The sequence below is a fragment of the Ochotona curzoniae genome, unplaced genomic scaffold (genome assembly GCF_017591425.1).
Source record: "Ochotona curzoniae isolate NIBS_2020 unplaced genomic scaffold, NIBS_Ocur_1.0 contig_2699, whole genome shotgun sequence".
Lineage (NCBI taxonomy): Eukaryota > Metazoa > Chordata > Mammalia > Lagomorpha > Ochotonidae > Ochotona > Ochotona curzoniae.
In genome coordinates this window covers 5,532,784-5,600,188 of record NW_024465561.1, presented here as the reverse complement: position 1 = coordinate 5,600,188, position 67,405 = coordinate 5,532,784, and the positions used below count along the sequence as shown (strand labels likewise).

Below are 67,405 nucleotides of genomic sequence, written 5' to 3'. Positions count from 1 at the left end.
AAACCTGGCCTGAGCTGAGATGCCGCGTGGCCCTCTCTGCAAGCCCCCCAGCCTCCTTCAGCTCTGTCCCCTCACGGGGTCGAGGCCTGCCAGACTACCCACCTTGCATGACCCATCCCCCCACTCCCATCCCACACATCCCAGCTGAGAACGTGGGCTGTAAGGGACCTGCTGTGGGAGTGAGCAGGGAGGCTCATGGTGAGAGCCCTCCACTCCCTGGGTGCCCACCTGCTGGAACACAGTTTTGGCAGGCCTTGGTAGCTGCTCAGGGCCTGGAAGTGACCCTGACAGCATCATCTCAGCCTGGCACACCTGCCTGGGGTGGTCCAGGAATGAAGGCACCACAGGTTGCCTAGATGCAATCTCCTCCTTGTTCAGAGGTGTCCTGGAAAACCCTGGTCTCCCCACCAAAACACCTGCTACCATGGGGGGAGGGGGGAGTAAAATACAACCCCAGTCTGTGAAACAAGTAGCAGTTACTTCAAAAACTTGGGAAAATGGAATGATTTTGCTGCAACAAAAAATTGAATTCTAGGCTTAGTTTATTCCCAAGATGTACCTTCCATGAGCTTACTGGTGAGTTCCCCCATCTCTGTTCTCCCACTACTGTAGTTTTTCAAAGCATACACATGAAGCCCTGGATGCGGCATTGGAGTGAGGCACTGCTCTGTTGAGCCCAGTCTAGGGGGTGCTTGGAGTGGCACTGGTGGCACAGTGAGGGCAGTGCCCCAGGCGCTGCTTTCACTTCCTGTCCTGTAACATGGGAGGAAACTGAACTTGGCGGTGGGGAGGCCAGACCCCCCAGGGCTTGGTACAGAGGAGGCGGAAACTCCGTGGTGGGGGGTGGCAATACAGAGGTTGGCAACCCAGAGGGTCGTGTGCGAGCTACAGACGGGTGATGCCCCTGTGCCTGTTACTGCTGTCTTGTGGTCAAAAGCTCCCTCAAACATTTCCCCCACCAGAGTCACATGTCAAGGTTCTGACAGGTGGGGAACACTAGGGGTCTCCCAGGGGCTCACCCCCACACATGCCACTGCACCTATGTCTGGGGTGCATATGTGAAAAAAACCTGAAGCAATGGCACCCCCAAATAAGGCTGCTCCGAGGCCCAGTACCTAATAGAGTCTCCGTGTGTGCTTTAGGGTGTCAGGTGAGACTGGGGGTTCAAGTTCTCTGCTCACCCATCTGTTGAACTTCTAGAGCAAAAGGGAATTTTTCTGAGACCAGTGGAGTGACGTCATGTCGGGGAAAGGGTTCCCAGGTGGCTGGCTGGCAGCTGGAGTCTGCCCCACCTCCTGGACACACCTCTGGCTGAGGGTGACACAACCGACCCTGTTCCCTGTCACTGTTCCCGCTTATCTCTCTCCCGCCTCTTCGGCGCCACCACCTTCTTGGAAATGAGTGAGGGCAAAGGGGTGGGGGCTCAAGCCACTGCCTCCCCTGGCAGGCTCTCTATATAAGTGACTGCAAGCGACCCAGACGCCAGAGCCAATCCTGGTAGATCAAACGGACGGACAGCCAGACAGATAGCCCAATGGCGCTGAACACACAGATCCAGGCTGCTTGCCTCTTGCTCCTCGTCCTTACCGGCCTGGCCAATGGCTTCATTCTCCAGCAGCAGGTAAGAGCTACTGGGGTCTGGGGTCTAGCAGGCTTGGGGAGACAGACCCCTGGGGCAAGATGGGAGAGCTGCTGACTGCAGCTGGAGAGCCCCGGGCACCAGACAGAGCTCAGGACGGCTCAAGGAGGGATTGGTGACCGCTTATACTGCAGGGTAACAGTTGCTGAACAGTGGCGACTCGGCGTCCTGAACTAACCCAAGCCTCTAACACATGCGATGCTGTTTGCACAGGGGAGATAGCAGGGAGCCAGGGAGATGGAGACAAGATTTTCATAGTGCTGACACCCCAGGGAGGAAATTCGTGCATGAACACTCAAGACAAAAAGGATCACACCTAGAATGGGTTCTTTAAGTACAATGTGAAAGACGGTGACAGGCAGTCACATGTATGGCCAGAGGGCTGGTGGGCAAGCAGGACTGAGCTCCTTGGAAGACATGATGCTTGACCTTGCCTTGGAGCCCCAGCATCCTGGGCTGAACCAAGAGGCATGGATAGGGCAGGGCATGGACTGTGTTATGTCTAGTGAGCCCCTGTGAGGGCACAGACCTGTCTGAGTGTGGGGATCAGCATGCAGGAAGCCAGGACCCAACTGGCATTATTAGAAGCTGCTTTGCTGTGTGACAAGCAGGTGGCATGAAAGGGCAAAAAGCAGGGAGATTGGTTAGGAGGCTGGCACTCGCATCTGGGCAAAGGGGAGGAGGAGAGCTAGGATTTTTTGTTTTATATGTATGAGACTGTCCAGGGAATAATACAAACAAAGCAAAATGACCAGCTCCCACTTCAGGGTCATGCTGAAGGCATGGTTGCCCACCACCAGAGGAGGTGCAGGCTGGTGGGGTGAACCCAGAGATGCTGCCTGGGCCCCTGCCATCCTTAGCACCCACTCTGCTTTCACAGACAAAACAGCTCGCAGACCCACAGTCCCACGACACAACCGGAGCCCAGGCCAGGATGATGGTGAGAGACCCCGGTCCCCCCTTTCCCAGCCCTCCCCTAATACTCTTGACCTGCCCCAGGCCCCCATGGCGCCACTCACGCTTCCTCCCTCCCTTCCTACAGCCTGCACTCCACAGCCTGAGACGGCGAGACACCCACTTCCCCATCTGCACGTTCTGCTGTGAATGCTGTCGGAAATCAACCTGCGGGTTCTGCTGCAAGACGTAGGACCTGCCCACTCTGCCCAGGCCTCCTACCCGCCCCACCTTATTTATTCCTGCCACCCTCTGACACTCGTCTTGAAATAAAATGTATGATGCTACTGTTTTCCAAACTAGAATCTGATGTTCTTTGCCCTTGACAAGTGCCTCTGCCAGGGGCTTTTTTTCCTTTTCCTTTGTTTTCGTCTTCTTTTGGCTCCTATCAGTGGTGCTACATGGGACTGGTGTGAACTGGAGATTGGGGGAAAAACTTGCTGAATCTGTTCTGTTGTCCTGGTCTTGACCTGCAATAGCAGGGCATAAAAGTTAAACAAAGTTGCTTCTCTTTAAAGTCTTTCTAAACCAAGGCTGACAAACTCAAAGTCCTAAGGGACCATCCTCAAAGTGAAGAGCTGGCGACTCCTAGGGCTTGACGAAATGGAAACTACCGAGAAATGACTTCCCTTTGTCACTCTTAGTTTTTTTCCCTGAGAGGACGATGGCACTGCCCTGAGGATCTGTCAGAATGACATTGCTGCGCATGAGAGGCATCCAGCTGTAAATGAGTAATAGAATGTCCCGGTGTCCATTTTTAATATATTAAGCCATTGTAGATACAACCCATAAAAACTTTAAAAGCCCCTTTGAGATCATCAGTTTCTCAGAGTATAAGAGGGTCTGGGGACTGCTGGTCAGCAGAGAGCCAAGAGGCACAGTAAGTGAATGAGCCGGGTGAGATGATCTGTGTTCCACAGTATTTTGAGCGGTGTTCTACTAATCAGGAGACACACTGGGTACAAAACACATAGGAGTATTGTGTTCTTCCATAAGGAATTCAGTTCCCTTCCATTTTTCTTTTTCAAAAGTTTTTATTTCCTTAATTTGAAAGAGGTTGCTGGGAGAAAGAGACGTCTGCTGATTCGTTCCCCAAATGTGGGCCTGGTTTAGGCTGGAGCCACGAGCCAGCTCAATCCAGGTCTGCGCTGTGAGTGGCAGGGGCCCAGCGACGACCTGTTGCCTCCCACGGTGTGCATAGCAGAAATCTTAACATCAGTAGTGGATCCTGGGGGCATGAAGTCAGGCACTCCAGCCCAAGTGGCATCCTAGCCCTTGTGCCAGATGCCAGCCCCCATTTTTCGTCAAAGCTGTGTCATTCCTATTCCAGTCACCCTACTTTTCACAGAAACACAGATACAAAATACATCCCGCAGTCTTCTTAGGCAGCATCTCCGGAAAGACAAAGGGCCTTGGCACTGGGTATCCATAGGGAGGGGTGAGGCTTGGGGCCGGAGCCAAAGACAGCACCATGGGAACGCTGCCAGGCCCAAGGCAAGCCACACCAGGACTGAGAGTCTGGATTTGCCCAAAGAAGACAGTAATCCTCATTTTTTAAAGCAACATTTTCTGATCTTTACAATATTGGCACCCGTTGAAAGGAATTTGGCTTTTAAAATCAACATTCTGTAAGCCAAGATCAACACATCTGGGAACCAGATCACTCCTGTCCACTATCAACTTTTGCTTTCAGCCTTAGATGTCATTGGGAGGCTAGTGATTATGGGAGGAGCTTCCCTGAATGAATACAGGATAAGGGTGGAGTGGAGAGACAAAAGCCTGTTGGGGAGCTTTGCTGCCTATTAGCTCCAGCCTCTGGTGATTGGCTTCTTCCCATTTGAAGCTCTGCCTCCTTGGCTATAAAAGCAGAGGCAAGTCCTTCTGCAGTCCTGAGCTCATCTGGCTGTTGAGCAGCTCAGCCAAGGGGTGAACATGAAATTGTTCTGAAAACTGTCAGACGCCTCTTAAAGGTAGGGGATTTGAGCCCAATGTGATAGCCTAGCGGCTAAAGTCCTCTCCTTGAGTGCGCCGAGATCCCATATGAGTGTCGGTTCCAGTCCCAGCAGCCCCGCCTCCCATCCAGCTCCCTGCTTGTGGCCTGGAAAAGCAACTGAGGACGGCCCAAAGCCTTGGGACCCTGTACCCCATTGATAAACATCTGGGAAATGGGAGACGGCAATTGCTGGTTGTCTGGAACCATACCAGGTGCTCTTGTCTCATGTTCCCCAGCAGGTCTTTGGTGGTGGGGATGGCAAGGGGTATGGTCCTATAGCTGTGGAAGGTTGTGAAGCAGAGCAACCTTCAGGGCAGCCCATTCAGCTGTAGGTGGCTGGCTCACATGGCCGGGGTCCCTGACTGAGCAGATGTGGAGTGAGGCTCCCCAAAGATGCTGCTGTTGCTGCTGCTGCTGCTGGCCCTGGATGAGTCCTGAGTATGTAGCTATCATCCCTGACTGAGGGCACCCCATGCGTGTGGCTAGATCCAGACTCAGCCCCATTGCAGAGAGTGAGCCCAAGGGTGTGCTGTTGGGTATGCTGCCTTCAAGTGTGTTTTGCTCCTGCACTCTGTGCTTTAGAGGAACCTGGGAAAATGATTAAAGCCAGGGCAGTTGCCCCAAGCATTCGGGTAGAGTGTGTCCCCTTAAATGTGCACACTGAGGTCCTCACCCTACAACCTCAGCATGTGCGGCCATTAGGAGGCCCAGTCCAGTGTGAGACACAAGCAACTAGAAGCCAGACTGTGACGAGTCAGAGAGAGAGAGAGACAGGGAGATCCCACCTGCTGTTTCAAGTGCCTGCATCCACTGGGGAGGCTGAGTGTGTGTTAAGAACCTAGCCACTTGGGCTGCCATCTCTACCTTCCAGGGGTAGGCCACAGTACCTGCCAATGAGTATTGGGGATGGGACATATAAGGCCGCGCTATGACAACAACCAGTAGGCAAGAGAACTGGGTCTAGGGGCAGATTCTGTGGAAAATTTGTGACTCACCCCTGTGAGTTTGCAGTATCCACTGGTTTGTACAAGAGCTGGGGATGGTGATAGGCTGAGTTAGGCATGACCACAGAACTCACTGACACTCATAGACCCGGGGTTAGGAGCAGGCCAGGCTGGCCCAGGCTGCAGAACCCGTGTGTTAGGTCTGGTGACAGACCAGGCCATGGCATCCACTAGCACATTCAAAGGCCAGGACTTGGGGAGAACAATTCTAACACTTGCCAGCACATGAGAGATCCAGGTGCAGCTCCTGCTGGTGAGCATGAGAGCTGCGGCGAGGAGTGGGCCAGCCAGGCAGGGTGGTATCACTTGTTGGCATGTGTGTGGGCTGGTTCAGGGGGGCAGGATGAGCTGGGCTAGGTCAAGCCTTAGCATCCACTGACATACACAAAGATAAGAAATACAGACACAAGAGCACAGGGTGTGGGCCATACCAGGCTAGGTGACTTCATCTGCCAGTTCACATGAGAGCCAAAGGTTGGGGTAGGCTGGTCAGGGCTAAGCCACAACACCCATTGGTGAGAGCTGGGATAAGGGAAGGCTATACCATGCTAGGCCATAGCATCTTCCAGTAAGTGCCAAGACTAAAGGCAGGCCATGTCAGGCTGGGTTGGAACACCACTAAGATCCAAGCTGAGAGTGGGTCTGGAAGGGCAACTAAGGGGACTTCCTGGGCAGTGACTCCCGTTGGTGAGCCTTAATGCGGGTACTGGGCGTAGATTGGGCTGATCATGGCAGCAGCACCTCCCAGAATACATGTGGACTCAGTCTGGGGGCATGCCAGACTGGGCTGGCTTAGGTTGTGGAACCTGCCAGTCTACATGAGAACTGGGTCTGGGGTGAACCAGGTGGGGCAGGGCTGTAACATCTGCTGGTGAGAGCTGGAATGAGTGCAGGCAAGTTGGGCAGGGATGCAGTATCTGCTGGTGAATGCTGGGACTGGAGGTGGGTCATGTGAGGCTCGGCTGAGAACCCAGTAGTGCATGAGAGATCTGGGGCTGGAAACTGGCCTCATAAGTAAACTCCCTTCTCAGGCCACAGCTCTCACTGGTGAGTGTGAGAGCCAAGGTTGGGAGCATACATGTGGGCCAGATCTGGGGGAAGGCTGGGCTGAGCTGGCCAGGGTGCAGGCTGGGCCAATTTGGGCCACATCACCTACCAGTTCACATAAAGGCTGGGACTGGGGACAAGCTAGGCCGAGTTAGACTGTAGCACCCACCAGCATACGCTGGGACTGGGAGCAGGCCAGGTGGAGCCAGCCACAGTACCCCCTGGCACATACAAGACCCAGGGCTAGAAGCGAGCCTGATAAAGGAGCTTCAGAGACTCTGCCAGCCAACTGCTTTCGCTGGTGAGTGTGAGAGCTGGAACTGGGGGAAACTGGGCTGGGAAGGGCTGCAACATCTGTCAACCTGCATGTGAGCTGGGCTTGGGGCAGGGCTAGGCTGGGATAGGCCACTACATCTGCTGGAACATGCAATAGCCAGAATATGTGCAGGTCAGCTGGGCTTTGCTGCAGCATCTGCTGGTAAGTGCTGGGACTGGGTACAAGTCATGTCAGGCTGGACCACAGTACCCTCCGGCAAATGCAAGACCTGGGGCTAGGAATGGGCCTAGTAGAAAAACCATGGACACTCCTCTAGTGGGCTACAGATCCCATTGGTGAGCATGAGAGCCAGAGCTGGGGGCAGGCTTGGATGAACAAGGTGACAGTATCCTTTGGCATACGAATGAACTGGATCTAGGGGTATGTCAAGCTGAGCTAAGTCACAGTACCCATGGGTATGTACAAGAACCAGATGGGATACAGGATGGGCCAGACTAGATTGCTATAAATGTTGGCACATGCAGGAACCAGCAGTTGGGGGTCAGCCACATAGAGTTACTGAGGGTCACCCTGACTAGACTGTAGTTCCACCAGTGTGCGTAAGGTCTGGGTTTGTGGTAAGTTGGGTTGGGCTAGTTTGCAGCACCCATCAATTTGCGTGGCAGAAGAGGCTGGGGTGGAACTCATCAAGCAGCTGCATTCAGTGGTATATGCAAAGGCTGATGTGAGTGATGGACTGAACCAGACCCTGTACTAGCTGGTATATACAAGTCAAGTCTGGAGTCACTCAGACAAGGTTTCTTGAGGGACTTCCCAACTAAATTGCTGGACTCAAATTCTAGCCACAGGGAAAAGCACTCCAAGGGTGTGTACCAACCTCGGAACGTATGTATTGGGACTGGGCCTCAGTTGCTGATGCCCATGCAGTGGACAGCATGCCCACATGCGCACAGGAGACATGACAGGTCATCTAGGGCAGCGGAGGAAGTCAAGTGCCTTGTCAGAGGATGGAAAGCATAACAGGTTGGAACACGCCCAGCCAAGTTTGGCAGCAAGTAGCTGAGTGTGTGGATACACTAAGGTGAACTTTGCCAACTAATAGACCTTAGCAAGATTTTCTCAACCCTAGAGCAACAAAACCAACACTGTCTCAGAACTACCAAAACCACTCAGATGATACCCTTGCAACATTCTTCCCCACATCAGGGTCTTAAGATGACATTAAATGATGGTCCTCCATCCCTGGGTGCTAATGTAGTTTTTGGCAGTAAGGAGCAGCCCTCTCCCCTCACTCCCCCACAGATACAGGAGAAAAAATAATTGAAAACATTTGTCCCACCCACCTAACTCCGCATCTCCCCACCCTAATCAGTGATCCACATGGGCATACATCCTTCTCAACTATATAAACAACATTAAAAATAAAATTTAGAGAAAGGATTATTTGTTTTCATTTGAAAGGCATATTTCACAGAGAAAGAAGGAAAGACAATGAGAGAATGTCTTCCATCCACTGGGTCACTCCTTAAACGGATGCAATGGCCAGAGCTAGGCTAATCCAAAGCCAGAAATTGGGAGCTTCTTATGGGTCTTCCACTTGGGTGCAGGGACCCAAGGACTTGGATCATTCTCCACTGCTTTCCCAGAGCATAAGCAGGGAGCCGGCCGGAAAGTGGAGTAATTAGGGCACAAACCAGCACTTGTATGAGACGTCAGCACTTGCAGGTGGAGGATTAAACAGCTATGCTCCCATTTTTCTTTCTTTAAAAAAAAAGCTTTTTATGCATTTGTTTATATGAAAAATAATGTGGCACACACAGAGAGAAAGAAAAAGAGAGAGAGAAAGAGAGAGAGAGAGAGAGGCCCTCCAGCTTCTTGCTCACTGCTCAAAAATCTGCACTAGCCAAGGTTGGACCAGATGAAAACCAGGAGCCCAGAACTCTGGGTGCCCCAAGTGGGTGCAGGGGCCCAAGTGCCTGGGCCATCTTCTGCTGCCTTCCCAGAGACATTGGCAGGAAGCTGGATCAGATATGCATATCAAATCTTGAACAGGAACTCAGATATGGGGCGCATCCCCAAACCAAGAAACTCTAACCTTCTGCCTACCCCACAGTGCTGATGCTGTATCCCTATATGGGCTAGTTTTAAAGCCACCTAACTTGCAGCTTTAGTAAAACAGTACTCTCCGTTCCCTGAAGATAAGTTTAATCAGCAGGGTGGCTAGCTGTTCCTCATGTCTGCAGTGCCTACCCTCTGGGTTCACAGACCCCTCACCGGCCCTTTCCTCTCCCTATTCCACCTGCCTCCCTCCTATGGGTGGGTCTGAACTTGCAGCTCTCAAGCAGGCGTGGCCAATGCTCTCTGTGGGACACACACCTGTCTGCACCTCCTTTCCCAGGGTCAGCCGCAGGCCACACCCAGGGCGGAGCTGGGACCCTGGACAGCACGTGTGCGTAGCTCCCAGGGGCTGGGGTGGATGATACTGCAGGCTGTGACACATGATGCCAGGGTCTCGGTGCCCTCCTCCCGAGTCCAGGCACCAGGCCCCTCTCTTCTCTAGGACCCAGGCGTCCAGCCCCGCCCTTCTCTCAATGGTCCTTTGTCCTAGGCTGGGAAAGGCACGGGCAGAGTCTGACATCATGAAGCCCGAGGTGGGGTGCGGCTCCCCCTCCCCCTCCAGACTTCTCCCACCGCCTCCCCACTCCCTGGTCGGAGGGATTTCCCTGCCCCTCACCCTTGTCTTCTCCTTTGAGGAAAAGAACCCTGGCTCCCCGCAGCTCTGCCCTGAAGGGGGATAGAAGATGCCAACGGGGAAGGTTGCCAGGTTGCTGAGCAGACCACTGCTACACGCAATCATCCCACCTTCGGCAGCCTGTCCCGCCTTGCAGACAGAGGTCATGGGCGGGGCAGAGGGGAGCCTGTGGCATCTGCACATGATGAGGGTCTTTCCTGAAGCCAGTATGACCATCTGGACAGCAGGTGCTGTCCTAGAGGGTGCAGGTACGACAGACAGACAGACAGACAGACAGACAGACAGTTTCTGCTGCAGCACCATTCTCTGAGATCACCTGCCCAGGTGAGAAAGCAAAGGGCTAAGCTGCATCCTCAGAGTGCAAAATGGCAAGAATGCTGAGGGCCAAGGAAGAAAGGACAGCACCAAGACAGAGGGACTTGGCATGGCAGGATAGACAGGAAGCCCTCTGGGGAAAGTGGCATCCAGGCTATACAGGATGGACAGGCTGTGGTTGGAGTCAGACTCGGGAGATGGGTGGGCTGGGAAGCCCTGAGACCACAGGATGCATGGGCAATGCAGTCAGCTCCTGCTGAGCCCTGAGCAGAGATTGATGGAGAGCAAGACAGGCAACACCCTGATCCTGGCAGAAAGCATGAATCAGACATGGAACACTCAAGGTCATCTCAGACGCCTGAAATTACCCAGAAGAAACTAGAGCTGGGTAACTGTAGGGGGAGGGGTTCTATAGGGGGTGCAGGAAACACAAGGTGACGAGGCAAGGACAGGACCTGTCTCCTTCTGCCCACACTGGGGACCAGAGGGCACCCTACATCGCCACCGAGACTCGCCAAAAGCAATGCCTCCTATCCTCAGGGATGGAGCTTGTAGGGAAATGGGACGGCGCCCCACCAGGGACCCAGACTCAGGATGTACAATGATGGAGGAGTGGGGACCAGCAAGGCAGGCCCCTCTTGCCCCATCTCTGGCCAGGCAGGAGCTACTAGAACCCAGGAGTCAGGCTGCCTGGTCCGAGCCCTGCGGTGACAAGGGCCCCTTTGTGCCCCCTCCCCCAGGGACAGGGAGGAGCTGGGCCCTGGAGGCAGGCGGCCCCTGGCACCCAGGGGAAGGGGAGGGGCTGGCAAGTGGGGGCCCAGAGCCTGGGACGCCAGGAGACTGCGAGCTGGGCCTGCAGAGCAGAGGGTGCAGGAGACGAGCATCTGAGTGAGTACGGCCCGGGCAAGCGCGGGAGGACAGGGCACCCCGGGGGCAGGACAGCGGCGGCCAGCCAAGCCCGAAGCTTGTACAAGGTGAGGTACTCCTGGCCACAGAAGGTCCCTGTGATAAGCCACTGATTTAGGATGAAGGAGGGTATCATTTAGGAGTGCTTTGGGGATGTGCTGCAACTACAGTGGGGACAGAAGTGGGACTTGGGAGAAGCAACCATGGAAAAAAAAAAAAAAAGAACGGGGACCTCTCCAAGAACAGGGAGCTTTCCCGGGCACCTCTCGTGGCTGCAGGGCTACACTTTGGGGCAGATGAGGTGGCAGTGGTCTGCGGCTGAATGAAGTGCAGAAGAGGCCCACTTGCTGGGGTCTCCATCTCCTGGAATCCGGATGGGAGCTATGGAGGAGCCCCCGGGTACACTCCAGCTGTGTGTGCACGCGCACCTGCCTCCCGCAAGTACCTTCCATCAAGCGTCTTGCAATGGCACTTCTCAGCTTTTGCCCATGACACTCCACTTAAGAAACTGGACATGTTTTCCCTCCAGTCACGGTTCCTCTGAAGCTGGTCCTTAAAGGAGAGCCACACATCGAGGGGACAGCTACGATCGTCTTAGCCCCTAACCCCAAAGCTGTCTTTACCCCTGTTAAGAATGCACAGGCCACATGCTGGCTTCACCTGTGTGCCCAGGTCACAAGCTGGCTCTCACCTGTACCTTCCTGATTCAGGTGCAAGGATGGCATTATCATGAGGGTGGATTTGTTTTGTGTCATACTCCACACTGGGGACTCTCATTTCAGTGTGTGTATGTGTGCACGTGTGCAGGTTCTTGAGTGTGAGCAAAGAACACCTGCAAAGCCCTCTGGGTGCCTTGAAGGCCATGTCCAGGTCTCTGTAGGTGCATGGCAGGCAGGAGACTGGGTAGCCCAGGGCTGCCTCCGAGATGGAGTGAGCCATGGGCCCAGGGCAGCTGGATGTGCACTTAGGGCTCCATCCCATGGCTGCACTAGTCTCTGACGTGTCAGCCTGCTCCTTGGGGCAGGGATCAGGGTCTGTCACATTTCCTGGCGGCATTTGCATGGATCCCAGCGTGCGTTGGTGTCTGTGGGCAGCAGAGGCTGGGAGAAGCCAATGGTTTGGAGACCGCGGCTCTCGCCAGTGCTGTGGGACCCAGTGCCAGGGGCGCGTGCTGTCTGGCTCCCCTCTCTGTTCTTCCTGGCCCCACTCACGCTGGACTCCTCTCTCACTGCCCACCTACCCTGGAAGCCCCCCAGGAGGAGGCACACTCTCCAGGAGGGAACAGGGCTCTTTTGTACAGGGCGCTGGCCTCTGGGAGGTGCGGGCGGGGGGGGGGGGGTTTACACCAGCGGCCGCCCGTGGGGTGGGAGAGGGCGGCAGGAATTCCCGCGGCATGCTGGGAATGCCGATGCCCTGAAACCCTGTCATTGAGTGCTGGGTCCCTGCCTGCCACCCCCGGGGGACATCTGCTCCCTTATCCCACTCACCACCACACAGCCCTGAGGCTCCCTACTGCCTCTGCCCTTCCCCTCCCCCACGGTTCTCCCACATCCCTGCTCCGTAGCAGTGGGGGAGGGGGCTGTTCAACTTCAAGGCGGTGTGGAACAGGCCTCAAGCTTCCCTATATGACAGACAACCCCCCCCCCCAACCCCTCCCAGGGCAGCGTGCTGACCCACAGCAGGGCGGGAGTGCCCAGGCTCCGCCCCCCTGGCACCTGTCTGCCTCTCATTTCAGGTCCGTGGCTGGCAGCTTCCAACGGAGCCAGAAGACATCCCCAACTCAGGGAGACTGAGGTGAGGGGCAGGTACTGACTTCCACAGCTGGCTGGTCCAGTCTGCAGAACTTGGTTTTAAGATTGCAGACTGACCGCGGGGCAAATAACACTCTCTTTGGGTCTGAGCAGTCACAGGAGACTCAAGCAGGTTCCTCCTGCAGTGCCTGGAGGCCTGGCGCGTGGCCTGTGCTGCGGCAGTGTCTCTGATTATAAATCGCAGCAGTAGCAAACATCTGGTTGGGCCCCTTCCTGACACCTGAACAGAGCTACCCCCCCACCCCCAGCGGCTCTGTCCACTTCGCTGACCTTGAACTCTCCCTGTCCAGCTGTCCCTCTCCTGCCATCCACGATGATATTCCTCACAGCGCTGCCCCTGTTTTGGATTATGATTTCAGGTAACGATTCAGGGGTTATGGGGACCCCAGGCCTTGGAACCTGTCCCCCCAGCAGGCTGAGGTTGTGTCTGTAGCTTCCAGGACCTCTCTTTCCCCCCACCCCCCAACCCCAGCCCAGGCCAAGGGGAGGTGATGGGAGTTGGGGGGGGGGGTGACAGGTGGAACGTGTCCTTTAGCCTCTGTGGTCCTGCCCACTGCAGCCTCCCGCGGGGGTCACTGGGGTGCCTGGATGCCCTCGTCCATCTCAGCCTTCGAGGGCACGTGCGTCTCCATCCCCTGCCGCTTCGACTTCCCCGACGAGCTGCGGCCTGCTGTGGTGCATGGTGTCTGGTACTTCAACAGCCCCTACCCCAAGAACTACCCCCCGGTGGTCTTCAAGTCCCGCACCCAAGTCGTGCACGAAAGCTTCCAGGGTCGCAGCCGCCTCCTAGGGGACCTAGGCCTCCGCAACTGCACTCTCCTGCTTAGCACCCTGAGCCCCGAGCTGGGCGGCAAGTACTACTTCCGGGGGGACCTGGGTGGCTACAACCAGTACACCTTCTCAGAGCACAGCGTGCTGGACATCATCAGTGAGTGCCCCCCTGGCAGGAGGGGGAGGGGAGACGTCGGGGAGGGACAGAGTGCAGCAGACAATCCCCCTTGAGCCCAGCCTTCCCCAGGAGGGTTGCATAGTAGCTGCATCGTTGAGTCTGGAGCCCAGCATAGTCTTGCAGGGCTGACTCATGGCAGGTGCACCTGGCTCTGACAGCAGCAGGCCCACAGGGCAGGGGCCAGGCTGGCTGACCCTAGACAACTTACTTCTCTGGTCTACATAGTTTCAGAACAGATTTTGGAGGCTCAGGGCTGTGCTGAGCAAATAAAACTGCCACCCGCAGTATTGGTATTCCATGCGAGCACCAGTTTGTGTCCCAGCTGCTCCACTTCCAATCCAGCTCCCTGCTGATGGTCTGGGACTGCAGTAGAGGATGGCCCAAGCCCTACAGCTCCTGCACTCATGTAGGGGAGCTAGAAGAAGCTCCTGACTCCTGGCTTCAGATTGGCCCAGCTCCAGCCGTTGTGGCCTTTTGGAGGAGTGACCAGCAGATGAAGAATGTCTCTTTCTCTCTCTCTCTCTCACTATCTGTTAACTCTTCCTTTCAAATAACTACTTAAACAACAATAACAGCAACAAAAATCCAAAGTCTAATTTTTTAAAAATCGAAACTTTTGTCCCAAAATAAACATCTGGCTCCATTTTCTGGCACCCATTTGAAGCATGGCAGTTTAGAGCAGTCACACGCACTCACCCACACACAGGCAGGAGGGCGAACCCAAGCAAGGGTGGGGTTCCTCAGGGGGTCACGGAGTGTCAGGGGTACAGCTTCTGAGGCCAGAGGCACGGGTGTGAAGGTCAGGTTCACCACACTAGCTGTGGCTTCAGGTCCTTTTGTGCAAATCAAGCCCTTAGCATCACCTCCATCATGACTGCTGCCTGCCTAGGTTTGCACAGGGTTTCTGAGGAGGAAGGGCACGAAGAGGAAGGAGTTGGGAGGGAAGTGCGGGTCCAGGATAGGGAGGGGGTGCAAGGAAGTCCCAGGGAGGCTGCTGCCTCAGCCCTCCTTCCTTCCCTGGCTCTCACAGACACCCCAAACATCGTGGTGCCCCCGGAAGTGGTGGCAGGCACAGAAGTGGAGGTCAGCTGCATGGTGCCGGACAACTGTCCCGAGCTGCGGCCAGAGCTGAGCTGGCTGGGCCACGAGAACCTAGGGGAGCCAGCCGTGCTGGGGCGGCTGCGTGAGGACGAGGGCACCTGGGTGCAGGTGTCGCTGCTCCACTTCGTGCCCACCAGGGAGGTCAACGGCCACCGGCTGGGCTGCCAGGCCACCTTCCCCAACACCACCCTGCAGTTCGAAGGCTACGCCAGCCTGGACGTCAAGTGTGAGCCTGGGTGCGGGCCGGGGGCGGGGTCTGGGCGGGACCTGAGCAGGGGCCGAGGGAGGGTCGGAGCAACGCCTCTGAGCCCGCTGCACCTGCCCGCTGACCTCGGCATGTGTGCGGGCCTCAGACCCTCCGGTGATTGTGGAGATGAACTCCTCGGTGGAGGCCATCGAGGGCTCCCACGTGAGCCTGGTTTGCGGGGCGGACAGCAACCCGCTGCCGCTGCTGACCTGGATGCGGGACGGCATGGTGCTGCGGGAGGCAGTGGCTGAGAGCCTGTACCTGGAGCTGGAAGAGGTGACGCCCGCCGACGACGGCGTCTACGCCTGCCTGGCAGAGAACACCTACGGCCAGGACAACCGCACCGTGCAGCTCGGCGTCATGTGTGAGTGGTGCGAGCTGGTCCTGCACAGGCAGCGGACTTGCCCCTGCCAGGGAGGGAGAAGGGAGGCGGGTTGGACCACTGTTGCTGTCCAGGTCCGGGGTGAGGGAGTGAGGATTGTGTTTCCAGCACAGCAGCTGGGACCCACTCTCCCTGCCAGGACAAGATGAGAGCACAAGGGTCCCTGCCACAGGGCAGCCCCTTAAATTCAGATTCCGGGGGGGGGAGTGGAATCTCTTCTGGTCCTAGGGGGTGGACGCTGAGCCCAGCAGCTAGGGTGCAGTCACAGACACGCCGGAGTATGAGGCTCGGATCCCTGGCTCCAGTTCCTGTTTACACAGACCTTGGGAGGCCCAGGGATGCCTCAAGTAGCTGGGAGCCTGCCACCCACGCGGGAGGCCTGGGTTGAGTTCCTTGCTGGCTCCTGGCTTCAGCCAGGCTCCCCCAAGGTTTACTGACATTTGACGAGTGAACCAGAGGAACAATTTTTTTTTTTTTAATATTTATTTTATTTTTGGGGGGAGATGAGGCGTGTTCAGGGTGGTATGGCCGGAGACTGTTTTTATTGGAAAGGCAGATTTACAGACAGAAGGAGAGACAGAAAGAAAGATCTTCCATCCGCTGGTTCACTCTCCAAGGGGCTGCAATGGTCAGAGCTGAGCCGATCCAAAGCCAGGGACCAGGAGCTTTTTCCAGGTCTCCCATTTGGGTGCAGGGATCCAAGGACTTGGATCATTCTCTCCTGTGACCCCAGGCCACAAGCAGAGAACTGGATGGCAAAACAGAGCAGCTGGGACACGAACCAATGCCCGAATGGGATCCCAGGCGCATGCAAGGCTAAGACTTTAGCCACTAGGCTACTGCACTGGGCCCAAGAAGATTTGTTTTTGTCTTTTATAAAGCAAAACAAAACAACAAAAGTAAGAACACAAAACTAAACCAAAACAAAGAAACAAATGGGAGAGGTGAGGGCACTTTGGGACTCAGCTGGTCCATCAGGTGAACATTGTAGGCCTGGGTGTGCATGGGGGAGGGGGCTGCTTAGAGCAGGATTCTTAGCTGGAAACCCAGCGCAGGCTCTCCATCCTCGCATCCATCCCTCGTCCCTCCCTCCCTCCATTCATTCACAGACACTCATTGAGGCAAAGTGCTCAAGGCCCTGATCGTAACAACCACAGCCACAGCTAACGTTTGCTCAGCGGGTCCTGGGCATAACTTAACGCTTTTGCCCCAGAAATCTCCTACTTCCTCCTCATCTCCCTGAAGCCTTCCCTACCTGTTCTATTTAAAGCCCACTGCCAGGCCCGGCAGCGTGGCCTAGCGGCTAATGTCCTTGCCTTGAACGTGCCTGGATCCCCTATGGGCACCGGTTCTAATCCCAGCAGCTCCACTTCCCATCCAGCTCCCTGCTTGTGGCCTGGGAAAGCAGACGAGGACGGCCTAAAGCCTTGGGACCCTGCACCTGTGTGGGATGCCCAGAAGAAGTTCCTGGCTCCTGGCTTCGGATCAGCATAGCATTGGCTATTGCACTCACTTGGGGAGTGAATCATCAGATGGAAGATCTTCCTCTCTGTGTATCTGACTTTCCAGTAAATAAATAAATAAATCTTAAAAAAAAAAAAAGCCACTGCCCCTTCCAGTTCTCTCTAGGGCAGTCACCCCACCTTCCCAAACATGTATTTAAAAAATGTATTTATTTCGACTCAAAAGGCAGATTTACCAAGAGGAGAGACGCAGAGAGCTCTTCCATCCATTGGTTTATATCCCAAGTGACCATATGATCAGAGCTAAGTCGATCCAAAGCCAGGAGCTTCTTCCGGGTCTCCCACGTGGGTGCAAGGTCTTAGGCCATCCTCTACTGCTTTCCCAGGCCACAAGCAGGGAGCTGGATGGAAAGTAGAGCAGCTGGGACATGAACCAGCGTCCATACGGGATGCTAGAAACACAGGTGGAGGATTAGCTTACTAAGCCACTTCCGGCCCCACCAAGCATGTATTTCACAATACGGGTTCTCAGGGAATGTCCCATGGTCACCCCTGTGAGAGTAACACTCTTGTTGAGCCCATCTCCCATATGAGAAAAGCGAGGCTCAGAAGGGTTAAGACCTGAGCTCCCACCCAGGATCCAGAGACAAGCCCTCTGCACACAGGGCCTGGTGTCTTGTAGATAGGAGGTCCAGGACCCAGGGTCACTGGGCCATCCTGGGTGTCGTGGCAGGTATAAGGCACCTGCGGGTCACGGCTCCAGCCGGTGTCCTGCTTCTCTCTGCCCCCCCTCCAGATGCACCCTGGAAGCCGACAGTGAACGGGACGATGGTGGCCGTGGAGGGGGAGACGGTGTCCATCCTGTGCTCCACGCAGAGCAACCCAGACCCCATCCTCACCATCTTCAAGGAAAAGCAGATCCTGGCCACCGTCATCTACGAGAGCGAGCTGCAGCTGGAGCTGCCGGCCGTCACACCTGAGGATGACGGGGAGTACTGGTGTGTGGCCGAGAACCAGTTCGGCCAGCGGGCGACTGCCTTCAACCTGTCCGTGGAGTGTAAGTCCCACTCGCACCCCCACAGACCCCAGCCGCCAGCCCACTCCCAGCCTGGGCGGGGACTTGCTGGCTCCACAATAGACATCTGGCATACTGGGGTGCTTTCTGGATCCCGCCTGGCCACAGGAGCCTTGACCTTGATCCTTGACCCCTGTGGACCTATTGGGGTCGTTGCGTGGGGCTCCACTTGTGAAAAATCTCCTGTTACCATCCTTAGTTTCCACAGAAGGAAACGGAAGCCCAGAGAGAACAGGTCCCAGCCCAAGGTCACACAGCAGTTGCACATCACAGCTAAGTGTTGTGACATCAGAACATGTTAAAGAAGCAGTTGATCATTTATCATTTTAAAAAGATTTATTGACTTTTACTGGAAGGATAGATTTTACATAGAAAAAAAAGAGACATGGAGAAAGATCGTCCTTCATCCGCTCGGTTATTCTCCAGATAACCGCAATGGCCAGAGCCTAGCCGATCAGAGCCAAATGTCAGGTGCTTCCTCAGGGTCTTCTATTCAGGCACAGGGTCCCAAGACATTGGGCCGTCCTCCTCTGCTCCCCCAGGCCACAAGCAGGGAGCTGGATGGGAAGTGGAGCCGCTGAGACATGAACCAGCACCCATATGAGATCCTGGCACGTACAAGGGGAGTAGTTAGGCACTAGGCTATTGTGCCGGGCCCTATTTATTTGTTTTTAAAAGATCTACTTATTTTGATTGGAAAGGTAGATTTCCAGAGAGAAGGAAACACAGAGAAAGATCTTCCATCCTCTGGTTTACTCCCCAAATGGCCAATAGCTGGAGGTGAGTCAGTCTGAGGCCAGGAGCTTTTTCCAGGTCTGCACACGGGTGCAGGGTCCCAATGCTTTGGGCTGTCCTGCACTGCTTTCCCAGGCCACAAGCAGGGAGCTGGATAGGAAGTGGAGCAGTCAGGACATGAACCAGCACCTACATGGGATGCTGTCACTTAGAGGTGGATTAGCCGCTTGAGCAGTTGTGCTAAGTCCTGCTTTTGTTTTTTAAATTAAATATTTATTTGTTTGACAGACAAAGTGATAAAGAGCATGGAGGGAGGGAACCAAAAGTTTCATTCACTGGTTTATTCCTCAAATGGCGATATGGCTGGGGCTGGGCCCGCCCACAGGCAGAAGCCAGGAACTGCATCCCCCGGCCTCTTCTGCAGGTGGCAGCAGCCATCTTCTGTTGCCTGCCCTGGCACATTAGCAAGTGCAGAAGCTGGGACTCAAATGGGATGCTGGTGTCATCAGGGGCGGCTTCACCCACCATGCCACACAGCCAGCTACGAACAGCTGTGAGCAGGCAGAGTGCTGGTCAGGGAGTTAGGACCATAACATCCAGAGGACTGGGAGCTTGTGGACGGACACAGTCCAGAATGCGGGAATAGAGGGACGCCACTGCCCTGGGAGGGCAACACCCTAGCACTGTGGCTCTCCTTGACACCCCCCTCCGCCCTGTCCCCCTCACCAGCAACCTCCCTGCTCCCCCCAGCAGCTCTCCGGGCTGAACTCCACCCTCCAGCCATGCAGTGTCACCTCCCAGGTCCCACCTGCCCTGCTTCCTCCCGGACTTGGCTTCTGCTCTCCAGATTTTGCCTCTGGAGGAGCCTTCATTAGGCCACCTGCTGTGGCTCCCATCCCAGGAATTTGCTGGAAGGTTCTGTAGCCAGTACATGCCAGTCATGTCGTCCACACACAGGAATCAGAACCTGGTTGCCAGATGCAGATTGTTTCCTGTGGCGCTGTCTCCCTTCTCTCTGGGAACCTGAGGCCATCGTGGCGGACAGCTGTGTGGGGCTCCGCCCTCTCCATGCCTGTCTCCTGAGCCCTGCTTCCCCCAGACCTTGAACTGGTGGCTCTGTTGCCTTCTCATGTTTATTTACTATTTGAGAGGCAGAGAGACAAGTCAGGCGGCTCTCCTTTTTGCCAGTTCACGTGCCAAATGCTCACAGCAGCCAGGGCTGGGCAAGGTCAAGGCCAGAAGCCCAGAACGCGGTGTGGGTCTCCCAAGTCCTTAAGCCATCATCACTGCCTCCCAGAGTACACATTAAGCAGGAGGCTGGGGTTGGGGGTGGAGCTGGGACTCGAACCCAGGCACTCTGCGAGTAAGAGAGGCAGGCATCCTCTGCGAATCTGAGCAGCCACTGAGCACGCTCACTGCACCGCAGCACCAACACTTTTAGGCAAATCCCAGCAAAGGCAGCAAAACCTGACTTAGGTGCCTTTCCTGGACCAAGTCACGAGCTCTCGGCAGGGTTTGTCCTGCAGGGTCCTTGGTTGGTATGTGTTGTCCTCATGGTCCCCTTTAGCTGCAGGAGGGCAGGAAGGGCAAGACATGGTCCAGGCCTGGCAGGGGGGCTGGCTGTGCAAAGCCACGGTCATCCCAGAGTCCCTGGGACCCCCAGCTCTGAAATCCCCTGCTGCTTCTCAGCCCCCATTCCACCCAGGGTGTAATCAGTCTGCCTTCTCCTGAGCATGGAGAGGTTGGAGCCTGAGACCTTCCGTCCCCTGGAGGTGCGGGCAGCAGGGCCCTGTGCCCTGGCCCAGCTGTGCAGCCCGTGTTCTTCCCCAGGCCCCAGCGTGTCACCTTGCACACGTCTCCCTGTGCATCTTAACTCAGAGTTAGACTACTCCTACCGAGTGCAACGGTGTCTGGTGTGTGTTGACCTATTTTGTCCTTACAAACACCGGATTGGGAGGGGGGACTATTGTCCCCCAAGTTACACAGAAGGAAACTGGAGTTTTCCTCGTGTCTGGCACCCAACATAGGTGAGCAGACCTGGCTCAGAACGCCAGCTCTGTTCCCATCTGGTGCAGGAGCCAGCGATGCCAGCCTCGCCAAGCCTCAATCCCTGTCTCTATGAGTGGGGACGATGACTTGCATGGGGTGCGAAGTGTGTCAGGTGTGTACCCAGCTTCCTGGTCTCATGGTCCCTGACCCCCCCCTGTCTGGGCAGGCGAGAACTTCAGCGTGGAGCTGCAAGGACGTGTAGTGGCCTCCTGCAGCCAGCAGGTGGCAGAGCAGGAGCCCCGCACAGTCTTCCCGATTCTGAACAATGTCGGGGTTTGTCCAGTGAGGAGTCCGGGTTCTGCAGGGTTCCCCAGGTTGCTGCGGAGAGCCTGTCTACAGGCAGGGTGTGCTGGCATGAGTGGTCCCAGCATGCAGGGCGGACACTTGACCACTGGAAGCTTTGGAATGCAGTTCCTGTGTGTTGCTAACTGGTGAGCATAGCAGTAATGGCGTGTTGAGCAGTCTTAGAAACTGTTGGAGGCTCCAGCAGGAATGTTCCCTGCTGAGGTCATCCCTGGGGTCTTAGGGAGCAGTGTCTGGGGGACCTCCAGTGGCTTCCCAAGCTTGCAGGTGCTCAAATCACTCACCTCAGGGTCACAGTGACTGTATGTAATCTACCCACGTCTTCCTGTGCACTCGGCTTGGGAGATTTGTTTCAAATGTTGATTGTTTATTTAAAAAAGCAGAATGAGAGAGAGAGAGAGAGAGAGAGACGGGGAGGGGGAAGTGTGACAGAGCGATCTTCCAACTGCAGGTTCACTCCCCAAATGGTCCCCATGGCTGGGGCTGGGCCAGAAGCCTGGAATTGCCTCCAGGTCTCCCATCTGGGGACAGGGGCCTGGATGCTTGAGCTGTCCTCCACTGCTTTCCCAGGCATGTTAGCAGGGAGCTGGATCAGAAGCAGAGCAGCTGGCTGAAAGGGCGGGTTCTCTTCCACATGGGATGTGAGCGCTGCACGTGGCAGCTCCACTTGCTGTGCCACCGCACCCGCCTCTGCCTTATGCTTAAACTCACGTCTAGATGACCCACAAAGCCTAATGCAACCTCAGTGCCATGTACTCAGTTGTTACTGTGTGGTGTCGAGGGACCAGTCAGAACAAATCTGTGTGTGTTCGGAGCAGATGAGATAGTTTCTGACTCACGGTTGGTTGGGTCTGGGGTGCAGGACTTGCAGATATCCCTGGCTCAACCTGGGAGGGGAGGCTCTGTTGTTGGGGCAAATCGCCACCGGGTGGCGCCGGTGAGTCAAGGGTCTTCCAGGGTGAGCAGGTGTGGGTCAGGACTGAGAGCTCAGCTTGCAGCCAGCAGGGGAGGGAAAGAGAACAGGGTTTAAAAAGCAGCACTCGATGCTGTAACAGAACTTTTACATTTTGAAAAATGAAAGAAAAGAAAAAAAATTACCAGTACTATTTTTACCATCCAGGTTCGACAAAATGACCTCAGGTAGAAGATGGTAGCTCTGTACTGGTGGCAATGGGGAAGCCTGTGGAGGAGGAGTGGGATGCCATGAAGAGGAAGTGGGGGCAACTGTGGGAGGGACGGGGTGGGGTGCGGGGAGGTCAGAGGCCAGGGAGCAGGTGGCTGGCCGCCTGGGTCCCTGTGTAAGGCCTCGAGAGCTGGGAGAATCCACGGATCTCCCAGAGCCAGGCAGGGCCGGGAGAACCCAGAGCTGGCTAGTGTGTGCCCCTGTGCGGACAGGTGCTCAGCAGGGAGCTTGACAGGCAGGAGCCAGCCAGGGTGGAGAAGCAGAGGCAGCGGCGACTCCCCTGTCCGCTCAGAATCTGCCCTTTATCCTGAGTGATGCAGAGCACTGTGCCAGCTGGGCTTTGAGCAGGGAGCTCCATGGTGTGATGTACGGCAGACCAGCTGGATCAGGTGGGAGAAAGAGGGAACAAGGGGGCAAGTATCCAGCTTGGTTTGAGGGACCAAGCGTGCAGCTGGAGTCACCCCAAAGACGGCGGCATGGCAGCTCCCTGGGCGAGTGCCCCAGAGCACCCTGAGGTGGGGCCGGCTGATTGGGGGTTCCAAAGGAAGGTGCATCAAGCACCAGGGTGTGGCGGGTGTGTGGTTTGATCAGGGCTGGCCTGGTTGCAGCACAGCTGGGCCAGCTCGCTGAGGCAGAGAAAGGCGTTGGAGGCACAGCCCAGGGGCCCTGCGCCCTGTGACCGCGCCCCTGCCTGACTGCCCGGCCTCGTGTGCCCCACGCCAGGCTTCCTGCGCCATCGCTGCCCTCACTCACCTCTCACCTGGGCTTGGTTCTCCCCCCTGCACCCCTGCAGTCGCCCCTGTGATCCTCCTGGAGTCACACTGCGCCGCGGCCCGGGACACCGTGCAGTGCCTGTGCGTGGTGAAATCCAACCCGGAGCCATCGGTGGCCTTCGAGCTGCCCTCGCGCAACGTGACCGTGAACGAGACCGAGCGAGAGTTCGTGTACTCGGAGCGCAGCGGCCTGCTGCTCACCAGTGTCCTCACGCTGCGGGGCCAGGCCCAGGCCCCGCCCCGGGTCATCTGTACTTCCCGCAACCTGTATGGCACCAAGAGCCTGGAGCTACCCTTCCAGGGAGCCCGTGAGTACTGTGGACCCTGGCCGGGAGGGAAAGGGCTCCTAGTGACCCTGAGCTGACCGCCTGTGGGTGTGGCCCAGTCCCGTACCTGCTGTACACCTGTAGGAAATGGCGGAAGACTCCTCTGCTGGCTGGTAAGAAGAAAAACGCTTAATGAGTTCTCTCCTGGGCCCTCCGGCGGACACACGGATGACACACAGAGCTGGGGGGCCGCCTGGCCAGGCCACCAGGGCAGGCTGTGCCAGCTGCGGCGGCATCCAGGCCGTCACAACCCCACTCGCTCCCAAGAACTTCCGGGCCACCGGCAGCAGGCCCTCAGGCTCTCAATCTTCTTTGTCCTCAGATCGACTGATGTGGGCCAAGATCGGGCCTGTGGGAGCCGTGGTCGCCTTCGCCATCCTAATTGCCATTGTCTGCTACATTACCCAGACGCGCAGAAAGTGAGTGTCTGAGGGGGGCTGATCTGGGGGCGGGGGCCCGAGGCAGGGGAGCAGTGGAGGCCCAGAGGTGGCAGGACGAGGGTGCCTTCTGCCGACTGGGAGGTTAGGGGGAGAGCACCTGGGCATACATCCTTTGTGGCCCGTGTACCCACGCACATCCATGGCTGCCACCTGAGCCGCAGCCCCAGCCGCCTGGCATGGAGGGGCCGTGCCCTTTACTCCTAGTGGCATGCTTGCACCAACCAGTCCCTGTTCAAACTTCTCTCCCTGCAAGTGCCACATGCATGCAGCGGGGGCGGAGGGTGAGGGGCAGGCAGGGAACTAAGGCTGGGGTTCGGCAAAGGGGTAGAGCCAGGATCCCCTAGGGAGTCATCCTCGGTCAAGAGCCCCTGGACAGGAGAGGGGGTTGGAGGCCTCATTTTAGGCAGAAAGAGCCATATTGGGGTCCCCTGGGACAGACTGCTGAGGCAGAAGGGCAGGCTGAGGGAGGCCTGGGGCTCTCCCCCAACCGGGGCTAATGCGTGCTACCCCCGCAGAAAGAACGTGACACAGAGTCCCAGCTTCTCTGCAGGGGACAACCCACCCGTCCTGTTCAGCAGCGACTTCCGCATCTCTGGGGCACCTGACAAATATGAGGTGAGGGCCCAGGCTGCTTGGGGGAAGTGGGGACACCCAGGAGAACTGGGGAGGGAGAGGAAGGAGGCATGGGCTGAGGGCTGGGCAGTCCCTGCAGGCACCCCGCCTATGGGGTCCCTGGCAGCCCTCCCCACCCCCGCCTGCACCTGTGACTGCGTTTCCTTCTCCAATAGTCCAGAGAGCTCCCAACCCTGGAGAGTCACTGAGAGCCCCGGGAGGTAGGTTCCGGGGGCCTCAGTGTGCCTGCCCCGGAGACCCCCTCCGCGGGCCCGGGGCCTGTGTGCATGCTTCGTGCGTTCCCGTCTGGTGGCCGCGGTGGTCTCCCGGCCTTGTGTGTCATGTCCCCTTTCTGCTCCTGCCTGTCCTGTGTGTGTCCAAGCACCTGTGGTGGGTGGAGGCAGAGGGACACAAACTGTGCTGGGGTGCAAGCAGTGGCTGGGCTGCAGCAGGTGGTTCCTGATATCTGGGAAGGCGGGGTCCTGATGGGTACTTAACCCCAGGCAGGTGCACTGGGGAGTCTGTCTTATGTGTCCCTGTTGCTGTGGGCAAACAGGGACAGGGTGGTGTGTAGGAGCCTCAGGCAGCGGGGCTGGTGTGGGGTGGAGCTGTGGGGCATGCTGGAGGTCCCCAAGGAAGATGGCTCCTACTGCTAACCGCAGGGATGCGGATGGATGCTCTGGGTGTGGCCCCAGGCCGTCTCTGAGCAGACTGTTGGTTCTCACAGAGCGAGAGGCGCCTGGGGACTGAGAGGAGGCTGCTGGGCCTGCGCGGGGAGCCCCAGGAGCTGGACCTGAGCTACTCCCACTCGGAGCTGGGCAAGCGGCCTACCAAAGACAGCTACACCCTGACGGAGGAGCTGGCCGAATACGCCGAGATCCGGGTCAAGTGAGGGGACTTGGGGGCTGCCGGGGCAGCCACACCCCTCCCCTCAGGACCCTCGCTGGCCCCCACTGGCTGCGGGCTCCCTTCCTCCCCATGGCAGCGGGGAGTGGGGCAGGAAGGAGCCGGGGATCCGGTGATGGAGTGGTCCCTGGGGACCCAGCCGCCCTTCCCTCCCTGCTGGCCACCCCCACACCACGGCTCCCCTCTAACCTCCTCTAACCCTCTGTGTCCGGAGGGGAGCTCTGTCTGTGCGTGTTATTTATTACTGCCCCTGCCTGGTCCCCTGCCCCTGCCCCTGGCCCCAGAACCTGTACATAAGGAACATGAAATAAAGACCCCGATGACAGATGCCAGCCTGGATCATGATGGCATGTGACTGGTCCTGGAGGGAGCCTGCCAGGCCTCTGTGTCCAGAACTGGCCCTTACTTCCTCCCTGCCCTCTGCTGGGCCTAAGGATTCCAGCCCTCATTCTAGACCTACTCCCAATAAGGTGCCCCCTGCCCAACACACACACATACACTCACACACACAGTGAGCCTGTGGCTAGGTCAGTTCTGACTTTCGGGTAACTTTCCATGACTCAATCCTGCAGTCAGGTCAATCGACCATATTGAGCCCAAGCCATTTGTAGTGTGCCAAGGGGGATGAGAAAGAGAGAATCTTCCAACCACTGATTCACTCCTCAAATGGCTGCAGCAACTAGGGAAAGGCCAGGCTGAAGTTAGAAGCTTGAAACTCCAGCCCACGTGGGTAGCCTTGGGTCGTCTTTCACTGCTTTCCCAGGCTCACTAGCAGGGAGCTGGGGCACAGTGGAGCAGCCGAGATGCCAGGGTCACTGTAACACTGGTGCTTGCCACAGTCGTCCTGCTCCCTGTTCTGGCATACCCAGCTGGCTCCATTCGCTGGCATCACTTTGTGGCTGCTCCAGGTCGGCTGGGGTGGGGTGGGGGGTGTCTCGTGGTCCAGTGTTGGTTGGCATACTTGGTGCTCATTGGGCACTTACTGTGTGCCTCCCCACTCATCCTGTATCTGTGAATTACTCTCCTTCCACCTTCCCTAACAGCTATGACACTGGTCCGCCAAGTGCAGTCCAGCCTGCAGCCGTGACATGCCTGCAAAGTTGTCAGAAAAGCCCATCTCAGCCCCAATTAAATGGGGCCAGGGCTAGGGGCTGGGGCCCGACAGGTGCCTCTGACGCATGCTCACACGCCTAGAGAGTCTGCCGGTGCAGAGGTGTTAAGTTGCCTCCATGAGGTCACATGGCCGGTGATGCCGAGCACAGATCTGAGTCCCAGCCCATGCTGGGACGTCATTGCCTCTGTGGCACACTGACATTCTGGAAACAGCCACAGGTCACAGGGACTTCAGCTTTATTTATTTATTTTTAAAGATCTGTGTACTTATTTGAAACGCAGCTACAGAGAGAGAGAGGGAGAGAGAGAGAGAGAGAGATCTTACATCTGCTTGTTCACTCCTTGAGTGGCTGCAACAGCCAGGGCTTGGTCAGGCCAAAACCAGGAGTCAGGAACTCCTTCCAGGTCTGGCAGGTGCCAAAGCACTTAGACCGTCTTCCGCTCCTTTCCCAAGTGCATTATCAGGGAGCTGTGTGTGTCTGCAGTGCAGCCAGGACTGGAATGTGGGCTCACAGGCTGCAGTGTGCCCCATGTCACCACGCCTGCTCTGGCTTTTATTTTATTGATTCAGAAGGAAGAGAATGGTGCCTTCCATCCACTGGTACCCTCCCCAGATGCTTACCACAATTGGGGCACAACTCAGAACCCCAAACTCAATCTCAGTCTCCCACTTGACACCCAAGACCTCAGACCACCCAGGATGTGTATCAGCAAGAAGATGGATCAGAAGAGGAGCCAGGACTGGAACCCACACCCTCCAAGATGGGATGAGAATGTTCCGAGCAGTGTCTTAATCTCTGTGCCAGTGCTGGCCCCCTGCCCTGGGTTTTGAAGGAGGTAGAGGGTGCAGGGTGGGAGTCAGGACCCTGCCCTTGCGCATGGAGCAGCAGGTGAAATGAGTAATGCCCAGTCAGACCAAAGTGCAGCTGCTGACACCTGCTCCCGTGGAGGGGCTGGGGGCTCGCCAGCACGGGGTGGAAGTGCTCTGCACATTGGCCCACGGGCCCCCCCAGACACATCTTCCCTGCCCCAATCCAGCAGGTCTGGCATGGTAGGAATCCCTGGTGAGGGCTTCGCCCCGAGGATTATGGCAGTGTGGGCACTGTGCATGGTGTGGAGTAATGTTGGGGCAGAGAGGGGGTGTCTGGGAACTAGGCACGTTGCTATCCCTTTGTTACTCAGTGTCAGGGCAAAAGTGAGCTTGCCACACCAGACTGGTGACTAGGTGTTTTTTGTTTGTTTTAAATATATATAACAGCTTAGAGTGACGCCAAGTAGGAAAAAAAAAAAAAGAAATAAGGAAAGAAATCCACCTTAAAGAACAATCCGTTATTGATTTAAAGAAGTATATTAAGTAAAAATAATTCTAGAGTTCCACAGATAGGGCAAGGTCAGGTTGAAACAAGGTCAGGTTCGTCCAAGCAGCGCACCCCCAGTATTCCAAGATGAGTGTGTCTGCTTGAGAAGGCAGCGACTTCCGGCAGTGTGGATATCGTGGGATCTCTTAGAACGACGCTGATGGACTCCGTAAGGGGGCGAAGGGAGGAGACAGAAGGGACAGGGTTGCCTGGACATGCCTCTTCGGGCTAGGTTCAGGCCCGGGGTAGGGTTCCCCAGGGGCAGCAAAGGCTGGTGGCACCTTCCTTTGAACCATACATACCAAGCTGGATGAGGGTCAGAAACCACGGCACAACCACTCAGGTTAGGCGTGAGCTGGGCAGCACTGGGTGGCAGACTGTGTGGTCTCAGAAGCTGGAGGCAGTACATCCGTGCTGCAGGCTGACGTGTGGTCACCCCCCAGACCTCTGCATCTTTCCCCTTCTGTCCAACTGCTGTGCAGCTCCGTGTTGAGATGAACTGTCCATCCCTCTATCCCACCCCTTGAGCTGGGCTTGGGGCAGGCAGCTTGGTTGTGCTCCAAATGAAAGGGCTCCTGGACAAGCTCTGGCTCCACCACGTTGCGACAGGCAAGCCCTGGGAGCTGCTGCCCAGAGAAGATAGAGCCTGGGAAGCCATGCCACCCCACGCCACCCCACGCCGTCCCACGCCGTCCCACGCCCTCCACCCCCAACTCCTTGCCCACCTAGGCAACTTCCCTGGGGAGCGAGAAGGAAAACGTGGTTTGGTCTCAAAGGGTCTTTCTAAGCAGCCATGCAAGTAACAAGGCCTGTGTTCATGCCAGCCATTTGGCAGAGCACACATGTCCCATAGCAGCCATCATGCACATTCGCAGCCACAGAGAGAGTGACCGTGCGGCATTCCTGTGGAGCTGGCACCACCACTGTCATCATCCTGCTTAGAGGGGCATGCGAGGAAGGAGTGGTCTCAGTGCACACAGAGCAGAGCCCGGATTTAGCTTTGTTCCTGGTTGCAAGTGCTTGGCTGTGCAGCATGTTACCCGTGTGAGGGAGCTATCTTATAGCTCCTGCTTTCCTGCTGCGAAGGTGAGCACTTGAACTCCGTCCAGGTCTCTCCTGCAGGTACGGGAGCCCAAGCACTCGGATCATCTTCAGACACCTTCCCAAGCACATTAGCAGGGAGCGGGACCGGAAGTGGAGCAGTTGGGACTTGAGTGGACACCCATACGGGATGCCAGCACCGCATCTGTACCACAGTGCCAGGCTCCCAAGTGGCAGCATTGCATCAGATGTCTTCCTCTGTCACTCTGAACTCCCCAGTTTTGCTCTACAATGGTCAATTCTATCGTTCTTTTTAGCGAACACAACATTTTCTTTTTTTTTTTTATATTGTTTGCATTTTCATTGGCCTCTGCCTTTATATCTGTTACGGCCTTTCTCATGCTTACTTTGGGTTATTTTGCTTTTAATTTTCTAGTTCCTTGAGATGGAAGCTTAGGTTATTGAGAGAGACCACTTCTGTCCCCTGGTGCATTGTCTGTTTGCACACAACAACCAGTGCTGGGCCAGGTTGAAGCCAGGAACCTGGAAGTCAGCCCAGGTGTCCCACATGGGAAGGCAGGCACTTGGACCACCACCTGCTGCCCCCCGCCCGGGATGCATGTCGGTAGGAAGCTGGAATGAGAAGTGGAGGAGGGACTTGGCCCTGAGTACCCTGATATGGGACGTGAGTGCCCCATGTCAGAGTACCCCATAAAGGGTAGTGCCCTGGAAGGGCAGCAGCTTAGTCTGCACTAAATGATCATTTCATTTCTCCTTCTTTCAAAGGTTTTAATGCTACTCTTGTGGTTGACCTGTGTCACATGGAATTTGTTAAGATTCAGTTGTATTTCCATTCAGTACAATACATTTTGTTTCTTTTTTATAGCAATATTTATTTGTTTTTTATTGGAAAGACAGATTTACAGAGAGAGGGAGAGACAGAGGGAAAGATATTCTTAAAGATAATGTTTTAAATATACATAGAAGAGGAAATAGGGGGAATCAGGTTGGCCCTCTATGTTGCAGGTCCAACTAACCATGACGCACTCATTCATGAATTGAAATCTCAGTCAGGACTTCAGAAATTGCATCTGTAAAACACTACAGAGTCTTCCTTCTCATCTTCATTTCCCAAAGAATGGAAGCCAACAGCGATTTGCTTCTCATTTACATGGTACCCAGGTACCATGTAAGACGTCTGGAAGTGATTTAACGCATGTGGGAGGCTATGCGTGGGTTGCAGGCAAATATGATGACACTTGAACATCTGTGAGTGCTGGTATCAGTGGGTGCATCCTGAAGCCATGTCCTCCCCTGGGGTACTGCACCTGCTCCGTCTCCCCGGACACTGCTGCTCTTGGTTCTTCCCTGGAGTCCCAGTCCCGAGGTGACAATGCTGACAGCACCTGACATCAGCTTTTCTCATCATCTGTAGGATTTGCATGGCTTGTACCCAAGACCCGAGATCCTTGCTGGGTAAAAATCTAGTGAGTGGCAAAGTTTCAGTCTCACGACTTCCCCCTCCAAGAGTACTTCTCACAACCTCTTTTCTCCTTCCCCAATAACTCTCTGCTCTCCCCACTTTTCGACCCTCGGAGTGGGGTGGAGGCACCACCAGTGGCTGGATTCCCTGCCACTCGCATCTCAGTAGCAGGGAGAACATGTGACGTCACTCCACGACAATTCCCAGGGTGCTTTGTAAAGTTTGCGGGAAATGAAAATTTATTTTGGGGGAAAACAACTTTGAGATCCCAGCATGCAAGGAGTCTCCCAAAAGTTCATGAGAAACAGGGGAGCACGTGTGTTTGGATGTTGGGTATTTTATGTCCCAGAAGAAACAACTTAAAAAGTTGTGCACTTTTTGTTTTATTTTCTCAAGAATGCTTGGAAGGAACTTGTGTGCTCTCAGCTGTCCTTTGCGGCTTGCCTCGGGGTTGGCAGTGCAGATTGGCCGGGCCCTGAGTCACCAGCGCTTCCTGAGAGCTTAGGGCTGGAGAAGGCAAGGAGGAGAAGTTGGCCTGGGAAACCAGCGGTCAATCAGTGGTCACAGGGAATTTACATGTAGAAGTGAGAACTGACGCTCCAGCTCCTTTCGGGAGTGTCCCTGGTGAAGGAACGCCAAGACCCCTTTCCTCCTCTCTCCCAGAGTCACTGCCAGCCACTCTTAGGGCCACCACGGGAGGTAGGGGTGTGGCCAGAGAGGGTGAAATCTAGTTCCTGGAGACTTTACTTCTCCTTTCACTCTCAGATGCTGCCGCAGTCCCCAAAGAGGGAAGACACGAGGAAACAGGTAAAAAAAAAAATCCCATTCTATTCTTATTTATTTACTTTGGCTCTCAACACAAGTTCAGAGCAGCCACCAGGTCCCAGGCACAGCTCCCAGAGCTGGCAGGGACCCTCCCACCTTCCTTCCCTCTCTCTTGCCCTTGGTCTAGTGGTTGGAGGCAGGGTCCCATCTCTGAGCATCCCATGTCAGCTGCTGAGAGCCAGGCAGCTCATTGGATGCCCCGGAAGCAGGGATGCTGGGATGGGGCCTGGGGCTGGCCTGTGCTGCCACAAGCAAGGCTCTGCGGCTGGCTTGACCTGGTTTGAGAGTCTGTGCTTCCAGCCGTCCGTCCGCTGCCTCCAGCTGCCTCAGACTTGAGGCCCTACTTCTCATGTTTCAGGGACTTTCTGAGATCCTGTGGGGTGGTGCTGGGGCGGCGGTGGGGTGGGGGACACTCATCTTGGCTGTGAAAGTGCCCCCTCATTTGTTGTTGCTGGAGTTTTCCATCGGGGAGCCGTGGGGAGGAGTGGCCGGTGGACAGGCGGGCAGAGGGGCCCATAAGCCCAGTTGCTGAAGCCCAGTGGTAGGCTCAGGGGCTGGCATCCAGTCCCTGCCACAGCCCTGGGGGGATCCTGGTCGAAACGGGAAAAGCAGAGATCCCCATCAGAGGATCTGTATTGTGCCCCTGTATTTGTCACAAGTGCAGCTCGCTGAAAGATTTGAAAAGCCCGGTGGCGAAGAATCAGATTTAACTTAGGTTTCCAAATTTATTTATTTATTTATTCTTTATTTGAGAAGGCAGGCAGACAGAAAAATGAACAGAGAGAAAGAGCGAGCTCTCCTCCGCTGGTTCACTGCCTTAACAGTGGGGTCTGGGCTAAGCTGAAGCTGGGCGCCAGCAACTCCTTCCAGGTCTCCCACGTGGGATGCTGGGTCAGGGACTCAAGCTGTTTGAACCAACGCTGCTGCTTCCCAGTGTGAGCATTTGCAGGAAGCTGGGTGCGCAACGCAGGTATCTGCTGGGAGAATGTGGCATCTCAGCCAGTATCTTCATCAGTAGGCCAGATGCTTGCCCCTATTTCACCTTAGGACACAGGGTTTTTTTTTTCTTTCCTAAGTGGAGGTGACCTTGAGGGCAATCGTGGGCGTAACAGGATTAACACCTGTTGAATTGAACGCAGCTCTGCCCCAGCCTCAGCCTCCTCACCCTAGTCTCTGCGCGGGCTGGGCCAGCCCCTTTATCTGGCAACCCAACCCCCTTCTGCTTTCAGCAGGCAGCTTAATTTTGTCCCCCTGCACTGGGCACTGGGCTCCCAGCAGCCCTCGGTGCAAGCCTTGCAGCCCCAGGAAGAAGCAGCCAGAGAGGTGTCCATGCGTGGGAAATGCTGGCAGGCGGGGTCCAGGGGGCGGGGGTGCCAAGCCAGGGTCTGCGCTGACACGGGAGACACACTCTGTTGGCACATCCTGCGGCCTCCCCCGGGGCCAGCCCAGAGGGCTCAACCATGTAAATGGGAACTTAAATTATCTCTATGTAAATGCGACTCTCAAAAGGCAAGCATGGTGGCAGGCGTGCTCAGTGCAGAGAGAGACAGAGATACAAATTGGCGCACCCTGGGGTGCTCCAGCTGGCAAAGAGAATTTTACTTAATAGTGTGATGTGCTTAAAAAGATTTATTTATTTGAAAGGCAAAGTGTGCGAGAGAGATCGATCTTCCATCCACTGGTTCATTCCCCATCTGGCTGTATCATCCAGGGCTGAGCCAGAGCTAAACCAGGAGGCTAAACATCTATGTTGGCCTCCTGCATGGGTGGCAGGGCCCCAAACACTTTTTAGACCATCTTGCCTTGCTATTGCAGGTGCCTTAGCAGGGAGCTGGATCCAAAGCAGAGCAGCTGGGATTCACTCAGACAGTGATCTGTCGATATTGGATGCCAGTGTTGCAGATAGCGGCTTAACTTACTGTGCCACAACTCCCAGGGTACCCTGGCTGTTGAGTCCCCCATTTTGCCTCCTGGGGTGTGCCTTGGCAGGAAGCTGGAGTCAGAAGGAGCTGAGTCATGAACCCGGTCATTCTGCTGTGTACATGGGTGTCTTACCCAAAGGACCCCATGCTTGCCCCTCGACGATCCCTTTAATTCCATTGTCCAGCGAATGTTTAAAGTACGGAAGTGTCTGTCCCATCAGCCCCAGGGGACAGTCAGAGAGGGACCCTAAGACCATTCTCTTAAGACCATTTGTAATCTTCTCTCTCCAGAAATCCTTCTAAATCCCCACTCTGCTGGATTATGCCATATTATTGTTTTTAAGGATTCCCGCCCCACCCCACCCCCCAATCGGCTTTTCCAATCCGGGTTTGACCATGTCTCTCCCTTGCATAAGAACTTTCATATAAAGAGACAGTTCTGTGTCACGCTGTGGCTGGCCTTCAAGGCATTCAGGGATCTGGGGCCACTCAAAGTGTGAACGTTGGCAAGAAACGTGTCCCACCCCAGAAGGATAGATGGATGGAGGGAGGAGGCGGGGCGGAGTGGAGAGGAGGAAGCTCTGAGGAGAGAGGCGGCCCTCATGGCTTTCGGCCTGCAGGGGAGGTGCAGCAAGCACAGAGACCGGCTCCAACGGGCTCGGGAGTGAACAAGCAGCGGCTCAAAGACAGCTCTTCCCTGGCCTGGACGTCCCCGAGCACAGCAGCATGCCCCTCCACCGGCCCTGGCTCCTGCTGCTGGGTAAGGACGGCCAGCGGGGTGGCTCTCAGGGCTCTGGGGTCTCTGCACGCGCTGGAGGGGAAGGCGAGACTGAAAAAGAGATGGGCAAACATGGGCCAGGGCAGCACAGGCAGGGGGGTGGGCTGCTCAGCGGCATACGAGGGTGCTTCAGAAAATTTGTGGAAAATGGAATGAATGGTGCTTTTATTTTGGTGCTGTGGGGCCACTGGAGTCCATGCATACTAGGTTTTTAAAAAAAAATTCATGGAAAAGTGTATCATAAAAAACTAGGCATGGATTTCAATTTTCAAAAATTTGAAAAAGCATGTGTGTATTTCTTTCTTATACACACACATGGAGTAGGGGAGAGAGAGAGGGGGGAGAGAGAGAGAGGGAGAGAGAGAGGGAGAGAGAAATATCTTTCATCTGTGGATTCACTTTTGGAATGGCCACAATGGCTGGAACCGAGCCGATCTGAAGCCAGGAGCCAGAAGCTAGACCCAGGTCTTCCACATGGGTGTAGGGTCCCACGCATCTGGGGCCTTTGCTGCCTTCCCAGGTGTATTAGCAGGGAGCTGGATCAGAAGTAGAGCAGCTGGGATTTAAACTGGTGCCCACGTGAAATGCTAGTGCTGCAAGCAGAGGCTTTACTTGCTGTGACACATTATTGGCCCCTCTTATTTTTTTTTGGCACCAAAATAAACTCTCTTAATATTTCGTTTTTTCCGCTTGTACATGCTCACCCTGGGGGCCTTGCTCGCTCCGTGTCTGTGTCCCCATCCCTTCCAAGGGGGCTCATCATGCCTTTGAATTCTCTCTGTCCTCCCCCCGTAATGCCTTTCTATCACTGTGCTAAATTACAGTGTGCGTGGCTCTCTCTGATCAAAACTCTTGGAATTTTGAGCTGCCAAGAACCCTCTATGCCTGGGAGGGGACTTGCGTCTGGATTCCTTGCACCTACACACTCCCAAAACTCTCCAAGCAACTGAGCAACATTACCGTGTACCTCAACCCTGTGTACAACGATGTCATCAAGAGCTACACTGGGACCATCCTGTTCAACCACACGAGGATGGAGGAGAAGCCACCTTCCCAGGGAAAGGTGCTGTTCGTGGGAGACAAGCAGCAGAACTGCACGTTCAGCATCCGTTGGTTGCAAGTGAACGACAGTGGGGAACTGGGGATCAGGATGCAGACGGAGAGTGACAAGTGGATGGAGAAGATCAACCTTAACATCTCCAGTAAGGCCTTGGGGGAAGGGGACCTCTGCCTCGGGGGCGGGGCTGGGAAGGAGGCTGGCAACACCCCCTCCTCTGGGACGTTCTCACACCCCAAGCTGCGGTTGTCAGCCTGGGGGATTCCCGTGAGGTGGCTGGCACAAGCTGCAGTGTGCACACCTGTTCCAGCTTGTGTGACCTGCCTGTCCCTCAGCTCCTGACCATTTTGGGAACTGGGATCCAGATTGCTATATCTTATCATTTTTTTTTTCAAGAGAAGTTGAAAATCTGGATTTTTGAAAAGATTTAATTATTTTAAAGGGAGAGAGAGATAATCTTTCATCCATAGATTCACTCTCCAAATGGCTGCAAGAGCAGGGGCTGGTCCAGGTTGAAGCCAGGAGTCTGACACTCCAGCTGAGACTCCCTGATGGGCGACAGGGGCCCAGGCATCGGAAACATCTTTGGGTGTTTTTGCAGGCATAGTAACAGGGAGCTGGATCAGAAGCACGGCAGCCAGGACTTGAACTGGCATGCTGATATGGGATGCCAGCGTTGCAATCAGCAGCTTAATGCAACACTGGTCCTAGAAATCTGGCTTTTCCAGTGAAATATCCTAATTAACCCTTGAGGGCTAGATGACATACATGTATGGATGGTTAAGAGTTGTCACATACAGGCCAGGGGCTCCATCATATGGAGTGCTGTCACCTGCTTCCCAGCCTGGCTCTTCTTTTTCCTCTGCCCTCCCCTGCCCTCCTCTGCCTTCCCCCTCCTTCCCGTCCCTTCCCTTTCCCTTCTCTCCTTCTTCTTCTCTCTCTCTCTTTCTTTCCTTTTCTTTCTTTCTTCCTTTCTTTCTTTCTTTCTTTCTTTCTTTCTTTCTTTCTTTCTTTCTTTCTTTCTTTCTTTCTTTCCTTCCTTCCTTCCTTCCTTCCTTCCTTCCTTCCTTCCTTCCTTCCTTCCTTCCTTCTTTTGTCTCTTCCCCTCGTTTTCTCTTTCTTTCTTTTTCTGATCCTGCCAGCCCAGGGGGTTACGACCCTAGCTGCATACAGGCCCACCCCACTATAACAACACCATGCTGGGAGGCACCCACTGTTGAGGCTATGACAGCAAGGCAAAGAAAAACACCATGAACGAGGCTGATGGAGTTCTCGTAAGGGTGGTCGGAGGAGCAATCTTTCCTGAACCAGCCTAGAAAGCAAACATCAGGAGGTGAGAATGAAATAAGGGCAAAACGTAGTTGTAGACTGGCTTCCTGTTCCCAGGGCCTTTCAGAGTGTGATGGGGTTCAAACCAGGGAAGGGCAGGGCCAGAGAAAGGTGGATGGACCGGTGAGAGAGCTCTCAGGAGCCTAGCCATGCCTGGTGTGAGGAGCTGCTGAGTGAGCAAGCACAGGTGCCTGTGGCCCCTCCCTTTGCCTCCAGCAGGTGCTTGTTCTTTTGCAGAAAAGCCTCTTGCTCCGCACATCCAACTCCCCTCTGCTGACATTCAGGAGCACCAGTTAGTCACTCTAACGTGCTCGGTGAATTTCTCCTGCTGGGAGAACCCCATCCAATTGCAATGGTCCCTGGATGGGACTGTGGTCCAAGAGACCATCCTTACCACCAAGTTGGTCTCCACCCAGAGCAAGCTCACCTTTACACCCCAGTGGACTCATCATGGGCAGAACCTGACCTGCCAACTCCAGAATGCCACGGAACGACATGTGCTATCTGAGGACACGGTGCGGCTGGACGTGAAGCGTGAGTGCCCCAGGGACTCCTCTGGGAAGGATGCCGTCCTTGTCACCTCTTCCCTGGTGACTGCACTGCTGCCTGCAGCTGGGAGTGGCCCAGGCAGAGCTGTGCTCTCTCACCTGCCACAGTGTTTCGGGGATCAGGTGGATTTTGACCTCTGCTCTACCTGACCAGAGGAAGAGACTAGATTATCAAGCAATGGCAGTGCTTGGGGGGACCGTCTAGTTGTATTTTTCTTCTTGAAGAGTTTTGGAAATTATTTTATGCCTCATTCATTCATTCAATAAATATCGACTGTGAACCTGCTAGGTGCCAGACCTCGTTAGGAGAGCCACCAGGTAGGGAGAGAGAAGGACAAAATACACCAATGAACAATTTTTTAACCACTGCAGTGGAAATGACAAGAAATAGATTTTATACAATCAGAGAGAGCATTCTCCCTTTGGCTGGTTCATTCCTCAGATACACACAGTAACTGTGATTGACCAGGCCAAAGCCTGGAGCCAATAACTCAACCCAGGTTCTCCATGTGAGTGGCAGGGACCCAAGAATTTGAACCAGTATCCACTGATTCCCATGGTACACATTAGCAGGAAGCTGGAATCAGGTACCCTGGTCGGGCCTAGAACCCAGCACTCCACTGTGAGAGGCTGGTGTCCCGAATGGTGCCTTTCCTGCTGTGCTAAATGCCTGCACCAAGAACTAGACGAAGAACTATACGTAGCGATGCGTGTGTATTAGGAAAAGATGAAGCAGAATCAGGATGGGGTGAGTGCTGGAGACTTCTCTCTGAACACACACGGACCTCAGTGTGGGAGGAACTTAGATGGGCAAATACCAGTGAGAAAGGACCCCACAGAGAGGGCCAAGCAAGCACAAAGGGTCTTGGGGGGAAATGGATGTGCCCAAGGCAGGGCCTGAGGGCCAGAGAAGCTGGTCACTGCCTTTGGAGGGCCCAAGGGTGGGAGAGGTTTCGGGTTTTATTCCTAGTGTGGAACCCATTGGCTGTGTTTGAGCAAGGAGCTTCGAGGTCCAGAGGGCACCATCAGGAATGCTGCTGGCTGCCCGAGCAGACCACAGTGAGCAGGTTCAAACAGAGAGGAGAGGGAGGAGGTAGGAACAGTGGCCAGGAGTAAATGAGCCAGGAATCCTGCACCTGCAGGCTGGTCCACCCTCTGAGAATGACCCCCACCCCACCGCCCCTCTAGACGTCCCGCAGTTGAAGATCGTCGAGATCAGCCCCAGAAATTCCACTGTCCTGGAGGGGGCATCTGTGACCATGACATGCCAGGTCATAAGCAGCAACCCAGACTACCATTCCATCTTCTGGTTCAAGAATGAGATGCAGCTGCCAGAGCAGAAGACACTCACGCTGACTCTGCCCAAAGTGTCTAAAGACATGAGTGGGAAGTACCGCTGCCAGGCCTGCAATGCAATGGGCTTAGGAAAGTCGGAAGAAGTGACACTCAATGTGCTGTGTGAGCCTCCGTGGAGCTGGGAGGGGGCAGGCAGGAGGTTGGCACCTCTGGTGCAGGGGCTTGGGGGGGATCGGGCAGGGAGGCCAAGGCTCTGGAGAGGTTGGGGGTGGGGCCCTCAGAGATGCTTGCCAGGTTAGAGGGCCCTCCTCACCTTCCCACTTGCCTGTGCCCCTTCTTCCAGATGCTCCGAAATTGTCCAAGGTTCAGATCTCCCCCCCAGCAGTTCTGGAGGGAAAGCCGGTAGAACTGATTTGCATCTCCCAGGCCAATCCTCCTCCAACCAATTACACTTGGTATCACAATGCAAAAGAAATGCCGGGAAGGACTGAAGAGAAAATCCGGATCCCAAATGCTCTCCTCTTGCACGCTGGGAGTTACTCCTGCTTGGCGGAAAGCAGCCTTGGGCGGGGACAGCGTGGCCAGGAAACTAAGCTGGACATCCAGTGTGAGTAGCTGCAGGCTCTCTGGTTCTAGGTAGAGAAGGGGAAGTGGGGAAGTGGAGTAGGCAGTTCTAGAATGAAGTCGCAGCAGTCAGGGCATTTCCTATGCTGTTGTTCACACTCATACGGGGTAGCTTGAGCAAGTTCGTGGAAAATTGGAATTAAAAGATAGTTCCTTTGAAGTCCACAAAGAGTTTTTCCATAATATGTCCCTTTTCATGACCTTCGAATGCATGGACTTCATTTTTTTGGGTGGTGGCAACAAAATACAACTTTTCTGTTCATTCCATTTGCCCACCAAGTTTTCAAGTACTGCAGTTTCTCAGAACTTAACAAGGTCTGGCTCGGGGCAGGTGCTCAGTAGATTGTTGAATGAATGAATGGCAAGAGGCCAGAGCACTTGTCAAAGCTGAGGCCCAGAAGTGGTCCTGGAACCTTCTAGAAGAACTGGGGTCAAAATGTCAGAGCGTCTTTTGCACAGTGAACCTTGTCACTGAGTTGACCTCAACACAGAGAGATTCCTCAGGCCTCGTCCTTGGACACTGAGATGTCGCACGGGCAGGTGGGGTGGCCCACGTCATGAGCATTGAGACGGCCTGTGCATGATGGCAAAAGCCTTAACTGCTTGTCTCACGCCATGTTCCTCACAACAGCTCCCCAAGCTTAGGTACTTTCAGGAACCTGACACACACATGAGTATACTAAGGTCTGCAACCCTGGGTCACACGGAACGGGGCTCCTCTCTGCTGTAACCACCCTACATCCACTCGTAGCCTGGAGAAAGATCAGGGTGGAGTCTGGTCCCTCACAGGACGCAAGAAGGACGCCCAAGGCTTCCTGGGCTCCATTGAGGGCCTGTGTAACTGCAGGGGACAGGCTGGGGGGAGGGGAGGAAGCAGGCTGGAACGAGCTGGCTTTTCTTGATTCACTTCTCTGGTTTTCTCCCAGATCCGCCCAAGGAGGTGACCGCAGTAATTCAAAGCCCCACGCCCATCCGCGAAGGAGACAGTGTGACCCTGGCCTGCAGCTACAATTCCAGCAACCCCAGCGTCTACCGGTACGAATGGAGGCTCCCAGGGAACAAGCCATCATCGTCTGAAGTGGTGACCATCTCCAAAGTGGCCTGGGATGCCAAGACTGTCACCTGTGCTGCCTGCAACAGCTGGTGTTCATGGGCGCCTCTGGTGAACTTGGATGTCCAGTGTGAGTGACCGGGCAGGGGTTCCTGGCAGGTAGCCCAGGTGGGGTTTGGAGAGTGAAGGGAGAGGGAACTGTTGAGTCAGGAGAATCCAGCTTCAGGGGTGTAAGGACAGGAGATTCCAGGGCAGGGGCAGGGCTCAGCCTGAGGCCCTTGCCCCTGCAGATGCCCCCAGAGAGGTGAAGGTCCGGCAGCAAGCCCAGGCTGAGATTCGTGCTGGCCAACGTGTCACCCTGCAATGTGAGTGTTCTGGCAGCCGCCCCCAAGAAGTGCACTTCTCCTGGAAGAAAAATGGAAGGCCTGTGCAGGAAGGAAAAGAACTGACTTTTAACTCCATCACCCCAGAAGATTCTGGAAGCTACAGCTGCCTCGCCAACAACTCTGTAGGACAGAGGACATCTGAGCCCTGGACACTCCAAGTGCTGTGTGAGTTGCTGGAGCTGGAGGCCGAGAGCTGGGAGGGGCAGAGGTGCCCAGCCGCCTGCCTGTGCCCTGACCCCCACTTCCTTTCTAGATCCTCCACGTAAGCTGCAGGTGATCATGACCCCAGGAAACACAGTGATGGAGGGCAAACAGGTGGTCCTGACCTGTGAGAGCGACGCCAACCCTCCCGTCTCCCACTATGTATGGCTTGACTGGAACAACCAAGAGTTCTACTTTGGCCAGATGCTGAAGCTGGAGCCAACCACCATCCAACACTCGGGCGCCTATCGGTGCCAGGGCACCAACCGGCTGGGCAGGGCCGAGTCACCCCCCAGAACTCTCACCATCTACTGTAAGGCACCTTGCTGGCCCTGGCTTCCCTCCACATCCCGGGACTCCAGGCTGTGTCTTGCAGAGCTCCTGGCTCGGCCCAGCCAGTCCATCACCTGTTGCTGCTATCTCCCCTTGCAGTCGCCTGTCTCTCCCTCCATCCTTCCGGCCTCCAGGGCTCCCTCACACACTGCCTCCACTTTGGCAGACACTCCATGCTTCTCCTGGGGCTTCTCTCCTTGCTTCTTTTTTGGGAGACTTTAGTGTGTGTGTGTTTTAAGCATCATACAAAGGCATGGTAAAAGGAAAAGAAGCTATGAAAAGGGCAACAGGCGAAATGACAGACACCTGTCACTCTCGATGCTCCCATCGCTTCCGAAGGGACCTTCTCAGTTTCAACATTTCTGATAGAGCCATTCTGTGCATGTGCAGATCACACACCCAGCTTGGCTTCCGTCCACTGTCTTCTTGGCAAATGGCCACAGTTTCTATTTTTTCTTGGATTGTTTTTCTTCCCCATGCGATAATAACATCACTTGGAGAGAGCATCCTGTATCCAGGCAGACACAGAATGTCCACCGAGTGATGAGTGATGGCCACCATGCTTTACATTTAGAAGTTCATTTCCCACAACGCTGGAGGCTCCAGCAAAATGCCACGACTTGCTGGTTTGGATACGCAATGGCATGTTCCATCAAATCCCCAGAGCCTGATCCACCTTTCTGAGACACCCTGAGACCCACCCCTTGTGCTAAGGACTACACCATGTCCCATTTCAATTGCACCCAGAGCTCTCGGCTAGGCCCAGGAGTGTAGTCTTGCTTTGGACATGGTGGCAAGGAGGGTGGTAGGATGGAGTCCACTGGGAAATTGCTGGTTCACAGGACAGGTACATTGTAGCCGTGGACAGGGTGGCTCCAGGACCCAGAGAGTTGTCCACTGATGGGGTGGAGGTTCCCGGTGTGTGGTGTGTCACAGGGCTCCTTCAACTTCTTCTAGTGGAGTGGGAAAAGGCAGGCGTCCTTGTTCTCTCTGTACTCCTGCTTTGCACAAGGAGGAGTTGGTGGGCAAGATGGCTGGATTTGGGGGCAGAGACAAGTCAATGTGGGGCACTGTGTCATTGAGCCTGCTACTCTCTCCACCAGACAGCCCGGAGACCATCGGCAGGCGAGCGGCTGTGGGCATCGGCTGCTCCATGGCCCTCCTCATCCTGACCATCTGGGGGTTCAAGCTTCGGCAAAAGTGAGCCTACCCTCCTCCCACCCCCAGCCCACATCCTTCATGCTCCTTCCCCGGGTGCTGGCCGGGTTACTGGATCCCAGGGCTTGCAGGGACCTGGCCCCTTTCTGAGGATGGCCTTTCCTTCTTAGATGGAAGAGGATCCGCAGCCAGCAGGGGGCTCAGGACAACTTCAGTGGTCAGAGCTTCTTTGTAAAGAACCCAAAGGTAGGATGGGAGAGAGACAAAAAAAAAATCAGGGGCAGACCCAGAAGTCAAGCCCAGAAACCAAGTGAGGACCAGAACCCACGGGAAGAGAACCAAGGAGGGGGCAAGACGGTCAGTGCCCCGATTCTGTCTCTCCCACATCCCCAGGTTCGAAGGCCCCCACTCCCTGAAGGCCCCCACTCCCTGGGCTGCTACAATCCGGTGATGGAGGATGGCATCAGCTATGCAACCTTACGATTTCCCGAGGTGGACACATCAATTGCAGGGTAACGAGGGTACTGGGAGAGGGAGAGAGGGTGAGGAGAAGCGGGCATCCCACCTTCCTCTTGGTGACTGGACTTGCTATGTGCACACCCTCTCGTTCCCCCCCTCCTCAGAGCACCCATGCCCAGGATCTGCGTTTATCACCCAGGTTTCTTGTCTTGGGCACACATTCTTATCAGCTGTCACTGTGAGCCTTGGGCACCTGGCTCTTTATTTTTCTGTAAGGGCTGGCTAGGGTCAAGTCCTTGTCTCTAATACAAGATAAGGTCAAGAATGAAACAGGTAAAGGGTTAGTGGAGAAGCAAAATTTATTTGCACACAAAGTCAAAGCATCGACTCAAAAGGAGATGTCTTTAAGAAGGTCCAAGCATTCCCTTATATGCTCTGGAGGCATAATGGGGTGGAGGTCTGTGGAGGGGAATAATTGAGTGTTTATAGTGGGTGCAGATGCAAGTTTGAGTGCTGAACACTTCCTTGCCCTTTTTGGAAAGTCTTCAAAAGGTGTCAGGTGCATGGCAGGAACAGGAGTGCCTGCCTTGGTGATGTTATGATAATGAGATTATTATGAGCTAAAGGTCATTGCCGGGGTGAGGCGCCAGCAGCTGTGTTGGCTGTTTTTGGACCAGTGCAGGTTCTGAGCTGTGGTCTTGCGGAAGCTGCTGCTCTCTGTTGCATGCAAAGGGAGAAGGCTTGGGCTGTTGCAGGTGGGCACGGAGAAGCAGAGGCTGGGCTTCTACCAGGGGCCCAAAGAAGGAGCCTGGGCAATGTTTCCCTTTGGTCATCCACCTGCCTTCCCTCTTAGAGACACAGGGACAGCTGAACTGCAGAGACCTTCCCTCAGTGGCGAGGACACTGTCACTTACTCGGTGGTGCAGAAGCGCCGAGTGGTAAGTAGCAGGGGAGGGGAGGGAGGGAGGCAGGCCTGGCTTCAGCCGTAAGTTCTGCACCAGAAAGACTTGGGTAGCCATCAGCCGTGGCGAAGAGTGGGTGGTGGGTGGCCAGGGCCGCTGCTTTGGCCGTTTCCTGTTGCTATCACTGAATACCCAAGGCTGCACCTTGTGTAGAAGAAAGAGAACTTCCTGGTTCTAGAAGTCCAAGGTGGAGGGGCTGCATTTGGTGAGACCCTCCTTGCTGGCACAGGACATCACATGGGGGCGGGTGGGGAGGGATGGGTGCTAGGACAAATTTCCTCCATCCAAACTCATGCATCTATTCCTGTGGTCAGTCATGAGGTCATCCCCAGCACCCAATCAGCTTGCAAAGCTCCCAAGTGATATACGCCAAACCTGGGGCTCATGCTTCCCACACATGGGATCTGGGGCCGCGTGCAAAACCGTGTGTGTGCTTCTGGCTGAGGCAGGCATCTCACACAGCTAGCCTCTGCCTAAGAAGACTCTTGGGGTGAGGGGGTGCTTTTAGACACCACGGGTAGAGTCGAGGAGAGAAGGGGCTGGGAAAGCTGATGATGGGAACCCGTGATGCACAGGCAGGCTCACTGCCGTGTGTTCTCACAGGCTGACTACGAGAATGTGCCTCCAGACCTCCCAGAAGATGAGGGCATTCATTACTCGGAGCTGGTGCGGTTTGGGATGGGGGTGCGACCCCAGGCCCAGGAAGATGTGGACTATGTGACCCTCAAGCAGTGACCCTGGAGCAGCCGGGGTGGAGATGCCCAGGGTGGCAGGTGTCATGGAGGTCTCAAAGCTCCCCACACCACTGGACACTCAGCTGCTAAGTCACAGGGCCTCCTTCCAACACACACATACACACACGCGCATGCATGCATACACATTCACACACACAACCCATGTCTGTACACAGACACACTGTCACTGCAGGAAACCTTGTGCCTGGTGCGAATCAGCTTTCCTTCTTAGCATGGCTAGCCCAAGCCTTCTGGAAGGGCCTTCCTTGCTCTCCTTCCCACCTAGAAGCTCATCTGGGCTGTCCACCTCCACTGCCTCCACCCAGCCATGTGCTACATCCACAGCCTCCTCTAACTCTAGCCCCAGATGGCTGGGTCCCTGTAGGGGTCAGGGACTGGAGGGCAGTGTTTCCTGTCCTTCTGGTCCCTCCCCCATCCCTGACAGCCCCACCGACTGATATCTTGCTCATGGTTTGCCTCTTGGCTTTCTCCGGGAAAGGACAGAGTGAGGTGGAAGGAGGTGCTGTGCGAGCTGGCTTCTCCTGGGGACATCTGCCTGCAAGCAAGCTGGGCCCCGCATGGAGAGCGTTCGTCACAGCAGCCCCGGTGTGCAGGGGCCTGGCCTCTGAACTGACTTAGTGGTGTGGACGAACATGGAAGCAAACGGGCACCAGCTCAATAAAACCAGTGCAGACCCCACTCCCAAGAACCAGGGAGCCCTTTGCAGTTTGTGGTGTCAGAGTAGCACTGTGGCCCTCGCGGAGAAGGAAAAGCAGTTACAAGGATTTTGTGATCAAATCAGCAGATGGGAGGAGCTGGCCTTGTGGTACAGCAAGTTGAGCTGCCACTTGGGATGCCTGCATTCCATACCAAGTGTTTGACCTCCAATCGGGCTCCCTGCTAATGAGCACTTTGGGAAGGAGTGCTCAAATGCTTGGGTCCTGGTCCCTCACAGGGGAGACCGGGATAGAATTTCTGGCTAGTTACTGGCTCTGCTCAGGTCCACTCGTGACTGTTGTGGCATTTGGAAAGTGAATCCACAGATTGGAAATTTTCTCTCTCCTCTACCTTTCAAATAAATATTTTCAAAAAGTCAGCAGACTGGAGAGTTCAGCATCTTGCAGGAGCGCGCTGGCCTGCACTTTTCATCAGCTTGCATCTGTCTTTGGCTTATTTCTTTGAGAGGTGAGAGATGGACAGCATGAGAGCCACGAGAGCCCCTATCTGCTTTTATTTGCATTTCCTGAAAAATACCAGTAAAGGAGAAACCGAGTCATTGAAGTGAGCCACCAGGGGCTCATGCCCCACAGCTGCCTGGGAACTCCAGGACCTGCAGCGCCTCACAGCGTGTCGGTAGCCCACTGTCATCCACACCTGCCGTGTGCACTGATTTAGATCTGCCAGTCAGGGGCTTCCGGCTGCCCCTTCTTTGCCTCTCAGGTGTGCTGTCCACCTCTGCTTCACCTGCAGGAGGTGGGAGCTGTTCGTCAGAGGGCAAGCACGTGTGGTTAGCCAACCGCCAGGCACTGAGCACACCACTGCTGGCCCCTGGTAACTGCCCCCCATGTATCACTTCCTACCCTCCTCGCTTGCCTCTGCCCACTGCCAGGATGGTCATTTCTTAGCATGATGGCAGAGTTAGGCGCTGGCTTCCTCATCAGCTCCCTTGCTGGATTTCTTGTGCATACCATTAACTTTGCCAGAAGGTGAGAGCTGTTTCAGAAAGAGGGGCTGCATTTTGGAGCTTTAGATTCAAAATAAAATCTAGTGTCACTCCACCCTTCACTCCCTCATTCATGTGGTCAGCAGTTCTGGTACAGAAAAAACAAAATGAAGTGACCATCTTGCCGGTGTCTGGTCTAGGAGACCCTGGAGGTTTTTATGGTATTGTCCCCCTTGAGGGAGCCAAAGGTAGTTCCGGTGGTCAGGAAGCCTGGATCAGGCTCCCCGGCAACCATCAGCTGCCTCCCTTCCTGTCCCCGAGTCCCCAGCTGCTGACAAAAGCCTTCTTTATGACCCATTGACCACGAGATGTGATTGTCAACAGGCATTGCTGAAGCGTGAAGAGCAGGTGGCCAGGAAGCTCCAGGCCAGGGGCTCCAGAACACAGGCAACCCCCCGCCCAGCCCCAACCTTGCCACTCCCAGGTCCAGAACATCTGATGAGTCACTCAGCTGCCTGTGCACCTGCTCCACAGCAGGCAGAGCTGCCTGCATGTTAGAGTCTTAGCAAGTCAGCATTCTGCAGAGGAACTGGCAGGTGCGAGATTACAGCCGTGGCTGCTCAGGGTATACTCAGCGCAAGAAAAACACAACAGGAGAGGAGGGGTCAGAGTGGCCAACTGGGGAAGTGACCCTGGGTAGAATCCCCAAAGGCCATGGAGTGTCAGGCATTCTGCCTAGTGGTTGAAATGCCCATATTCCACATCAGGGTACCTGGGTGTGATACGTGGGTAGAATTTGGGAGGCCGCAGTGACGGCTCAAGTAGTTGGGTCCCTCCACCCACATGGGACATCTCTGGATGGAGAGTTCCCTCATCCCAGCTTCCACCCTGACCATCGTGGGCATTTGGAGAGTGAGCCAGCAGATGGGAGTTCTCTATTTGTGTCTTTTAAGTCACTTATTCATAGGGAAAATGAACGGGTAGATTATTTTGATGCCCCCTCGCCCCGCCCAAATTGTGACGTCCAGGCATCTTCTTCCGTAACTTTAAAAACTATCCTTGTAAATAATAGGTAACAAGTTTTTTTCTGCTGGAAGGCGCGATTAAAGGGGGTATGGAAGGTCAGTGACTGAGGCTCTAGAAGGAAGACAAAGAAATCAGAGGGAGTTGCTCACAAGCAGAGAAGCCTGTAGCCTGGTGAGTGGCTGGGTCACTGGCTGGAGGCAACCAGGAGCCAAAGCCAGAAGGATGCAAGCAGGCTCCGAGATGGACAAAGAGGGTGGAGGCAAAGAGCTTCTAGAAAGATGAAGAGATGGGGGGAGTCTCCACCTGCTAGATCACTCCCCAGAAGCCTGCATCAGCTAGGACTGGAAGCCAAGATCCAGGAACCCAATCCAGGTCTCCCAAGTGGATGGCAGCTGATCTGTTGCCTCCAGAATCCATGTTAGCAGAAACCAGGCGCGTCAACTCCAAGCACTCCGGATAGAGGGTGTGGGCGTCCTGACCACTAGGTTGAACACCCCGTATCCTGAACCTTTCAAAACCTTGCCTAGGATAACTTCCTGGAAGGGTCAGTGGACCCCATGAGGAGTTGAAAGGGCTACTGTTACTGGAGGGGTCCCCTGTGTCCCTGGGAGTGCCACCCATGACACTGCCAAGGCACCCTTGGGGAAGGAGCCACTTGGATGTCCGCACAGCCCAGACAAGGTGCAGCAGGGACTGTGCCCTGCAGGACCCAGCCACCAGAGCTTGACATGCCACAGCCTTCTTCCTCCTGGACAGACCCCTAGAAGAGAAAGGACAGGAGAAACAGGGACTCCCTGTCTCTGTGGGGCCACATCACCTGGGTGCTCCTGCAAGTGGAAGGAGGTCACTGACTCTGCCTCCCTGCCCCCCAGGAGAGAGCCAGTGAGGGGGGGTCTCCTGGGGTGCAGTCCAGGGAAGGGTAGCCTTGGTCCCCAGGGCACATGGGAAGACAGTGGGTTTAAGAACGCGCAGCCAGCTGGAAACCATGCTCCTTTGAGGTTCAGGCATCACATGTTGCCCCCCACCCTGAGAAACCCCAACTCCTGTCCCCCCCAGCCCCTCCTGCCCCCTCTCTCTCCTTTTTGGTTCCCCCTCAGACCCTCACCTGCTGCAGGCCAGCCTCAGCTGTGACTTGGATGCCCCATTAGCTGCTCACCCAGGCTGCTGGTGCCCCTGGCTAATGGCCCTGCCTCCCTTGCTCCCCGCCCTTCCGGCTTCCCGCCCTGCCCGCATCTTCCCGCAGCCTGGCGAGGGCTCAGAGACAGCTGGCCGCGCGTCCAGGTGAGTCCCTGCTTCTGTGACTCCTGGGATCCCCAGGCTCCAGCTCTTCTTATTAAGTGCCCCCTGAGGGTCACTCCCAGATCCCCAAGAGGACCCTGCTTCATTGTGGGCCCCCACCCTACCTGCCTCTTGGTGTCACCCAGAGCCCAACTTCTCTTGTCCTCATGGTCTTTGCACAGCCAACTGGACCCAGGGATGGGGGAGGGGAGCAGCTCTTCCTCTGGCAGGGAATGGGGGAAGGGAATGCCTTGGGACTTGGGAACCCATCCCCAGGAGAAGCGCAGTTGTGGGGCCCAGCCCTGTTCTCAGCTCTCTCTCTCATCCTCTCCCCAGTCCCCAAAGCTGTAAGACCTTCCTTCCATTGGGACCACAACCCTGTTGCCTGTCTCTTCTGGTGATACGCGTGACGTGGTGACATGAAAGCCAACGCTGAAGCCTAAGGCTGCTCCCTTCTGCTCCAGTCACCCTGTGCCCTCGCTGCCACCTCCCTCCGCTGGCCTCTGTGTGTGTGTCCAGCTGTCCCTCCGGCCACCAGGGCTCAGTGGGATCAATCAGCAGCGCTCCGTGACCCACACAGCAGGAGCAGTGGAGACGGCGCCCCAGGCCTATGCCGCTGCTCCCTCAGCTTTCCTTCGCCCTCTACGTGGCGGCCTTTGGGCTGGGCTTCCCACTCAATGTCCTGGCCATCCGGGATGCGGCAGCCCAGGCTCGGCTTCGCCTCACACCCAGCCTGGTCTATGCCTTGCACCTGGGTTGCTCCGACCTCCTGCTAACATTCTCCCTGCCCCTGAAGGCCATGGAGGCCCTGGCCTCAGGTGCCTGGCCTCTGCCTGTCTCCATCTGCCCGGCCTTTGCCCTACTCCACTTCGCTCCACTCTACGCAGGTGGTGGTTTCTTAGCGGCCTTAAGTGCCGGCCGCTACCTGGGCGCGGCCTTCCCTTTGGGCTACCAGGCCTTCCGGAGGCCACGCTACTCCTGGGGCGTGTGTGTGGCCATCTGGGCCCTTGTGCTCTGTCACCTGGGGCTGGTCTTTGCCCTGGAGGCTCCTGGAGGCTGGCTGGACAACAGCACCAGCTCCCTGGGCATCAACACCCCTGTCAACGGCTCTCCGGTCTGCATGGAAGCCTGGGACCCAGCGTCCGCCGGCCCCGCCCGCCTCAGCCTCTCTCTCCTGCTCTTCTTCCTGCCCTTGGCCATCACGGCCTTCTGCTATGCAGGCTGCCTCCGGGCTCTGGCCCACTCCGGTCTGAGTCACAGGCGGAAGCTGAGAGCAGCCTGGGTGGCCGGCGGGGCACTGCTCACGCTGCTACTCTGCTTGGGACCTTACAATGCCTCCAATGTGGCCGGCTTCCTGAAGCCCAACATGGGAGGCCCTTGGCGGAAGCTGGGGCTCATCACAGGAGCCTGGAGTGTGGTCCTCAACCCACTGGTGACCGGCTACCTGGGGAGGGGTCCTGGCCGGGGGACAGTGTGTCTGGCCAGGGGGCAAGGAGGAACATCCCAGAAGTAGCAGCCCCTAGTAGGGGCAGCATACATCGAGTGGGAGAGACTGATTGCTTCCCTGGACCCCTGCTGGGAGCTGTCCCCCAGAAATGGCAGGGCAGCCTTGCCTTGAGCTTGCCCTTCATCCCGTCACGCAAAGAGATGAGCCTGGCCAGGCCAACGACGCGGCTGGCAAGGACGCAAGGAGCCTGGGAGCTGGGTCACCGTGGGGAAGGTAAGCTCCCTTCTGCTGGGGTCCACCAAGGGTGAGGGGCAGAGGCCTGGGACTGGAGGGAATGGGGTGGGAGGTTTGCTTCCGATGTAGGGGTGAGGGCTGTTGCAAGGCTGATCCACAGTAGGAGATGCCATATCCTGGGAAAGAACTGATTTTTTTCTAAGAAAGTAGGTGATGGGATAACGATGCCGCTATACTGTCTTGGTGTCACAAGGGGGCAGCACAAGAACTGGGAACAGAGTGCAAGTGGGAAGGTTTGCCACAAGCAAACTTTCACCAGGTGGCCTGAGAATTTACCGGTGCAGGAGTGGGGTCTCTAACAGGACGCAGACCCCTGTTCTCAGGGGTGTATGGCGGCGAGTGCTGTCTATCTGCAGTCACACTCGGTCTGTGGCTTAACCAGGTCCTGCTGAGCATGTCGGCGTGTTGTGCTCTATCCCAAGGCCCCAGGCAGAGACCACCCATCCTAGCCTCATTAGCCTGTGGACCCAGACATTGGCCAGTGAGGCAGCATGTTGGGGTGCAAGGCGGGGCTCCCCGGAAAGGAAAGGGGAGAGTCGGGTCTTGTGTTCCTAGGCACATGGCCTGGCGGGAGGTGGTATAGTCCTTGGCTCAGGTGTACGGTCACCTTCCCCTGGCAGGGTGAGAAAGCCCACCTGAGACTCCATGGAGAGGAAGAGGTGGGAGTAGGCCTGGTGGGCAGGACTAGGACCCTGGGCAGCAGGCAGAGGCCCCTGGGAAAACTCAAGGTGTCAGGTCAACACTCTTAGGCGAAGGAAAAGCAAAGGAGAAGACAGCGACAAGCACCTGTCAGTTTGCTGATGGCCAAGGTGAAAGATCCTGTGGGACACAGATGAGAAGCTCCTTCCTAGTGCTCTGCAGGTGCCAGGGGGCGTTGGTAGCTTTGATGACACCCCTGCAGCACTGTAAAGGGAGATTGGCACCTAAAGGGGCTCAGGGAACACTGGCTGGGTGAAGGCATGCCCCTAACAGCCCCTTAGCAAGGGGGGACATGTATCTTGCTTTACAAGACTGGAAACAAGTTTAGAGACATGCAAGCAGAGAAAGAGATCTTTCATCTGCTGGTTCACTTCCCAAGGAGCTGCAACAACAGCCAAAGCCAGAAGTCAGGGGCCAGATACCATTGGACCTCCCATGTGCGTGCAGGGTGCCAAGGCCATGGACCTTCCTCTACTGCTTTCCCAGACCATAAAGAGGGAGTTGGATAGGAAGTGGAGTAGTTGGGACACAAACTAACTCTCAGAGGGGATGTTCTTCTTCGCATACTGGCGCAGCCCTGGTAACAGAGCTCAAGGCATCCTTTGTGCCTTTGATCTGTAGCGGGTGACGTCACGGGCGCTGCCAGGACTTTATCATTTCTGCCAGATAACACCAGCTGCCTGCACCCACTCGTTCTGGAGGAGACAGCTAGGTGCTGTGCGGACAGCCCTGGAGCTCTCAGATCAACAGGTGAGAGTGTGCAAGAGGGGCGGGGAGGGGTGGGTGGGAGGGGTGAAGAGGAGGGGGCGGTGGTGGTGGTGGTGGCGGTGTAGTGGAGCACCTGGGTGCTTCAGGAGGCTGGCTCAGTACTGGGGCCCTTGGCAGCCTGAATGCAGTGTGGAATTGAAGGTACAGACTGCAGGGGGCGGGCAGGTGCAGGACTGTCCCACATAGGTGGCAGGGGCTGGGCTCCAGAAAGGCCATGGACCAGGACTGCAACTAGATCCGTGGGTGCAGCATGCAGATCACCCCCAGCTCAGAGTAGGGCATGGCAGGCAGGGGTCTGATGTGACTCGGGATGGTCCCATTGCAGCCCAGCTCTCCCCACTCCTACCTCCCACTCCTCCAGCACACACTGAGAACACCAGTGACTCACAGGGAGCAGCCATGGGGAGCGATCCCTTGCAGGGCCAGGAGGAACCCTTCTCCTTTCCCCCACGCCCCTATAAATGCCACAGGTGGTCTGTTCTCTCTGCAGCCCCTGCTGAGGGTAAGGGAGGAGTTTAGAGCTGCCCTGTTGCTCAGGACAGGTGGTAGAGGAGGTCCCCCTCAGAGCAATTGCTCCATCCCCAGGGAAGGAAGTCAGGTGGCAGGCAGGGAACCCCAAGGCAGCTGCCAGGGTTGGGGGAGCAGCCTGGCTGCGTGTGAGCTTGTCCACCAGGCATCCACTGCCCAGTGTGTGTGGCTCTGGGTCATGTGTGAGCAGCTGCAGCAGAGGAACCACCGAAATAAACCTGGTAGCAAGTGCAATGGAATGGTCTCTCCTTATCCTTCTGGGGTCCTTGTGGGTGGCATGCTTGGTGGATGGTGGAGCGCCAGGAGTTCCTTCTGGGTCCCCCATGCAGTGCAGGGTCCCAAGGCCATGCCCCAACCTCTACTGCTTTCTCAGTCCACAAGCAGGCTGCTGGGTGGTTCGTGGAGTAGCTGAGACACAAACCAGCACCCAGAAGGAATGCTAGCACTGCAGGCGAAGGATTAGCCTGTTATAGTACTTTGCTACTCATGTCACCACCCCTGGGTGAAGAGGGGAAAGGAGACACAAAGCTACAACAAGATGGTGCCAACAGGGAGCCCAGCCCTCCCCGGCTACCTCACACCTCCTGCAAGGTGAAGTGGACCAAGGCCGTCACTGAAAGTTAGACACAATTCTTATGGGGGATGTGGCAGGGGCAGGAGCGGGGAGCAAGGTGGCTCGGATCTGCCTCGGGCATCCCTGCTGCAGCAGCCCGAGGAGCCAGACCCGCAGTCGTGGAATTTGCTCCTCTTTGCATGCTGGCGCAGCCCTGGTAACAGAGCTCAAGGCATCCTTTGTGCCTTTGATCTGTAGCGGGTGACGTCACGGGCGCTGCCAGGACTTTATCGTTTCTGCCAGATAACACCAGCTGCCCGCGCCCACTCGTTCTGGAGGAGACAGCTAGGTGCTGTGCGGACAGCCCCGGAGCTCTCAGATCAACAGGTGAGAGTGTGCGAGAGGGGCGGGGCGGGGTGGGGTGGGTGGGAGGGGTGAAGCGGAGGGGGCGGTGGTGGTGGTGGTGTAGTGGAGCACCTGGGTGCTTCAGGAGGTGCCCATGGAAGGGGCAGGAGTTTGGGCATGGTCAGGAAGACAGGCAGGTGGCCCGGGCAGGGTGTGCCAGGGTGGGGGGGGAATGCACCTAGGGCCATGTGTTTGTGTGCGTCTGTGTGTGTTCGGGTGGTGGTGGTGCCCAGGAGATGCTGCTGATGGAGCTCCCCAGCCCAGCAGCGCCACCCCATCGGCTTGTCTTTGCCACCAGCGGTCATGACCGTCCCTGGCCATCACTGGCTCTTCTTCTCCGTGTACCTCTTTGCCTTCGTCGTGGGACTGCCCCTCAACCTGCTGGCCCTGGTGCTGTTCGTGGGCAAGCTGAGGCGCCGCCCGGTGGCCGTGGACATACTGCTGCTCAACCTCACCATCTCTGACCTGCTGCTGCTGCTCTTCCTGCCCTTCCGCATGGTGGAGGCAGCCAGCGGCATGCGCTGGCCACTGCCCTTCATCCTCTGCCCACTCTCGGGCTCCCTCTTTTTCACCACCATCTATCTCACCACCCTCTTCCTGACCACCGTGAGCGTGGAGCGCTTCCTGAGCGTGGCCTATCCGCTGTGGTACAAGACGCAACCGAGGCTGGGCCAGGCGACTCTGGTCAGCGGGGTGTGCTGGTTCCTGGCCGTGGCGCACTGCAGCGTGGTCTACATCATCGAGTACTCGGGCAGCTCTTCTCGCAGCCAGGGCACCAACGGTACCTGCTATCTGGAGTTCCGAGAGGACCAGCTGGCCGTTCTCCTGCCCGTGCGCCTGGAGATGTCCGTGGTCCTCTTTGGGGTGCCGCTGCTCATCACCGGCTTCTGCTACAGTCGCCTCGTGTGGCTCCTTGGCCGTGGGGCCAGCCGGCGCCGGCGCCAGCGGGTGGCAGGGCTGGTGGCCGCCACGCTGCTCAACTTCCTGGTCTGCTTCGGGCCCTACAACGTGTCCCACCTTGTGGGCTACATCCGGGGTGAGAGCCCGACCTGGAGGGGCTACGTGCTACTCCTCAGTACCCTGAACTCGTGCGTCGACCCCCTCGTCTACTACTTCTCATCGTCTCAGTTCCAGGCTGACTTGCACCAGCTGTTCAGGAGGCTGGCTCAGTACTGGGGCCCTTGGCAGCCTGAGTGCAGTGTGGAATTGAAGGTACAGACTGCAGGGGGCGGGCAGGTGCAGGACTGTCCCACATAGGTGGCAGGGGCTGGGCTCCAGAAAGGCCATGGACCAGGACTGCAACTAGATCCGTGGGTGCAGCGTGCGGATCACCCCCAGCTCAGAGTCAGGCATGGCAGGCAGGGGTCTGATGTGACTCGGGATGGTCCCATTGCAGCCCAGCTCTCCCCACTCCTACCTCCCACTCCTCCAGCACACACTGAGAACACCAGTGACTCACAGGGAGCAGCCATGGGGAGCGATCCCTTGCAGGGCCAGGAGGAACCCTTCTCCTTTCCCCCACGCCCCTATAAATGCCACAGGTGGTCTGTTCTCTCTGCAGCCCCTGCTGAGGGTAAGGGAGGAGTTTAGAGCTGCCCTGTTGCTCAGGACAGGTGGTAGAGGAGGTCCCCCTCAGAGCAATTGCTCCATCCCCAGGGAAGGAAGTCAGGTTGCAGGCAGGGAACCCCAAGGCAGCTGCCAGGGTTGGGGGAGCAGCCTGGCTACGTGTGAGCTTGTCCACCAGGCATCCACTGCCCAGTGTGTGTGGCTCTTGGGGGTCATGTGTGAGCAGCTGCAGCAGAGGAACCACCGAAATAAACCTGCTAGCAAGTGCAATGGAATGGTCTCTCCTTATCCTTCTGGGGTCCTTGCGGGTGGCATGCTTGGTGGATGGTGGAGCACCAGGATTCTGAGTGGAAAGGGTTAAACAGCCAGAACCACAGTAAGGTTGTCTGAGCTGCAAGAGGAACCGGGAGCTGACCTGACCCAAGCAAAGGCATGACCTGACCCCGTGATAACCACAAAATAGCTGCTATTGTTGAAGTTGGCTGGCTGGCCCGTGGGCCCAGGGAATCAAGGCCCAAAGCCAGTAGGTATTGGAAGCAGAATGGGATCTGGTCTACCTGATTGTATACCCCAAGGCCCTCACCCAGCCTGCTGCACTCTGCCAGCGCACAGCCGCCAGCCGTCCAGCCATCCAGCCGCAGAGCCCCGGCCCAGTCAAATTTCCAAACTCAGAAGGGAGCTGAGGGGGGGCCACGACGGCCTAGGTAAACATGTCATGGTTGAGAGGTCAGCTAGATGCAAAGCAGATGCCTCTGTGTGTGGAACCAGCCTCTTCCCAGGAAAGGCACCTGCCCACACGGCACCCTACAGAAAACAAGACAACCAGGGTCACGAGGCCTTGTGCAACAGATACATGGGGCTTCTTCGGAGCTGTTTTCTCCGAAATGCATATTCTTTCCCAACTGAGAAGTAGCAAGAGCTGGTTACGGTTTCCCGTACCGGCACAGACACCTGCCAGCAGCTCTCAGCCAGCTCATTTCTGCAATGCTTGTTCAGTGTGTGTGTGGTGTGAGTGGCTGGGCTCTGGGCCTCAGACTCCAGTACCGGCCTGTTGAAGCACTAAGTTTCTCCCTGGAAAATGGGGACTGGCTCCAGCTGTTTGGGAATGGGGGAAGAGATGGATCACAGATAGAGGGTGAAGGCATTTGTGTCTGTGTGGAGAAAGGACTGAACTGCCTCTCTCTCTGCCCCACGGATCCCTCTGGCTGTCCCAAGACGTTCGCACTGACAGCAACGGAGAGGTGTGTTGGTGGTGTGGGCAAGGAGCTGAGGAAGTGGGAGAACCCCATGTTCTAAAGAGAACAGTGAGGAACAAGAGAGCCACAGCTGCTGCAGGAAAAGGAGGCTTTGCTGCCCCTCAACTGTCATCTGGCACGGCCCCACGCCAGGCTGGATAAGCAAAATCCACCAGGGTCAGAGGGTCGGGGTGAGGCTGAAAAGTGGTTTGAGGCATTGCCAGTATCCCATAGGGGCACTGGTTTGAGTCCCCGCTGCTCCACTTCCCATCCACCTTCCTACTAATGACCTGGTAAAACCTGGCTGTTTTCCGCGGTGTGTTGTCAGAGAACTGGGTCGGAAGTGGAGCAACTAGGACTGGAATGAGCACCCGTATGGGATGCTAGTGCCAATGCTGCAGGCAGTGGCTTAGCCCACCTCACCACAGAGCCTGCCCCAAATCTCATTCTTCAAACTTTTGGCATGATTGCTCATCTAGCATGTTTTGAAAGAGGGGGATCATTCCAGCAAAGGGGTTCTTCTTCCACCAAAATCAAGGGCAGCCCAACCTAAAAGGTCAGGGGAAAGCTGGAGTGGACCCATCCTGGCCACAAGGTAGAGTCTCAACTGACAGGAGAGGAGAGTTGAATTATAAAGTCATCAAGTGGGGCCCGAAACACAGGGAAGTCACCCAAGAAGATGCTGCAAACCCAGTAAAGATGGCTCCACCATGACCACAAGCAGCTGTGGCACTGGCCAGCTGGCACCTCAATGGACTGAGGTCACCAGGTCAGCAGATGCAGTGAGGGGAAGGGCATGAGGTTTGCAGGTTGGCTCAGCAGACTCATTCTCTACCTGCAAGCACCAGCATCCCACATGTGCCTGATTCATGTCCTGAACCCCCCACTTCCCTCCCAGCTCCCTGCTTGTGCCCTGGGAAAGCAACAGCATTTTTGTTTTAAATGCTGGGGGTCCAGGGGCTATTACAGTCATATTTTTTTCACCCCCAGCTGTGGGTCATCCCAGATGTGTTCGCCATCCTTGCAGTTGTCTGCTTTGCTCAAGGTGCTGAGGCTCATCCCAAAGCATGCTCCCTGGACGGCTGGTGGTACCCCCTTGTGTGCATGTATATATCACAGTGCGTTTCCCACTGGGGGATGTTTGGGTTGTTTCCGCTTTAGGACAATGCTGAATGGAGCAGCTGTGTACATTTATATACAAGCCTTCGTGTGGACCCATAAACTTTTATCTCTGCTGGTCAAACACCCCACAGAAGGATGGCTGAGTCACATGGAAATTGCGGGCTTATGCTTTGTGTTTCTTTCTTCTTTCCTTTTTTTATTTTCTATTTTTAAAATTATTTTTTAAATAGTTTTTATAATCTTTACATAGTTAATTAGGGTAAAAAGGTTAAGGGTTATAGGAAAGTGGGTAAGACTATTATTTCCATATTGTTTCCTTCATGTTAAAAGGGGGGTATTAAGGGAGAAGGCCCACCCAATTTCCCACCCTCCCCAGGTCCCGGATGTAGGGTATGCTCCGAGGTTCTTGTTCAAGTGGTTTTGATAGTTCAATAGTTATGAATCGCTGCCAATCTTGCCACTCCATGCACTATGAGGTCTTTGAAGAATCCACTGATTGACATAGTCCATCATAGAGTCACCATTTGCCCCGTATTTCACTGCCAACATATTGACCTGTTGGTTGACCTGTTCTGTCTTCTCTCTTTTCTTGGTTAGGGTTCTGAGTCCAGAATTTCGAATGGGAAAATCTCCAAAGAAACTTTATCTGAAGTGTTCTCAGACCAGATTCTTGTATGTACTAGCAAGTACAGGGCCCAGCACAGTCCATCGCCCCGATCAGCTGGTGGTTGCAATCGCTGGATTGTTCTGTTTTCAGTCCCGTCTTCCACTGGAACCAATGGGTGTTGCAGTCCAGCCTGGTTCTGCCCAGCACATACTCGGCCCGCGCATAAACAAGTGGGAGCTGCAGCCTAGTTGGAGCGACCCACAATAACCCCCACCAGGCCCATGCCCCCTACCCTGGTTTGCCAGTATGTGTAGCAGTAGTCCAGTCTGTCCCACACCCCATTCCACCCGAGCCCCTGTCCTGGTTTTCGTGCCCTCCCATGGAAGTGGTAACCCAAGAGGGAGGAGCCCACCATTTCCCTCCCAGGTCGCTCCCATTCCAGTTGTGCCCTCTCCAGTTGGCCCTGTGGTTCAACTCAACATGTCTAACCCTTTGTATCAGCTTCTGCCAGCTGATGCTACGACCAAGCCCCAACTACCCTCTCCTACTCTGATTGTAGCTTGCACCAGTGGGAATAGTCAGCCCAGCCTGGCTTTCGCCCAATCTGGTCCACATGAGGTGCGCAGGTGCCGTGTCCCTGCCTGGTCTGGCCTACCCCTTACCCAGCTCACGCTCCTCAGTGTAAGTTACTGTTCAGCTAGGGAACCTCCCCTTACTCCCCTGTCAGCTCTGCCTCCTCCCTTCCTGGTTCTCACATGTGCTGGTTGGGTGCTGCGGCTGCATCTGGCTCAGGCTACCTCACCTTAGCATTCCAAATTGTGTGTTGCTTTTGTCACGACCAGACCTGGTTCGACCAACACTCTGTTCTGGCATTCGGATTTACCAGTGGATGACATGAACAGATTCAGCCTGGTCTGCCCCCAACCCATGCCAAATGCATGCCAGTGGGACACTTTCCATGACCTCTTGGCTGTTATCTTCCATGTTTCTTGCGCTGACCTGCGGGGTCTGTGTCCTGCCAGAGGAGTTGCCCGGGCTCCTCCATCAGAACCCCTCCATGTGCCAGGTTTCGTGCATACCAGGGGGTCCATGTGCCAGTTCGCCTCTTGTCCTAGCAGGAACAGTGGCCTTTCCTAACTGGCCATCATCCCATTCTGGTTTTTGCTGTAGGGTGTTTCAGCCCAGCCATGGTCGTCCACACCCCCATATAGCTCATGTATGGCTCAGTTGGGGTTGGGACCTAGCCTAGTCTGTCCCACATCTACCCTGGTACTCCAAAGCGCCAGAAGGTGTTGTGGTCTGGCCCGGCCCGGTGTGTCTTTTTCCAGTCCACACCTGTGCCAAGGGAGACAACGACTGTATCCAGACCCGACCGCAGCCCCATCCACCTGTCACGACCCCTGCCTTAGACACCGTGGCTCAACTCTGTGCTTAATGTGGACCAGTTGGAGCCAAAACCAAGCTGGGCATGTCCTGAGCTGCACCCTGTGTTCCAATCATGTTTATGGACTAAGGTTTGCTTACTCCAAACATTTCGGTCTCAGTCCCACACTTGCATTAAGGTTTCATGTCCCGGGTCCTGGGAATCACCAGAAATTAGTGTCTCACCTATGCTAACGCTGGTCTTACTTATGGGTATCCCTAAGCAGCTATTTCATATCAAAACCCCAGAGCTCGCCGCTGGGTGGCCAGCAGGCAGAGCCTGGCACCACTTTGTGCACTGGCTCAGGGAATTTAGCCATCTGGTCTACTTAGGCCTACTGACTGCACGAGGCACCCACGGAATTTGCGTGACTCAGTCCAGCCAATCCAGAGTGAAAACCATCTAGAGACATCCAGACAAGGGTGGGCAGATATCTGTGTGCTGTGCCCAGCTAAGCTGACACATGGAGTTGGCATCACACTTTAATGTTAACACTCCAGACAAAAGCGAGGCAGGGAATATTTGCATTTTGCATAAAGTTACACCTTTACAACCTTTTTTAAAAGAGCTATTTATTTTTATTGGGAAGGCAGATTTACAGAGAGAAGGGAAAAAGAGAGATTTTCCATTTCCTGGCTCACTCTCAAAATGGCTGCAGTGTTTAGCTGGTTTGAAGCCAGGAGCCAGGAGCTTTTTCTGGGTCTTCCAGGCAGGTGCGGGGTTCCAAGGTTTTAAGCTATCCTCTGCTGCTTTCCCAGGCTGCCAAGCAGGGAGCTGGAAGGGAAGTGAAAGAGCAGGTGTACGAACTGGCACCCAAGTGGGATGCTGGTGCTTAAAGATGGAGGATTAACCAGTTGAGTCACTAACTGAGCCCCCACCAAAAAAAAAATTCTTTTAAAGATTTATTCATTTTTATTGGAAAGACAGTTATACAGAGAGGAGGAGAGACAGAGAAGAAGATCTTCTGTCTGATGAATCACTCCGCAAGTGACCGTAATGGCCAGAACTGTGCCGATCCAAAGCCAGGAGCCAGGAACTTCTTTTGGGTCTCCTACGCTGGTGCAGGCTCCCAAGGCTTTGGCCATCCTTGACTGCTTTCCCAGGCCACAAATAGGGAGCTGGATAGGAAGTGGAGCTGCCAGGATTAGAACCGGCACCCATATGGGATCCTGGAATGTTCAAGGCGAGGGCTTTAGCTACTAACTACCGTGCCGGGCCCCCTCACCATTAAATTTTTAAGAGCCCTCCTGCAGGCCCTAGATAAGATTCACAGCCACCTGCTACATGCAGCTCAGCTTCCTATCAAAAAACCGCCATCTCACCGGCCTTAGGACAATGTCCAGAGCTGACCCTGGAATTGAGGGAGCCCCTTCACCTTTGAAAGTTTTCTTGCTAACTTGCAATTAGAGGAAAGCACTTTTTAAAAAAGATGTATTATTGATTTTATTTGAAAAAACAGAGTTACAGAAAGAGAAGGAGAGACAGAGAAAGATCTTGCATCCATTGGATGCATTCCAAAAATGTACAGAGCTGGGCTGCTCTGAAGCCTGGATCTAGGAGCTTCTTCCAGGTCTCCCATGTGAGTGCAGGATCCTAAGGACTTGGGCAATCCTCTGGTGCTTGCCAGGCAATTAGTTTGAGAGCTAAGTTGGAAGTGTAGGAGCTGGGACCTAAACTGGCACCCATATGGGATACTGACATACAGTCAGAGGCCCAACCTACTATGCCATGGCATCAGCCCCTGTAGTTACCTTGGCGAGGACAGAACAAATGATTTTTCACAGGTTTTATGTGGGTTGCAAGCTGGAATTCCCCACCCCTGTAAGGAGGAAAAGGAAGTTTCGAAATACATATATATAATACTAATATTTGTATATATATGTATATAATGTCTATATATACATATATATGAAACAATTCAAATTCATGGGCTTAAAATGAAATCTTACATATATATGCATGTATGTGTGTAAACTTTATGTATGTGCCCATAAACATTTATGAAGTGTTGACGGTCCTTGGGCTCTGGGGCAACTGACGCTCCCTGCAGTGTGGCTACTGTGGGGGGTGCCCCTGCCGGGTCGGACCCAATGCGGGGGACTCACGCCAAAGACACTGCCACAAGGCAGTGAACGAGTCCTCGGCCTCCCCCAGGACCCAAGAGAGCTCTTCCCTCAGGGTAAGTCCGCCATGAGGGAACTTGGGAACTGGGTGGAAATTCCTAGCTCCGCCCAGCTGCTAAGACCATGCGGCTGGGGGAGTTTGGGAGGAGTTCGGTCCTTGGGCTCTGGGGCAACTGACGCTCCCTGCAGTGTGGCTACTGTGGGGGGTGCCCCTGCCGGGTCGGACCCAATGCGGGGGACTCACGCCAAAGACACTGCCACAAGGCAGTGAACGAGTCCTCGGCCTCCCCCAGGACCCGGAAGGGCAAACTCTGGGGTTTTCAAGATATGTAGTTGCTGCCTGGGGTCACTCATGACTAAGACTAGGTTGAATGTAGGTGCAAAGTGAATTTTCGGGTATTCTCAGTGACAGGGTCATGAAAGATTTAAGCAGGCAAGGGGACCAAGACCTAGTGGTTTGGGGGAAGTGTCCAGAAGATAATTTTAGTAAGACAGATGCAACAGCTCAATTATGAATACAGAGATGGGATATTAGTATAGAACATCACTGATCACCACATACTAGCCCACACCGAAGCTATGGATGGGGGCCTCTTTGGCAGTGTTGGGTACCATTGCCCGACTGAGTGTTGGAGTTGTGGAGTGGTCACATTTGGCAGGATCAAGACACTCTCCAGCACACAAGAGAACTTGGGCTGGGGGTAGGCTCTGTGGGGTTGTGTGGGCCCAACCCTTTGGAATACAAGTCCCCCGGGTTAGTTCCCAAGCTGGGGTTGCAATGGTCTAAGCTAGGTGTGACCACGCCATCTGCCATCACTCATGGGTAAAGGAATCCACAACAGTCAGGGTAGGTCAAGGCAGCAGCACCCAAATGTGCATCTTTAAACAAGATGTGGGGTGGGCCGGGCTGCCACTGGAAGGGGGCAGAATGGGCAGGGCTGAACAAACCTTAACTCACAAGTAACAACAGAAATCAGGTTGGAGCACAGCTCATGCCAGGTAGGTCCTTGCACATACTGATCTGTGTGAGGCAGAGGCACTAAGCCACAGCATCCAAGGGGCCAGGACAAGTGAGGGGCTCTGCCAAGCGGAGACAGAACAACCACCGGCCTACACCTGCTCTATGGCAGGGAAGAGGCCCGGTTGGGGAAATAACGGGACACCCTAGCTGGGTTGAGTTTCCCACCAAGGAGCGCATGGGCTGGAACTGAGGCTACATTCCGATCAGGATACGATCGTAATCTCACTTGGCACAATTGTGGACTGGGATGGGAAGCACCAAGCCAGGCCAAATTCCAACACCATCTGGTGCTCTGGAGGACCGGGGAGGGTTGTGTGACAGACTAGGTTAGGTCTCAGCCCTTACTGAACCATGTGTGAGCTGGGTAGGGGTATGGAAGAGCCATGGATGGGTTGAAATATCCAACAACAAGAACCAGCTTGGGTCGGAGGCCAGGCAGGAAAAGCCACTGTTCCTCCTAGGATAGCAGGCGAACTGAGTAGTGCTGGCTCATGGACCCACTGGTATGCGCGAAAACTGGCATTGGGACAGGTTCTGGTGGAGGAGCCTGGGCAACTTCTCTGGCAGGACACAGTCCCATGCAGGTAAGCGCAAGAAGCACAATAGGGAACAACCCAGAACAGGCAATGAAAATTATCCCACTGGCATACACATGGCATGGGTTGGGGGCAGACCAGCCTGAATCTGTTCACATTACCTTCTGGTGAATCCGAGCACCAGAACAGAGTGTGGGCCGAGCCAGGTTCGGTTGCAACACATACCAGTACACAACAAGTAATGCCAAGGTGAGATGAGCCGTACCAGATGTGGCTGCAGCACACAAACAGCACATGTGACAATCAGGGAGGAGGCAAAGCCAACAGGGGAACGTGGGCACCCCTGCTGGATAACTACTTCCATTGGAAAGTGTGAATACGGATGGGGGCAGTTCAGACTAGGCAGGGCTATAGCACCTGTGGGCCTCACGGTGAGCTGACTGTTCTGACTGGTGCAAGTTAAAATTAGAGTGGGTTGAGGGGTGTTTGGGCTTAGCCACAGCGTTAACTGGCAGAGGCTGGTACTAGGAGCCAATTCTGACAAGTCAAATGCCAAAACTACCTGGAGACGGCATACTCTGGGAGTGGGTGTGACCTAGTAGGGAAATAGTGGGCACCTCCCTCAGGGTTACCACCCTCACTGGACAGCATGAAACCCAGGCTAGGAGCAGGGGTGGCTTGACAGAAAGGCACCTGCCAGTGGGTGTATGGGCTGGATAATAGGTTGGTTGGGTTGAACCAGGCTTCAATGTCCATTGACGTGTGCGAGAGCTAATTGGGATGTGGGACAGACTGGACAAGCCTGCAGTGCATACTGGCAAGCATGGGAACCAGGGTAGGGGGCAGAACTGGTAGGGGTTTTGGGGAGTCGCCCCAACTAGGCTGTAGCTCCAACTGGTTTGCATGAAGACCGAGTATGAAGTGGGTAGAATCGAGCTGGACTACAACACCCATTGGTTCACAAGGAAGACAGGGCTGGAAGCCGAACGGACCCAGCAATCGCAACGACCAGCATATGCATAAGCTGATTGGTGTGACGAACAGTGTTGGAGTCTGTACTAGCAAACTCACTCAAGAATCAGATCTGGGATCAACTCAGATGAAGTTTCTTTGGATATTTCTCGAACTGAACTGCTGATCTTGGAACCCCAACCATCAAGAGACTGTCAGCCAGTAGACTCTGAATAGGTTTCATTACGGTTGGGACGGAGAGATTGGCAGCAATCCAGAACTGATGAACTATCAAAACTGTATGAGCAGGACCCTTGGAGCGCGCCTCATGTTGGGGATCGGGGATGAGTGGGAGGTAGGGTGGGGCTTTCCCCTTTGTTACTCCCCTAACCCTAGATACAGGGCAAAATGATTATATTAGTGTGGAAACAATGATATTACCCACTTTCACCCTGTAGCCCGTGACCCTTTGTACCCTAATAAACTAAGATTATTAAAAAAAAAAAATTAAAAAAAAAGGCTAATATTAAAAAAATAAAATAAAATAAATAAAATGTTAAAAAAACATAACATAGCAAAGCAAAACAAAAAAAAATTTATGAAGTGTTGATCTCTAGGGAGGAGGTCAAGCAGAAGTGAAATAGCGTTTTGCATTTTACTACCGTATCATTGGATTTTGATAATAAGAATATGGATATGATGCAATGTTTTAAAATTTAAGAAATGAGGCGACAGCACAATGATGCATCAGGCTGCCCTGCCATATTGGCATCCCATATGGGTACCAGTTTGTGCCCTGGCTGTTCCGCTTCCCACCCAGCCCTCTGCTTGTAGTCTGGGAAAGCAGCTGATGATGACCCAAGACCCCGGGCCCCTGTGCCTGCAGGAAGACCAGGAAGAAGCTCCTGGCTTCTGATTGGCTCAGCACTGGTTGTTGTGGCTGTTTGAGGAGTGAAACAGCAGATGAAAGATCTCTCACTTTCTCTCCTCTGTAATTTTGCCTTTCAAATAAATAATTTTTTTAAATTAAGAAATGAAAAGGAAGAAACATCTACTTCCTTGATTCTGATAAAAATCAAAACCAATCTGGAGTTCTGGAATGTGACAGGTGACTGGGAGAAGTGCTGAAATCCTGGCGTGAATCATTGACTCCAAGTGTGCCTGCCAGCACCCACTCCAGAGCAGTGGAGGGGAGAGTTGATTGAGCATCCCCGGACCTTTGGCATGGAACACCGGGGTGTTTTCTCTATGAAATACAAGAGTGGTGGACAGTAATTTTCCTCGGTGCTCAGCATCTGCAAGGCAGCTCTCTGCCAGCTGGCACAGCCAGATGGCCCAGCAGAGAGGGGCTCGCAGCCCAGGGGCAGCTCCTGCGCTCAGAGCGATGCCAAGCCCAAGCACTGAGCCACCTTGTCTCTACCAGGGACCAGCCAGCAGCCCAGAGGGCACCCGGTCCAGGCCTCCCCAGTACTTTTCTGAGCCACCACTGGCTAAGGGGAGACACCCAGGTCTGTCTTCAGGGCCCCATGCGTGGCTTTGCACTATAACAAATTTGTGTTTATCAAGAAACAAACTGTGTGAATGATTTCTTTTTCTAGGGATGGGGCTAGGGATGGGCTCTGTTCTCCCAAACATGGAAAAGATAGCGCCATCTTGGGGATCCCACTTCTGGTCCTTCTTCATTTTCCCTCCCTCACTGGGAACCTCAGAGAAGCGATCTGGGTCCCTTCTCCTCAGAGGCCCTGCTGGATGCTTGGTAAGTGGTGGGCACCTTGGCTTGGAACCATTCTGTACCTTGTGGGGAGATAGGCAGCCCTCCTCCTCCTGGTAGGGGCTGAGAAGGTTGGGAACTGACCCATGTGCAGAGCCCAGCAGGTGCACCTGCCCCCGGTTCTGAACCTGAGGCAAGTGGTACAACACCAGGTGGGAGGGAGAGTGAGGAATGACTTCCAATGGTGATGAGCAGAATGTGGTGGTGGGAGCTAGTGCACAGTGCGCGCGTGTGTGTGTGTGTGTGTGTGTGTGAGATCGCAGTGGACTTGAGGTCAGTGAATGACTTTCAACATGAGTGTGATTGGACAGCTTCCCTTATTCCTGGAGTCTGTTTCTCCAAGCCTTGCTGGCAAATCTCCGAACTACTCCAGATCTGATGATTAAATCCCTAAATGAGGCCAAGCTGGCCTCTGTTTCCACAGTGACAAAGTGCCACTGACACGCGATGGTGATGGGCCAAACAAGCCTGCGTCTGTTGAGAGGTGCGTGGTCCAGGATTCATAATCAGGAAAATGAGACTGCACCAAGACGGCACTCTTGGCATTGCTGAAGCCCATCTGGCTGGAAAGTCAGAAGCTGGACAGCATCAAGGAAGGAGTGAGGATGGGGATCCGAGGGTCAACTGCTGGAGGGCGGGCCCTGGGCCCTTTCCCCTCTCCATGGATGTCTGCATGGGCCCCAGGCGCTCTAGTACTCCACTGTGGAAGAGGCTGTGGCTGAAATTCGCAGGCTGCACAGAGGTTCCTGCCTGTAGTAAGCAGCAGGGCCCATTACAGATGCCCAGCACGCATTGACTGTGAATAATTTTTGCATAATTTCAATTTGCCTTCTGGGAGATTATCCATACGAGGACACAGATACAACAAGAGTACACTTGAAAATTCTCTTGCAGCACCAGAGGACAGAAGGAAAAGACCCATTTCCTTTCCACTCTAACTTGCTAAGCCCTTCCCAGACAAGCACCTAGAACAGGGTCATGGGTATCCTCTCCCCCGGTCTACATCCCATCCGGCTTCCTGGGGGGAGCCTCTGGAGACACAAAATGGAGCACATGGCGACTCTGCTTACGGGGTGGGGGGGTCTCCCCAACTACCACAGGCGTCAGCCTTCATCTTGCTCTTGGCCACTAGACTCTGCCGACAACCCCTCCCGCATTCCCATGACCCTGCCCTCATCTGGGACCCTGGCAGCCACTCCAACCTTTCTGTTCCCTTACAACCCCACGTTTCATCTCAGGCCTTGCCAAAATGTACCCAGCAATTTCCCACCTCATCCTTGCCTTACTCGGAGAACTCTGGGAGCCTCCGTCTTGGGGCTGTCCTCCTTCTCTTTTCCCAGCTCCACTGGTCCAGTCTTTGTCTCATTGCTCCTCCCCAGCCCATCCATCTCGCCTTGCTACCACAGCACTGCCTCATCCACAATGATTCGCTCCTACCCTCACCCAGCAGCAAGGAGCAAGAGCTGCTTGGGAAGTACTCCGTAACCAAGCCTGCTTGCATCTCCTCTTTGTCTTCTACGTGTTGCTTACTCGTCTTGACAAAAGGTAGCAGAGCTTCACCTGCACTGGCAAGGGTGCACCTGCCCAGTCTGTTACAGGTGCATCCCATGGCCACCATCCGCATGCCCCATAGCCTGTGTTTAATGACAGCCTGGGTGAATGAACAGAGGATGCTGCCAAAATTTTATTCTCTCTCTCTCTCTCTCTCTCTCTCCCCAGCAAATGGAAAAACATAGCTGTGATGATGCATTTCTGTGCACCATGGGGAGGCATAGCCAGCTGAGAAGTTGGCCGAGATGACCCCGTTGGTTCACAGGGAGTGGGACTTCATTGTCAAGTGGCGCTGCCTGGAGAAATGACTCGGCTAGCAGGGAGGGGAGGAGAAGGAACAATGAGATTGAGTAGGTTTTACTGCCCCTCTCAGCCCCCAACTCACACCAGACTTTAGTCCCCAAAGTTACAAGTTAGTGGCCCTCAGTGGGTGGAAACTAAACGTGATAGGTGGAAGGATAGGGTGTCCTTGGATAATTAAGGTGTGCTTCCTGAAGTCGGTTCTCCCCAAAAACGTTTGCTGTGGTAGCTCAGTTGGGCCCAGTTGCTTTCTCTGCTTCTTGGTTTTCCGTGTGACGCTTCTCCCATTTGTACTCCTCCCTAGCCAAACCAAGGATGCTGATCCATGTTGAACTTGAACCCCTCCAAGTGTGGGCTACACAGCCCTTTCTCTCTCCTTGGTAAGCTGTCTCGGGTGTTTCTCTGTGATCGCTGGAAGCTGATAGGTATAGGAGTGAAAGAGGATACCATAGCAAGAAGGGGGCAGATGGTCTAAGCCCGGCTTTGCAGGGTTCCCCACTCCCATAAAGGTTTGCATGTTGGAAGCTTGACCCCTGGGGGAGCCACCTTGGGAGGCGGGGGAATTTTCAGAGATGCGGTCCAGTGCATTGTATTTGGGTCATGGAGGTGAAGTTCTCAGAAGGAATTAATGTGCTTTT

General features: G+C 55.1%; 5 protein-coding genes across 7 annotated transcripts; all 5 read left to right on the top strand.

The window, feature by feature from the left end:
• Positions 1-1,481: 1,481 nt before the first annotated feature.
• LOC121153898 (hepcidin antimicrobial peptide) lies at positions 1,482-2,887 on the top strand. Its single transcript, XM_040976666.1, has 3 exons — positions 1,482-1,621; positions 2,520-2,579; positions 2,682-2,887. Exons 1-3 carry the CDS (start codon positions 1,535-1,537, stop codon positions 2,784-2,786), a joined length of 252 nt encoding a protein of 83 aa, XP_040832600.1. The 5' UTR covers positions 1,482-1,534; the 3' UTR covers positions 2,787-2,887.
• A 7,901-nt stretch (positions 2,888-10,788) lies between these two features.
• Positions 10,789-25,560, top strand: MAG (myelin associated glycoprotein). 2 transcript variants are annotated; one of them, XM_040976664.1, is made up of 11 exons: positions 10,789-10,869; positions 12,623-12,681; positions 12,989-13,057; positions 13,258-13,626; positions 14,678-14,974; positions 15,102-15,359; positions 17,637-17,897; positions 22,979-23,266; positions 23,607-23,703; positions 24,240-24,339; positions 25,064-25,560. In XM_040976664.1, the coding sequence occupies exons 3-11, from the start codon at positions 13,012-13,014 to the stop codon at positions 25,226-25,228; spliced, it is 1,881 nt and encodes a 626-aa protein (XP_040832598.1). In that variant the 5' UTR covers positions 10,789-10,869; positions 12,623-12,681; positions 12,989-13,011; the 3' UTR covers positions 25,229-25,560. The 2 variants fall into 2 exon arrangements, with proteins under 2 accessions (XP_040832598.1, XP_040832599.1); XM_040976665.1 differs by lacking the exons at positions 10,789-10,869; positions 12,623-12,681 and having other exon boundaries at positions 13,012-13,057; positions 14,678-14,730; positions 14,857-14,974.
• A 5,441-nt stretch (positions 25,561-31,001) lies between these two features.
• Positions 31,002-45,638, top strand: CD22 (CD22 molecule). 2 transcript variants are annotated; one of them, XM_040976429.1, is made up of 14 exons: positions 31,002-31,044; positions 33,605-33,744; positions 34,587-34,964; positions 36,386-36,682; positions 37,885-38,154; positions 38,336-38,599; positions 39,543-39,797; positions 39,958-40,218; positions 40,307-40,567; positions 41,691-41,787; positions 41,916-41,991; positions 42,139-42,257; positions 43,058-43,142; positions 43,770-45,638. In XM_040976429.1, exons 2-14 carry the CDS (start codon positions 33,711-33,713, stop codon positions 43,899-43,901), a joined length of 2,529 nt encoding a protein of 842 aa, XP_040832363.1. In that variant the 5' UTR covers positions 31,002-31,044; positions 33,605-33,710; the 3' UTR covers positions 43,902-45,638. The 2 variants fall into 2 exon arrangements, with proteins under 2 accessions (XP_040832363.1, XP_040832364.1); XM_040976430.1 differs by lacking the exons at positions 37,885-38,154; positions 38,336-38,599.
• A 2,839-nt stretch (positions 45,639-48,477) lies between these two features.
• Positions 48,478-49,380, top strand: FFAR1 (free fatty acid receptor 1). Its single transcript, XM_040976662.1, has one exon. It carries the CDS (start codon positions 48,478-48,480, stop codon positions 49,378-49,380), a length of 903 nt encoding a protein of 300 aa, XP_040832596.1.
• A 3,450-nt stretch (positions 49,381-52,830) lies between these two features.
• FFAR3 (free fatty acid receptor 3) lies at positions 52,831-54,175 on the top strand. Its single transcript, XM_040976661.1, has one exon. The coding sequence runs from the start codon at positions 52,865-52,867 to the stop codon at positions 53,816-53,818; it is 954 nt and encodes a 317-aa protein (XP_040832595.1). The 5' UTR covers positions 52,831-52,864; the 3' UTR covers positions 53,819-54,175.
• Positions 54,176-67,405: the final 13,230 nt, after the last annotated feature.

Excerpts from the sequence above, each read along its gene's own strand:
- LOC121153898 (XM_040976666.1), top strand. The coding sequence starts at position 1,535 with ATGGCGCTGAACACACAGATCCAGGCTGCTTGCCTCTTGCTCCTCGTC. Across the intron at positions 1,622-2,519 it reads GCTTCATTCTCCAGCAGCAG|ACAAAACAGCTCGCAGACCC; the intron begins GTAAGAGCTACT and ends CTGCTTTCACAG. Across the intron at positions 2,580-2,681 it reads GAGCCCAGGCCAGGATGATG|CCTGCACTCCACAGCCTGAG; the intron begins GTGAGAGACCCC and ends CCCTTCCTACAG.
- MAG (XM_040976664.1), top strand. The coding sequence starts at position 13,012 with ATGATATTCCTCACAGCGCTGCCCCTGTTTTGGATTATGATTTCAG. Across the intron at positions 17,898-22,978 it reads CTTCAACCTGTCCGTGGAGT|TCGCCCCTGTGATCCTCCTG; the intron begins GTAAGTCCCACT and ends GCACCCCTGCAG. Across the intron at positions 23,267-23,606 it reads GCTACCCTTCCAGGGAGCCC|ATCGACTGATGTGGGCCAAG; the intron begins GTGAGTACTGTG and ends CTTTGTCCTCAG.
- FFAR1 (XM_040976662.1), top strand. The coding sequence starts at position 48,478 with ATGCCGCTGCTCCCTCAGCTTTCCTTCGCCCTCTACGTGGCGGCCTTT.
- CD22 (XM_040976429.1), top strand. The coding sequence starts at position 33,711 with ATGCCCCTCCACCGGCCCTGGCTCCTGCTGCTGG. Across the intron at positions 36,683-37,884 it reads GGTGCGGCTGGACGTGAAGC|ACGTCCCGCAGTTGAAGATC; the intron begins GTGAGTGCCCCA and ends CCGCCCCTCTAG. Across the intron at positions 38,600-39,542 it reads AACTAAGCTGGACATCCAGT|ATCCGCCCAAGGAGGTGACC; the intron begins GTGAGTAGCTGC and ends GTTTTCTCCCAG.
- FFAR3 (XM_040976661.1), top strand. The coding sequence starts at position 52,865 with ATGACCGTCCCTGGCCATCACTGGCTCTTCTTCTCCGTGTACCTCTTT.